Source organism: Lotus japonicus, chromosome 2 (assembly GCF_012489685.1).
Source record: "Lotus japonicus ecotype B-129 chromosome 2, LjGifu_v1.2".
NCBI lineage: Eukaryota > Viridiplantae > Streptophyta > Magnoliopsida > Fabales > Fabaceae > Lotus > Lotus japonicus.
In genome coordinates, this window is record NC_080042.1 from 41,058,001 (window position 1) to 41,130,089 (window position 72,089).

Here is a 72,089-nt window from a genome sequence, read left to right on the forward strand (position 1 = left end):
GAGTTTTGGGATAGCTTCCTAGGGTTGCATGTATCACAATGAATATAAAGAGCCATAAAAACAAGTAACATGCCTCAAAAATAGGATAAACAGTTACCAATCACACTCAGCAACTAAGTCAGCATGTATGTTGCATGAAATGCAATGCTGGGTAACAAAATGCATTCCGGAAGAAGGATGGACATCAACGAGGCGGCCCTAACACCAGCCACGGTGGGTACCTTCCTGCTCGCGTGTCTCTTACACCACACAAAAGTAGTCAGATCAGCAGTGAACCCGTAGGTCTGCCATTCCGTCTGCTACTGAGGACCACCGTAGTGTCCTAAATATGGAAATCCGGGTCTTATGACCATTTTGGAATCCACTGAGGTCCGGTATCACGCCGTGTATTAACCTCAAAATGAGTGCATGAATGCAAGTGATTAGCCAAACAACGTCTCCGACCTCACCCGACACGTCGCCACGTGTTCTAGATAACTTAAAGTCTCTAAAAGAATACCCTAAGGTAAATGTCGATTCTGCGACAAAATACAATTAATCATAAACAAAAGAGTGCAACCACTCACGACAACTCTTCGAGTCATCAATGCTCTCACGAAGTCTCTCGCTTCTGTGGAGTCTCACACATTCACAAAGTCTCACGCTTCAGTGAAGTTTTATGCTTTCACAAGGTCTCACGCCTCAGTGAATTTACACACTTGCACGAAGTCTCACGCTTCAATGAAGTTTCATGCTGTTCACGAGGTCTCACGCCTCAGTGAAGATCCATGCTTTCCACAAGGTCTCACGCCTCAGTGGAGTATCACGCATTCACAAGGTCTCACACCTCCGTGAAGCTTCTCGGCTCATCCCTTGGATGGCTAAACAAACTGCTCCCAGAGCGAATGAGTATCAACATACCCAGAACTCGAAATCTTCTCAACACTTGGATCCGACGACACTTCTCGTTTTCCAAAACTAAACTTCAATCCAAAGCTTGCATCCGAGATTGTTATCTTTATTTAAAGGTTTAGAGGTTGTTTAATATCTTATGAATTTTCTTTATAAAAATAGCTCTTTTTAGTCTTATCGTATTTCCTATGAGTTTCAAAGTTCCCATAAACCCAAGTAATTCCCTGAGAAGGTCTCGATCCATTGGAGCATGACAAGGTCCGAACTCCGTTCGTCCTTTTAAAACTCTCTCAAAATCTCATAAAAATTCGGCATGACCTGCCCGTAAACCTCACTCTTCAGAATCTCAGGTACAAGTGGAATAGCATAAATAAAACAGCTCAGTCAAAAGCATAAACAGCATATTCCAACACATCCTAAGTTAACCATGTAGCACATAGCATGTGAATCATTTAGCACACAATATCATGGCCTCAAATACTCAACAAGGTCGGCCGAAGCCTCAGAGAACAATTCAGACATTTAGCAATTAAGTGCATAACACATAGATCAAGTCGAACTTGTCGACACCTAAAGCATTATCTAGTAATTCAGAGAGTAGCCCTCACCGGTGGGTCTTCCAGCTTCTTCCTCAATATGTTCTCCAAACTCTTCTCCTTGATTTCTTGGAATCTCCTCAAACGAACCTTAAGCAAAAATCACAGAAATCAACACCAAGAGTCAGAAACTCAGCAATCAAAGAGTCCTAGGGTTACACAGTACACTACTACCTCCTTGGTACGACAATCTAACGCGTTAAGACAAGTTTTCGAAAAATCGGATTCTCCTCCCCCCTTGATATAGCTCTCGGCCACTTTCCTTAATTGGGAGGGTCGGTTTTTCTTCGATCAAACTTGGTTCCTAGGTTAACATAAGCCGTAACTAAGACGGTTCTAGGCTCGGAAAAATTTTCGGATCGAAAACTGATATAGGGGCAGTTTGGTCATTATTTTTAGCTCAGAATTTCAAAATTGGATTTTTGAAAAACAAATTGGATGGGGACGTCCACAACGACGTTTATGACGACAAATCCTACTAGCACTAAGCCAAGTCGATAGATTAGAGCGTAAAGGTTGCGACTTTGCCGAAAAATGGGTATTTAGGGTAGAAATTGATCCCGGCGGCATTTCGTCGACATTTGACAAAATCTAATCCGCAGAACACGCTCAGGAGCATGCAGGGAAGAAGTTTAGACGCTGAAATCAGCTGATTTGAACAGTTTTTCAAAAACCTCAAAATTTTGAACTCAGAAAGTCGCAGGAGAAATGGACAGAAACGACGATTCGAAGGAGAGTATAGATTACCTACCTCGAGGTCTTCGATTAGTGACGATCGGTGAAGCAAACGGGCAAGAAACGACGAAGATCCGAATCTCTCTCTCTCTCTAGGAACTCGCGGTTTTGGGGGTGGGGGAAAATGGGTTTTTTCTCAAAAAATCAAATTTTCAAGCTATTTATAGGTTTTGGAAAAAACGGAAAAATGATTTTTTTGCGATTCCGATTTTTCCTGCGCGTTCCTCTGCGCATTCTAAGATAGGTTCTGGCGACAGAATTCCAGAACTCAAAATAGAATTCTTGGAATTAAACCAAAAGATCCGAAATCGGCATAAGTCGGTGTAAGTCGGTTTATCCCGAAAAACTACTTTTTGCAGTGATCGTCGGATGAGAAAACTTCCTTCTGAAGAAAGATTAGGAATGATGAGAGAAGTAGGAGAACGCGGGTGGAATCTTCATTTGAGTTTCCGGATAGAAAAAGTCTTCATCGTCTGTCGATCTTAGGTTTTTCGAACTATCAGGGATTCCGTTTCGGCAAACTTCCGAGAATTGGAATTTGACGTTCGTACTTTCCAGGATTTCCCATCGAAATGGTTGTTTAAGGACGGAAAAGAGAAGTTCTAACATTTCTCTGAGGATTTTTGGAATTAGTTTCCATCGTGTCCTAAAACGTAAATTAACTATTCACTAATACCTTCGACCTAGGATTAAGCGTATGTTAGTCGTGCTATAACTCTTTCGGTTTTTCGATACATTCTTGGACTTTTCCTGAACCTCTTTCCTTCCCAAATTTATCTTAATCAAATAACTCTTTTATTTTATTCACTTATCCAAAGCGTTAAAACTTGGGCCTTACACTTGCGGAGCCCTCAGGTCCAAGGAGCTTTAAGGTAATTTCTTTATATCTACTATCAGTATTTAGGGTTCAGCATAAATAAAAATGAAAATAAGCAAACCAGCAATAATACCTGCACACTTTTTATATTCATAAATTCTTCACAGATGGTAACATTTTGGTCCAGCTATAACTTTCTTTGAATGTTCTGTGATGAGTTCACCTTGGATTCAGTGAAGAGTTTGTGCTATTGTTATCATTATTGATATATTTAACCACTAATATCTATTAAGATTGTGATTTTTCACGCATCGAAAGCTTAATTTATGTTTTGATATTCATGGCTGACATGTTCATTTGATAATTGTGTTGTTTTAGGTATGAATCGCCTTATTGGAGATCCCTTGCCGCAAACCGCATTCAAGTTGCATGGAGATATAGACAGAAACGTCTGAGTCGTGTTAATTCCTCAGTAACAACTAAACATTGAGGTAGTAGTTGTAATGTTACATCTGATTTTTTTTGATAGGATAATGTTACATCTGATATTCTGGTTTGGCAGTTTTTTAATGTCGTTTTTGGGTTTAATATGAGCATATAGTGGCCAAACTTTATATTTGGATTGACTTGTGTGGCAGGTTTGGGCATCTTCTAGGTGTTAGTCTCCAAAGCATGAGTGATCCATCAGGTTCTTTGTAAACCTTTATTATCACTTCATTTATCAATTACTTTCATAATTCTTTGGTTTCATAATTCTGTGGAATTTGGATGTTCTGTTTCCCATATACATAATCCTTGATGCCAAAAGATCATGAAACTTGCTTTTTAAATACAATAGTATTCTTTCATCTTTTCTTTAGATACAAAGACTTGCATTGTTATCTAACTGTTAAAGAGAAATAATTATTTTGAATTGAAATTGTGTGATTTAATTATGTGTGATGACAAAGCTGTTGAAATTGAGCTATTTAAACTGCTTCTAGGGACTGTTATTTGCATTCTGAATTGCAGGTAACTAATATGACAAGGGGACTTATTGTTGATGCAGACTGGACTTTATCTATTATACATACTCATGTGTAGTTTAATATATATCCTCTTTGTCTTTGTGGAGCTTGGACTTTTTATGCATGGACTACATATTCCCACTGTTTTATAACCGTGGCAATAGAGGCCACATATTGCCACACTCTATTGCCACGGTTACGCACATGACCGTAGCAATATTTGGACTCTATTGCCACGGTTACGACGTAACCGTGGCAATTTCTGGCCTCTATTGCCACGGTTACCATTTACGACCTGTGGTAATAGGCTAATCAATTGCCACGGTTCTCCCTTGAACCGTGGCAATTGAGCAATTGCCACGCAAGCTATCGCCACGATTAAACCGTGGCGAAAGGGCGTGCGGAACCGTGGCGAAAAGCCTTTTCTGTAGTAGTGCATTATGCCACCGGAACCACTATTAGATCAAGATTTGGTTTTGTTATACATCTCTAGGTTTTGATGATAACAAGTATATATTTGTGTATGAACAACTTTGGTACTCTAACGTTTGTCTTTTATGTGTTTCACAAACATGATCTGACTCTGATTGAAAGATGAATTCATCAGAAGTCAAAGACCAAAGATTGACCAATTCAGAAGGAGCTGAACAAGCTATCCTTATCAGGATAAGATATTTCTAAACCTTAAACTATGATTTGTTTTAGTTTTTGTTCATCAAAATATATGGTTTTGTCATCATCAAAAAGGGGGAGATTGTTAGACCAAGATTTGGTTCTGTTGTACATCTCTAAGTTTTGATGATAACAAGTATATATTTGTGTATCAACAACTTTGGTACTATAACGTTTGTCTTTTATGTGTTTGACAAACACGATCTGACTCTGATTGAAAGATGGATTCATTAGAAGTCAAAGACCAAAGATTGACCATTAATCCGCTTCTGCACTCACTGCATTCTGATGAACGGTAGATTATTTCTTCAAGTTCTGAAGATGAAGCTTTGATATTGGGTTCTGAAGATCAAGTGCTGAAGACTCGAAGTTCTGAGTGAACGGTCAAAGACTCTGAAGACCCAAAGAAAGCTGGTTCTGAAGACCAAGTGCTTCTACTCTAAAGACCAGAAGTTCTGAAGTGAACGGTCTAGATGTTGAAGACTTGAAGTTCTGAAGATCCAAGCAACCTCGTGACTGTGATTAGAAGCTTCATAAGTTCCAATATAAAGTGCCTCTGAAGATCAGAAGTCAAAAGCAAAAGGATTTGTACAAGTGAACTAGGATAAAATCTTTGTGTCTTTCTTTTTTATCCTTTGCTCCTTCCATCCTTTGAAACCGAGAGATTTGCTTGAAATCTTAAAGGAAACGTTTTATTTGCAAATCCCCTTTTTAGTGTTTTTCATACCTACGACCACTAGCTGAACGGGTGCAAAGATCTGAATGCTAAACGTAGTGGTTCAGGAAAATCAGCTGCATTTAATGAGGCCTATAAATATATGGGAAAGAATATTGCAAAGGATATTTAGATCCCAAAGAAGAAACCCGTATTTAATGTGGGAATAGTCAAGGAGCATCAGATAATCAAAATATTATTGGGTCCGAGAAAACAAGATTTTGTGGGGAAGCATGGGAGAGAAATATGGAAAGTTTGGAAAAAAAAAACAGCTTTTCTTACATGTGGAACAGCACAGACTTGGTACAAATCTTTCGTGTTTGGAAGAAACGACAACAATGAAGACAAAGCCAAGCATTATAACAACAATGATTCAACTCCTAGCGTGCCGTACTCATAATGCGAGTTATATTTTGAAGGCTATCCCCATCTTCCAGTCATGTTTTTAATGATTGGGTTTGAATATTTTAAAATAATTGAGGAGAATGTTAGAGGTGCAATGAATGATGTTGAAAAGATCTTTATCAAGGATTTGATCCATGGAAAAAGCCAGATATTATCATCCTTTTGGAAATCCGTTGTGAGTTTAGCTGTCTTTGTCCTTTTTGGAACTCTCAGAGGTTGACTCCTACTTTTACGGAGGAATTCGTTGGCTTTATTTGCGGAATCTCTATGATAACAACAATTACTCAATTCCTAGCATGACGTAAACCTGATGCGAGTTAGATTTTGAAGGGAGTAATGATATATACACATCTCATTTTTTAAACACTTCATTTCCACCTCTTTTTATATCTATCTCTCATCTTATCATCTATCACATCTCATATTTTCTCTCTCTTACTTTTTCTTTTCTTCCTATCTCTCTCACCATTCCACCTCTCCACCTCAAAAGAGAGGTGTAGATGAAACATTACTCATTTTGGAGGCCATCCCCATTTCCAGTCATGTTTTTAATGATTGGGTTTGAATATTTTAAAATAATTGAGTGGGTTGTCCGAGGTACAATGAATGATGTTGGAAACCTCTTCATTAAAGATTTTATCCGTGTTAAAAAACTAGATATTATCATCCTTTTGGAAATATGTTGTTAGTTCAGTCGTATTCGTCCTTTTTGAAAGTTTCTGGGGTTGACTCCTACTTCTACGTAGAAAGTCGTTGGCTTTATTTGTGGAATCTGGGTGCTCACAAATAACGTATCTAATCTCTCATTTTTGCCCTTAGATATGCATCACGAAGTCATCTCCTTTAAAAATTGTAGGAAGACTTTTTCTTGGATTTGAAGTGAGGTATATGCCCCATAAGCTAGCCGAATGGGAGATGTTGTGGCAGCACTTGATTGTGTTGCATCAGAGCTTTGTGAAAACTGTCTTCTTGTACGGGATTGATGAAATTATTCATCCTTCATAAGTTCGTGGTGGGGTCTTCTTCGGGAATAACACTTTTAGTTTTTCAGCGATCTTGGATGAGTCTAGAATGGTGGATTTGAATGTAGTTGGCGATAAATTTACTTCGAAACATCTTCAAAAACATTGACAGGTATGCAAAGGAAATTGGATACTATAATTACTTTTGATCTGGTTTAGTATAAAGATGAATTGCAAAGAGAATATAGGAGTATTTTGAAGCTCAGATATGGAGCGCAAAGATAGAACCATGGGCAAGGAAGGCATTGGAACCGAAGTCTCCACCCCATGGAAAGTTAAGAAGACCAAAAGAGCACTACAAAAGAATCCCTTAAAGAATATATATAAAAATAAATCCCACCAAAACGTACCTGATTTAAGCCTCCAACACTATGTGAGGAATCAAAACAAAAGAGGAAATTAAATCACCATTTGATTAAGCTTTAAGAGACTTCCCTTCTCCACGTCCAACTGCAAAATGGAAGGAAACAAAACGACACTCTTTAACTCCCAAAAAGATATTTGCATAATTCATATTCCTCTTAAATGCTAGTTTTAACACCTCACACGCACCATCAACATGCATCTCATTAGATATTTGTAAATTCTCACTTTCATCCGACCAAACAAGAAGTGTAATTTTAGGGAGTAAAATCTCGTCAGCCGCCCTAGAGCCCCATGCTCATATATAATAACCATTTATCATAAACCATCTCCTCCTCTTCCGGTGAGAATAGTGCCATGCAAGGACCATTCGCCTTCCCCATCAAAACATCCCGCCATGACTTTGAAGGAAATCCAGGTTCACATCTTTTCACCACCAAAATTGCTACCCTGAATCTTCCACCCTCTTGGACAGAGAGTCTGAATCTACCACTGTCTTTTGATGCAAACAAGATCCACCTTTGATTGTGTTGCATCAGAGCATTGTGAAAATTGGCTTCTTGTAAGGGATTAATGAAATTCATCATCCTTTATAAGTTCGTGTTGCGGTCTTCTTCGGGGATAAATCTTTTAGATTTGCATATCGATCTTGGATGAGTCTAGAATGGTGAATTTGAATGTGGTGTGATCTAGGAGAGACCAAGCTACCCGTTGACAAGGGGTAGGTGAGGAGGGATCTGGACGTGATGAGGGGGCTCCAAGTAGGCAAGGTCCCGGGAGGGGCTCCTGCAAGACACTCCGATGCTAAAGTCAGTGAGGGAAGTTGTAAGAATGGTGAAGTTGGAGAGAATACGTTACCTTTAGATAGAAGGAGTGTTCCCTTTATATAGGAGAGGCAGGATTAGGGTTGGAGCCATGCAACGTCATGCATGGCTCGTACATGAGGGCATGGATCACCGTTGGATCCCCTGCAGAGGAACAGTGATCCAACGGTCTGGGGGGCCCTACGGACCTGCACCAGCCAACCTACCCCTAGGGTAGTTGGCCTAGGTCAACCCCTATGTAGTGGGCCCCGGGTTCCTTGTCTTCACCCTTAGTGGTGGGGCTCGGGAGTAGGGGGCTCTTGGCTTCCCCCAAACGGCCCCCTATCTGGGACTTTTGGTGGGTCCGGCTCTGTCCTAGGTCCCCTGTCCGTCCCCGGTCGGGGTTCCCAGAACAGTAGCCCCCTAGCCCTGGTCGGCTGTTCCAGCGGAGCGTGGGCTAATCGCGTCCTGGGCTGGTGGTGTCATGGAGGTGCTCGGGGTCGTTACGTAGAGGTCAAACATTTAAACTTTTATTCATTAATTTATTCATTAATGGTGGGGCCGTTTGGCCATTACATTTAGTACCCCTAGAAAGGGGGTGTTACTCGCATGGCGTTGTAGCGGAGGCGGACGGCCCTTAGGTCCCTGTCGAGACCCTCTCGTACGGCCAGAAGGGAGGCCAGCTCGGCTTTGATCTCGCCCATCGTTCCCGTCTCTTCGCCCCTGTGTTCTGCGGCAGACACCTCGAGGCCCCAAATTAGCATGTTAACCTCCAGGCGGCGTCGGTGCAATTCCCACATCTCCTCCGTCCGCCCCAAGAAGGTCAGCAAACCCGCCTTCAGTTGGGGGTCCAGATCCTCTGTCAGAAGCCTGCTGACCAGGGATCTGATCCTATCAGGGGTGGTGACCTGCGTTTGGTAGGAGTAGTATAGGTCGCAATCCAGAGCCTCGGCCCTGAGTGCCTTCAGGTAAGTCTCCTTGGAGATCATTTTGTCTTTGGGGTGAGCGTGAAGCCTGCAAGGGGGGTGGTTACTATTTATAAACGAAACGTTCGTGGGAGGTAACGCCCTTTAGCGTTTTCCCATGCGTTTCTCTTGGGAAATGAGAGGGGCATTAAATTCAATTAATCATATTAAAAAAAATAAAAAGCCATCTGGAAAAGCTGAGTGGGATTAAAAGCAAGCCACATTAGACCCAAACTTACTTTGGACCCAATTGGATTAAAAAATATATTTTAGGGATTCAATTTGATGCTAAAATTTTACAAGGATCGGGTTTGATTCCCTTTACAATTTCAGGGACCAAAATAGTATTTAAGCATAAAAAAAAATAACTTCAATTGTGGGGAAAAGAAATTCACATTATACTATTTACTAGTATTGATCCCGCGTCATGCACGAATGGAATAAGAGTACTTTATCGGCATACATCTGACCTTTTCATATTTCCTCTCTCGTTATTATGCTTTGAATACATATATTACCTATTTAAGTTTTTTTTTTTAAACTCTATTTAATTTGTTTTTTCTAATCCAAGCTACATTCTAATTTTTTTTTTCTAGTTTGTTATGCTTTGAGTCAATGTACCAAAACCATTTTAATCTGAGAGATGTATATACGAAAACATAAAATATATATTTTTTTTTAGTTAATTTGTGGACCTGACCCGCCCTAGAAAGAGCATGAAGAAGACGCGCTTTGTCCTTAGTATTAAGGACTCGATGTCTTGCAGGCATGTGGACCAGACCCGGACCCGCCCTATGTGGTCTTGGCGGGACCTCTGATGTATACCTCTGTGTGGGACATGACGGATTGAGATTCTTGTACGTGTGTCAAGACCATAATTGTACGTGTGTCAAGACCATAATTGTACGTGTGTCGAGACTATAACTGTACACATGTTATGAATATGACTACTGGGTTGTTACCGTCAAGGCCTAATAGATTGAGAACAAGACCCAAATGTAATAGGTTTAGGTCAAGAGTCAAGCCCCACTATAAAAGACTAGACTCCTATTGAATAAAGTAGGTTCTCTCTTATACTCAACAATGACTACCATAAATCCTAGATGAAGTTCTTCCATATTCATGTAAGAACAATTTCCAAATCAATCATATTAAACTATTTGATATTAATTATTTTATGGCATATTTGATATCATTATGAACATAAGATATTACATTCAAATTTTTTTATCGTGTAATATAAAAAATAACCATAATCATTAACAAAAAGATTTTATCAGCATATATCTTAATGGTAGAAAAATCACAATTAACTTTTATTTATTATTCTAATGTCATTAAAAAACATTAAATGTCAAATTAATATAATAGTTATTTACGAAAAAGTCACAATCAACTTTTTTTAATTATTATAATGTTATTAATAACTATTAAATGCAATAATAATACATCAATTATGTTTAAAAATATAAAATTATTTAATATTCAAATTACTAAAAATCAGAAAATATAAATATGACATCCTCTCTATCGTCCATATTACACCCTCAATTCCAATGGACTTTAAGTTGAAGGATATCACTTGTTGAATTGTTAGATCCATTGTATGCCAATTCACATTGCCCACAGAACTACACAAACACAGTCTAAATCATATATTACATTACCGTTTGAATCATAAATTCCTCCTTTTGCTTTGCTGATTCGTTTCTATAATTTTATCTCCGTTTTTTTCTAATTAAATTATTGTTGCCTTTTTAGTAAATTATAATTTTTTTAACGTACTGTTGAGCTGGATATCACTTTTTCCCTTACTTTACATGGTTGATACAGCAAGTAACTCCTCGATTGAGATTCTCTGTGCATGATATCCATGCACATCTATCTGGTTTCACCATCCAACACGCCAATACAAGTAGCAAACAAAACCTTCCTATGTTCCACCCAACCATATTTTGTCAAACTTTGATGCATTGTTACTGTTACCGTAAAACTTAACACCCAACCTTGTAATCACACATATTCAGAAATAGTTTCATTCTTTTTATTTTATTTAAATTAAATCTATATTCTGATGTCTTTAGAAACTTTACATTATTTGAGTTATTTTACAGGTTAAATCTTTTGTATCATATACAAACAATCTAACAAACACGCCAACAAGCAGGAATTTTCTCATGCCTGGATACTAATCACGTGCTCTTCACACCTCCCTTCGATACCAACCATAACGTCTTCTTTTCAAACAACAAAAGCCCCACCACATTCACAGAATCAACGTGCATTCCCCCTCACACTAAAAATTCACTTATAAAAGCATAAACACCAGACCCCTTTCTTTCACAATTCCATTTCCACAACATCCAAATTTCCAACATGTCCGAGCAACAAGGCGGCGATGGCACTTCCACAGTCAGGCGTAGAGGCGCCACTTCAAGGCGTGGCATGGCAACACCAGACATAGAGGCAGCAGCACCAACTGGACCATGTGGTGCTTGCAAGTTCTTGAGGAGGAAGTGCAGCAGTGAGTGCATCTTTGCACCCCACTTTGATCCGGACCAGGGTCCAGCAAGGTTTGCTGCTGTGCACAAGGTGTTTGGTGCTAGCAATGTGTCAAAGTTCCTGATGAATATTCCGATGAACCGCCGCGATGAAGCGGTGACAACTATCTGCTACGAGGCTCAAGCTAGGCTATCTGATCCTGTTTATGGTTGTGTCCCTACCATTCTGAACTTACAACAACAGGTTTGATCGGAATATCTAGATACATTTAGTTTTGCAGCTTCTACTACTTTCTATTGATTTCGTGGTAATTAATATATTTTCTATCAGATTAAATGCCTCTATAAAGTTAAAAGTTAAGTTTTTTTATTCTATATGAATGGTCAAGAACTCAAGATCCTGTCATGTATAGATGATTTTAAAATGGACACACCAGCAAAGCCACTGTCCAGTGTGCATAGCACTCGGATATTGGGATTACATATATGAATTTGCGCAGAAACAGTATTTTCTCATAACTTAATATGTTCCTAAAACATATTGAAAGATTAGACAATTATTGAGACACTCCTTTAATTTTTTAATTTGTTTCCAGCAAAAAAAAAAAAACAGAACATAAGGGAAAAAGATAAAGGAAAAAGACAAAGCTACAACAGTTTTATTCATCCATAAAAAACTCACATTTTTTGCCAATTCAGGTTGCATCTTTACAGGAACAGCTCACTATGCTGCAAACTCAGATAATACATGGTAGTTTGGCATATCCAAATGTTCTCCAGAGCACACAAGAGCAGCAACACACCAATATAGGGTTCCAGTCAGCGTACCCAAACTTCAACCCAGGTTTTGACTATGCAATGGAAACAGCACCCTCATCACACAACTTAGAGCCTGTTCAATTCTCTCAGTTGCCCAAATATGAGGAAGAAGATGAAGAAGAATGCAAGATTCCGCCGTTGTTGAACAATGATATAGTATTTCCCCGCCATTGAGTGGCTGTTTTTATTTGTTTTCATTCCATCTCTATCCTATGTTTGCTTTGTATGCATCAACAGAACCATCAAACATTTGAAAAATATTCGTACCTGTTACATAGATATTTGGCAGACTGCGGATGGCCTGCAATGCATGTTATGAACATTATCAGATGTATTAAAACTACCCTTTGTTAAGTCAATCTCAACCCCTAAAATGTGGTTTCCTCTTCATCTAATGAAAACCAAAATGAAAATCCCTCTATCAACTAAAGTAAGCTAATATCCCTAAAAGCAACATGCCTTAAGTATCTTCTGAGGGCAATGTTCCAAAGCAAGAAGGACTATTGCAAAAGCATGGCAATCCATTGGATCTTTTCCTGATTTCTCCATAGCTAAAACTGAATTCTTCATCTTCTGGGATATCTTCCAAAGCAAAAAAGCAAAGGCGGGGGAACAAAGCTCCTGAACTTCTAACTAGCTTTGTGCTTAAATTACCACCATCACATGAATGATTTACAAACCGCGCAACATTTCCAATTCGAGTAGCATCGATGTTCAATCTCAAACATGCGTTTCCAGATGGAAGATGCTCCCTTATAACTAAAAGAGCAGAAGAGAAACGACCATGCAATGCTAGTTCATCATAATATTGTTGTCTCTTCTGTGCTTCCTTGGTTGTCAAGAGTTCACCTTTTTTCACAAAAAACCATGAATTAATTTTGCATGCATGTATAAAAGGGATGATAAAAGGCCGGAGCAAGATTAAATGATTAAGAAACTATCAGTGCCAAGACTAGAAGGTAGTTTCTACCAATCTTCATATAATTCTCTAACCGAGGTACATACATCTCACCTTACTATTGGGTCTGAATCTGGATGCAAGTGTTATTATCTATATACTTTGCGGGAATGGGAGCGGTTTGTGTATTATGGTACCTAACCCCACCAGTCACACAATATACTTACTATATTCTATAATTACACCTTGAAAGGTTTTTTTAATAATCTTCGAATTGAGTGAAATGGTTATATTTATAAAAGTTTATAGTTAGGAATTAGATGGTCTTTGAATAATTTTTTCAAATTTTATGACACTTTTAACCAATACTTTTTTATTTGATTTTTCATTGTAATAATATTCATGTTTTAGTAATTTCCAAAACAAAAATATTACTACAGACCATATTAAGTTCAATTAGATGCAAGTAATGGGTTCAGGTACAGGTATGTAGGTATCAGCAGATAAGGGTGCAAGTATCAAAGTTGCTACCAGCAGAGCGTGTGGGTCAAGGAACAGGTATTTAAAACCTTGCCAATTGTCATCCCTATGAACTTCCTACACATATTTTGATTTTGCCTCCTTAGTGGGTTGCCACAAGCAAAGATCTGTATCATTCCTACTAAAGCAAAACATTATGATAATTTCAAAGCACCTAGTTGATATTATCAATGACAGTCTAAGGCAGAAGCATGTCGGCCATAATAAAAATAATATCATATAGGGATGTATCATATGAGAATGGTGTTCTTACATGAGAACATGAGAATAAGGGAATCTATCATATGAGAAAGATGTTCTTACATAAGAACATGAGAATAAATCGTGACCGTTAGATCTAATCATGGACGCTCAACATTCAATGATGAAGTCATGTGACTTTTTAAAGAAGCTACATGACATTTTTAAGTGGTCATGTGACCATTTAATAGTTTTAATCTTGACCACCCATGATTAGATCTAATATGATACATATATAGTTTGAATCTCATGTTCTCATGTAAGAACATCTTTCTCATATGATACACTGATAGGATTGTTAGTCAAGTTAGGCCTCCTATTAGGAAAGTTTATGAGAGAAGGAACCGAGTTACATAGCTTTTAGCCCTTGTGGTGTTTCTGTTTTGCTGAGCTGTAATGCCAGCTGTAATTCCTAGCAGATTAGTAGGAATGATTAGTATAAATAAGGGAAGCTTAGTCTTCACTAGTTAGGCAGTTATAGAGTTGATTGGTTAGAACTGAATTGCAGGGCAATTCAGTTGGCATCTCTGTAACCGTTTTCTAACTGTTCACTCAGTTTTCAATACACATTCACTGTTCATCTTCTTCCTCAGATTTCTAGGTTTTTCTCTTGGATTTACAGTACCAGATCTAACATACACACACACACACATATATATAGAGGATGTGTCTAGTGAGAGGGAGGTTTTTTTTATGTGAGAGTGAGAAGGACAATATCTAACCATTGGATTAAAATGATTGGTTGAGATTAAACCCTCTTTCTTTTTTGTCCATTTTTTTCTTTTTTGTCTTCGTTCTCGCACAAGGTCAATTTCCTTATCTTCTCTCTTGATTCCCATGTTATGATTGCTTTGCTCACCCTCTCATTACTCTTTGACACATCCCATCACCGAGAACCACTTCTCGTTAGTTTGATTTGTGCATAACCATTAAGAGGCACGAAATACTGTTGTTTGGTGGCTTTTAAGACCTTGACCATGAGAGCATGCCACATTACAGAAAGCCTAATTTTCCTTTCAAGTTAGACAGAATGACAAGGGGGACAAAAGATAATCCCACTCCTGAAGAAATTTGAATGTCGTAGAACAGGGGACGGTTCTGTGTGAGAGACGATGGTTAGAAAATTGGGGTTTATGAAAGAAGAAGGGAAGGCGATGAAGACGATTCTGTGCGAGAGATGATGACGGCATGTTGAGATCGATTATGGAAGAAGAGAAAATTGAGGTTTATGAATATGGAGGCAATTTCACAACTGGGATGGAGTGAAGGATTGGTGCGAAAGATGCACGTGAGGTTTTTAAACAGAGTTTTAATCTCAGCTAGTCATTTTAATCCAATGGTTAGATATTGTTCCGCTCACTCTCACATAAAAAACCTCCCTCTCACAAGATACATCCTATATATATATATATATATATAGACAAAATGCTATAAAACAAGCATAATTAATAAAAATAATAAAAATAACAATAACAATAATCCCTCCCTTCAGAACTTCTGTACAATAATTGCATACAACATTAATACTATCTTCTTTCAAAGAACTTCCACCCTGGATCAGTTATGTTATTCCTTGAAGAAGCTTTTGATGAAGCTCCATCACTTGCCATGTTAAGGAGGAGATGAGGGAAGAGCTGGAAAGTGAATGCAGAAGAGAAAAATAAAAACAGGGTCTAAACTCATGTCTCATGAAGAATAAAGGGAAAGAGTCAACAGAGAAAAACAAAAGAAAAAGCAGAGGCTCGCCGGAGAGAGAGGGAGCTTAATGGGGAGGGATGGGATGCTGGAGAGGTTTTGAAGTTTGAATTAGAATGAAGAAGAATAGAGGCTGGGCTGCTTCTAAAAATTAGGGTTTTTGAATGGTTTAGTCAGATTCTAAACAGGTTTGGGCTGGGTTTCTTTGCTCGAAGGCCCAACAAATCCGCCATGCATATCGCGGCTGACATAGTCCCCCTAGCGAAACACGCCAGGCATGCACTTCTCATGGCGGTCCAACGTTAAACTGCCACGCCATACCGCCATGGTCGCCATTTGACAACACTCATTCTTTACCAGAAAAAATCAGATTAAGACACATTTCACCCTTGACCCCTTAACCATGATCTTAACAAGATACAACTAATACAGATCATAGATCAGTAAGCAGTGTAAACTCTAACTTATCTCTAAATTAGAGGATGCCAATTTCAATTCAACAAGCAAAATCATTCAATTCTGCTGGCAGATATAGATAAAAGTACAACAATCTCAATTCAAACACATATAAGAGGGAGAGAATTGACTAGTCTTTCATTCGTAGCCAAGATACAAAAAGTTTGAATCCAGGTTCTAACCCATGCGAAAAAAACAGAACAAACTCAGCCCAAACCTAGAAACAACTCATCTGAACCAAAGTTGGTACCAGAACTACTGAGCTACCAGCTCACTCAAATGGAAGCTTTGCAGAAGAAATGTAAAGGCAGAATCAGTAGGAGGCTGGAAGCACCCAGTCCCAAAGAAGAGCAATCATATGTCAAACTTTAGATCCTACCTAGAACCTCAAGGGAAGCATGAAGGGAAGATGTTACCTAAACTACAAAATTCAACACGCATTCATAGGATTCGGATTCTCTCCTCAAACATGATGTGGTCATCTTAGAGTGTGTTTGTGAGTTGTCTTTTGGAGGGAAGGGAATGGAATGGATGAAATAGAAGGAGGAGGCATATGAGAAGCCTTCCCCTTGTTTGGGAGATTTTAACAAGGGGAAAGGGTTTGGGGTATTTCTAAAAACCCTCCAAGACCACTCAAAAACCCTCTTTCAGTTGTTATATTTGTTAGTTCCGCAAATTGGGGATTTTGGGGAATTGGAACTCTCAAACAAGGAAAGTATTTACGCTCCTTCCCCCTCCCCTACCCTCCTCTTCCCTTCACCTCGCCCTCAATGCCTTTCCCTCACCTCACTTGAAAACTCACATAGAGTTTTTTTGGATGTAATCAGGGGACCGTACAACCTAGACCACATCATCTGATCCCCTTCATAAAAAAATAAAATAATCTTACAAACTAAAACCTCAAATTGAAAAAGGGGAAGGACAAAGGAGGCAAGCAACAAACAAAACTTTGTCCAACAGTGCATCACTCTTCAGCAATTACATATTAGAAGCAAGTCCCATTCAAATTAAGACCACAAAGAGGCAAATGCCGGTTTGGATTGGATCACAATCCTCTCATGTAAAAACTTGCTCATATACTACTGTGAATATCTCTTTCTTCATAAGTATTAAATAACTTTAATAAGCCACATAAATATCATGTTTCACGTGACATAATACAAGTATTAAGCCATGGAGCACCCCTTGTGCTTCCTTTTAATGCAATTCTTTGGCTTATAAAAAAAAAGACATAATACAATACTAATCAGTTATTAGCTTAAACAAATCATATATATTTTCAGCTTCACTTGCCATCTTTTGAAAAACAATTATCTGCATAAATGATTTCTCCAAAATACGATTTTTCAAGTTACCTGCATACTCAAACACGAACTGCCCTTTCCGAATGAATTGGTCAGCACACAAAGCCCATCCTTTCCTCCCATCCCTCACGATCTTCACCCGAACCGCAACCCCCTTCTGGCTCGACCGGCTCCCACACTCTGGTCCGCACCGGCAACCCGGTCCGCACTCGCGGCCTACATCAAGCCCGTCCAAGCAAGAACACGGACAATCCGAACAGGCATCGCGGCAGTCACACCCCGACACTACCCGGCCCGACTCGTCCACCAAACTCACCGATTCCGCACTCAGCGCGGGAGCAGGTGAAATTACGGACCTGCCCCCCCACGGTTGGCGAGGGAGGTGTTGAGAGGAGAGAAGGAGGGAAGGAGTGTAGATGAAGTGGGCGTAAGGAGGGTAGGTGGTGTTGAGAAAGGGGACTGGAAAGTTCTCGAAGCTTCTAGAAGCGTCGGAGGAACGGCGGAGAGTGATGGAGTGGGAGACTTGGCGGAGGGATTTGCAGGTCATAGAGACGTTGGCGAGCTCTGGTGGTGTGAGCCATGGTAGGACAAGCTCTGCGCATTCTATGGGAAAACAATCGTTGGGGTTGTGTGCCTTTCTCAGAACTTGTTGCGCCATTGGCGTTTGTCTAGAAAGGTTTTTGCTTAAAAATGTTATTTACTCCATGGAAATTGTGAGAAAATCGGTTTTGGTTCTGCAATATTTTGCACTAGGAGATAGATGTTTGCTCGTGCGATGCCCGTGAGATGCATATGGAATAATAAATTGTTAATTGTTAATTATAATCACGGGATATATATGGAATAATCAATCAATCAATATCAATCAATATCTATATCTATATATATTAGAAAAGAACAACTTCTAGCATGACGTGTCGCTCTCACAGGCCAAGTTAGTGACGTGTCGCTCCGAGATTAATTCTCACTTAATTATTTACAAGTCAGCTTTTCCACCTATTAATTCTCATTTAATAATTTATACATCAGCTTTTCCACCCGGCCTATTTGCCACATGTGCCATGATTTGGTTAGGGTTTCCATGGAGTGAGAGCGTGCGGCAAGATCTACAACCAAGAGCCACTCCAAATTCCTCATCAATGGCCTCCACCGATAAGGAGCTGGAAATAGGGACGGAAAACGGAACAAATTGAAGATTCAAGAGAGGGGGAGAACTTACCGTACCGCCGCGGCCGCCGAGGGTGATGTTGTTGAAGAGATGACCACCGTCCGTCATGGTTGCGAGTGAGAGGAAGCAGATTGAGGTGTGTGAAGGTACACAGAGAAAAGCGAAGTTACCGCCAGAGACCACAGTCTCTGTATATCATCAATATCGATGTAAGCACTCTCCTCCCTCAATTTCGCGTTTTCTCTGCGGTTTTTTTGTGGGCCTCATCGACTCAGACTCTTTCTCTGTCAAGTAGAGTGAGGAGTGATGGGAAATCAGAAACAGAAGTGGACGGCTGAGGAAGAAGACGCCCTCCACCGCGGCGTCCAGAAGTACGGCGCCGGCAAGTGGAAGAACATCCTCAGAGATCCCGAATTCGCTCCTTCCCTCACGAGCCGTTCCAACATCGATCTCAAGGTCAGAACTTGCCATTTATTTTCCTTTTGATTTTTTCCAATTTCTCATAATCTTCTTCTAGGGTTCGGGTTTGGATTATGGTTCCTTCAATCAATTTTTGATTTTTCAGGATAAATGGAGGAATTTAAATGTTGTCACTGGACAGGGCTCCAATATAAAGTCTAGAACTCTCAAGCACAAACTACCAGCACCTACTGCAGTTACAACTCCCGATCCTACTCTGCAATTCCTCCTCAGTATGTAGCCTTTTAACATGAATACATGTTATACCTTACTCTATCCTAACCTGTGTTCGCAAATTACCAAGACAGATGATGTTAGTTCATGTCCATTCAAAGACAAGTGTCGCTTCAGCCATGATTTGTTTGGAAATTATTGTAGAATTGATTTTTAAGTGAAAACCACTTATAGGGAGAAGCTTATGTTACTGTCATTGTTGATTGTGAAAAAAATAAGTCCATACAATCATGTAATTAGAATGCTGGTTATTAGACATCTGCTCTTAATTGATGGCTTTGAACATTTGCATGATTTTTTTTCCATGTTCTTGGGATTTTTCCTGTGCAGTGAGCAGAAAGGTGTTGACTTCAAAAAAGTTGATGCTCACGTTCACCAGTTAAAGGGTAGCAGCTCAAGGTATACAATTTTATTAAAGGAAGCAAAGAATGTAAACACCTACAGAATCTGAATGAATAGGACTTTTTGTGCCATACCAGCTATGCATGTGTAGCTGTAGATTCTTAAACGAGTAGAGTTTTATTCTCTGAAAATCACAGTAAACTAATCAAGCTTTACAGCTGAACCTTAATTAAGAAAAATTAAAAAGGTAATCCTCCTAGAACATGATGCTACTTACATCATGATGAACAAATATTTGGTTGGGAAACATGGTAGATGTACAAATTGTAATAGCATAGCTATTTTATTTATGTAGATGAAAGCCATCATCTTTTAGTTGGAGCTAATATGTAGCTGCTTCTAATGCTGGAGCTGCAACTAGCATGTTTACAAATCCACTTTGGGTTGTCACTACCAGGCCTCAGGTTTTATTCTCAATTTTACACTTACCTATTTGGTTGTCTTTGCACCTTATCTCATTGATTGGCATGATGCAAGATTGGTTGATTTCTCGGTGATTTTCTACTTTAATGCCCTTTGGTTTGTCTAATTTAACATTCGTGTCTTGAATTCAATACTTCAAATTTTTCTTTTCTTTCTAGCATACAATTTTACCAACTGTGTGGAATATTCATGTCAGCACCTGTCTTCGCCATTGTGAGTTTCTTGCTATTGAGTTTGGATGCTTTTCTTGCACGCACTAGCTTAGCTAACTCAGTAAAACATATACATCTTATTTTAGGCATGAATCTTAATATAGGGTCTGTGCTGCGTGATTTTCAAGTTCAGGACACAATTTGGCTATAATATTTTTCAGGTAATTACCAGTATGTAGTTTGTATCATAGTATTTGTCAAATCATACTAAAACGACCTCTCTTCTTTAGTTATAACTTATAATGTATGTTTTGTTTACAGTAAATTATAGAGATCAAGCCATCAAATTCCTTTTGTTCTTACCCGGGAAAACTAGGCAACTTACTGAATTAAAAATTGATGTAGATTACCTTTTCACCTTTCATTCATAAGAGTTTACGATGAACTATGAAGTAATAAACCAATAATGATGCTACTTTTTTTTGTTTTGGCAGATGTATGTATACAAGAGGATTATGAATAAACCAATAATGATGCTACTTTTTTTTTTTTGGATGTTTGTTTCCAAACATGCTTAAGTTGACTCAGTTTACAGATTCTATTTAATTATGCACATTCTTCCTAGAACATGAAGAAGCAAATGTTCTTCACTGCCTTTTTTTTCTTCTTTTTCTCTTTTGTTCCTCCGCCTCCTCCCGGAAACTTCATCACGCTCACAGTGGTTTCCACCGGTGACAGTTACTGAATGCTCTATGCATCTCAATTAATTTTCATGTTCTTGATGCTAATGTCAATGACCATATGTAGTCTTATTCATTTTATTCCTGCACACTTGAATTAGGTGTTCCACATGGATCGAAATGACTACTATATAGCTATGGAAGCGATTCAGGGGAGACGACAAGTAACCAGATTTGAAAAGTTTAGAAAACGATTATAATTTCAATAATCTAGGTAAATTTTCCTTCTTTTTAAGTTACCTTTTCTATTCTTGATTGTTGTTTGAACATCTATTCGTAGAACTTGCTTTGTTCCCTTTTCCTAGACAATATTTTGTACTATAACTGCTCTTTATGCTACCTTTAATCCATGGAGACTGCCTTCTTGATGGAATAATTGACTTTTACTTAACTTTGTGGTAATTATGGCTTCATATATTCAGATTTAGAAGTTTCAATTGCTACTGTAGCTGCTGTTATTCAATCACGTCATTAAAATTATAGCTGTTTAGAATATTAAATCTATTCTAATATCTAAAATCTTTAGCAAATCTAATCTGAAAGCTATACTTTTTATGTAGTTTCCAACAAATCTATAGTAATCTATTTGCTTTAGATTTTTATGTAGTTTAGAATATTAAATCTATTCTAATATCTAAAATCTTTAGCAAATCTAATCTAAAATCTATACTTTTTATGTAGTTTCCAGCAAATCTATAGTAATCTATTTGCTTTAGATTTTAGATTAGATACAAAAAGCAATATAAAATCTATAAATTCGTTTTCCAGCATATTAGATTTAAAAAGTTTAGAAACATATAAGATTTGTTTCCAGAATATCAACAAAATCTATAGATTTTAAATTTTAAAATTAGGCAAAATAGATTTGTTTTGGCTAATTTATAAGATTTATATATATAGTTAAATCTATAAGATTTTGTTTCAACATAAAAAGTATCATTATGAAATTTATAAGATTATGTTTCTAAAAGCTGCTGCACCATTCTATGAGACTTAGAGGTGCTACTGAGCGCGGCATGCATGGCTTAAAAGGGCTGTTATCAGAAGAGCATTTGAATTCAACATGGCTCATTTTTTTAGATATGACCAAGCTATTAAGATTCAGTAAGCATTTATAAATCTTATAATTAGTGTGCAAGGAAGTTAATATGTTGGAACCAGTGGTAAGCATTCGCACTCTTCCTCTTCTAATTTTTCTTACATCAATTGCCATTCTCATATGCTCCATTAGTAGCTCCACTCTCCAATATTTTTTTCATTGTTCTTCCTTATACTAGAAGCTGTAGCAGAAAACATTTGGCTAACTTTGTAGTAAATGTTAATTCCAGCAAGTATTTGCAAATTGTGAATTGTTGTCAGTATTTGCAATTCATTTCAGTAAATAATCTGTATGCACCAGAATCTCCCATGTAAATAATGATTTACTTTTCATACTTTAAATAAAGTGTACAATTTAAAGATTAATGCAGCAATTTCTGTTTCCATGTTAGGAGTAGAAGACTTTCAATGTAGTCCATTTAGAATTTACAGATACACATTTAGACTTATAATGTTAGTAGTAGAAGCCTTATGAACAGTCTCACGACAATGCATCAACCACTCCAAGTATTGTAACCTCTGCCTCTACCAAGCAAATTTCCTTCACTAAATACCCCAAATTCTGACTGGTGAAATTACTGAGCGAAATAAAACTGGATGCACCATTTTCGTGGCTTGAGGCACTAAAGCTGCAAGTGGTTAACATAAAAGGAACTGTTAGTTATTGAATTTATTTTGTGCTTTTGTTTGCTTAGACATGTGATTTTTTTGCCTATAATGTTTATTCATTCAATAATCATTCTGTGTCACTGACATTTTTCATGAGGAATTGCACCTCATAAAAGTCTATCAAGCTGTACCTTTTCCTACATACCTATCTTACTTTAACTTGAAACTTTAATATATCTCACCACTTAACTCAAGTCTAAGATGTTATATGGTAGAATTGTTAAACCTTGCAAAAGATATGGCCTAGCCGCTCTCTTTTTATAGGGATGAGTTATTGAGTTAAGTAGTTGCCAAGAGGGTGCAATCCTGTAGGACAAGAAAAAAGATTATTGTCATTTAGGTCCAAATCAATGTCTCCTGCTCTGTCCACCCTGAAAATGACAGCACTTTGCTTCAACTTCAGAATCCAATTAAGTTAAGAGCTAGCAGAAACGGTTCTATTCCCTCGATTTTACTTAGATAGCAATTGGCACTTTGTGTGTCAACCATGAACACTTTGTTTGCACTGTGCATTAATTAACCAAAGGATATGCTACAACCAAAGATAACTCACTCCTGGAAAAAAGACCAAAATACAAGAAAGAAGACAAAGAAACACGTTTTGGAAAGGGGTGAGGGGCCTCCTTTGAGGGGAGGCCAACGTATAGTAGTGGACTTTTGAGGGTGATGTATGACTATGACAAGAGGATTTCAGCAAGCACCTGACCCTTCTATAAAGATGAGGTGAATTTCAATATTTTCACTGCATATAAACTGCCACATAGTTTGTTTTTAGACAATACATAAGGTTGTAGGTATATGTTGTTTTCTTTTACTCAGTTGAGAGAGTTATATTCTCAAGTAAATTTGGAACCTTTCAATAAAGCAAAAAGATGGTGTTTTCTGCATTTGCTTCCTTCAGCCACCATCTGCAATTCAAAACAATGTATTGCTGAATGGAAATTTCAATATTCTATCACCTTTCTCAATGGATTGCACACTTGAATGTGGCAGCAGTCATGCCATGAACCATGGTGTTTTCTGCATTTGCTTCCTTCAGCCACCATCTGCAATTCAAAGCAATGTATTGCTGAATGGGAATTTCAATATTTGGAGCATATTATGTAATAACTAAAACACTGATATTTCCAATATCTGTGAGAAGACTTATAGAGTTTATATGATTCAAAGGATATGTTGGTGGCTTTCAATTTATTGTATAATCACCAGGTGGAGAAAGATGGATTGTATTGATTGATGATGAAAAGAGATAATTCCAAAAGAGAGCAATGTCATGTCCAAAGCAGTATCATAATGTAAGTTCAGTCCTATCCTGTCCTGTTTGTTTTAGTGCTTTCTATTACATATGTTCATATTTCATTCATGGTTGAGTCTATGATGCAATTGCATTTTGATTCTAAGATATTGTTAGTTCCATTTAGATTATTTGAATTTTGAAATTAGTTGTTGAAAACTGCTACTTCATGCCAGACGCTATGGCAGAGTCGCAGAACGAAATCTGTGATTGCAACAGCCCATGTAACACATTTCCCTTTATCAGCTTCCTCCTTTGTGAATGGATTTTACTTGGGACATGACAAAGAGGAAGTGCTACTGAAAATTTTGTAGAATATATATTAGATATGCGCTGTATGTTCAGTCTCACATTTTTATTTCCATTCATGTCAGGCTTATACCATGGAATTGGAACAAGAAGTTATTTTGATTCTAAGATATTGTTAGTTCCATTTAGATTATTTGAATTTTGAAATTAGTTGTTGAAAACTGCTACTTCATGCCAGACGCTATGGCCAGAGTCGCAGAACGAAATCTGTGATTGCAACAGCCCATGTAACACCTTTCCCTTTATCAGCTTCCTCCTTTGTGAATGGATTTTACTTGGGACATGACGGAGAGGAAGTGCTACTGAAAATTTTGTAGAATATATTTAGATATGCGCTGTATGTTCAGTCTCACATTTTTATTTCCACTCATTTCAGGCTTATACCATGGAATTGGAACAAGAAGTTACAAAGTTAAAAGAGGAGAATGAAGAACTTCAGAAAAAGCAGGTACTTTGACTCTGCTGCATGTTACATACATTAGCAGGAAGAGATATGCGCTTTAATTCATTGGCTTAAGTTCACTTCATTAAATTTTTCCCTAATCGATAGTTATTTGGATACTGCAGGAAGAAATCATGGAAATGCAGAAAAATCAAGTATGGCTCTGGGTTTAGATTCTTTCTTATACTGGGCTGTTTCCTTTCTTCTTTGTTTTCAGACATTGCATGTACTTCAATTGACCTTAACTATGGAAGTCAGGTTTCCCTAGGATTAAGGACCATATTCTTATGCCCCATTTCTTTACCAATTGGTTAAAGATATCATGATTCGTCTTTTAAACTTTCTAAATGTAGTAACATGCTACTTTTTCTTATCCTCACCCGAGAGCAATTTTTGCTGTATAAAATATACTCCAATCCATTGAGGGTTTGACTAATAACTACCCTCTTTCTTTAATATCACATGAAAGGCTTCAAATGTGAAAGAGAAAGCAGCAACCTAATAGTTAATGCAGCTCATTGATTTTTAATAATAGAATTAGTTCATAGTCCATTTTAAATGCATTAGTAGTAAAAAAAAGGAAGGATTTACAGGAAGTTTTGAGCTAAAAGATGGATATTTTTCTGAAATTGCTTCTTCTGTTGTGCTAGAATATCACATTTCTGCTGCACTTTTATATTGTCAGCGGTTGTTATTCATAGTATTAAATTATAGTCATGTACGTTAAGTGACTGGTTAGAGCACTTGGGAATGAGAAAGGTGTCAGTCTTTGAAGGGTCAACTTGGAGTGGATTCTATTCCATGAACACATTATATTAGTTTTGAATTAGGATTTTATAGTAACTCTTTAGGATTTGTTTGTTTGGACTCTATTACTCTTATCTTACATCTAAAGATTGCTCCTAATCCACTAACTCTTACACATTTTGTTATTTTTAGATTTTGTAATCCTTTTGTTCATCTCACTTAATTTCAACATTGGTTTTTCTTCATATTATTCCTTCTCTGTGTTTTAGTAATACTTCTTTCAGTAGCCTATTTGACGAAGTGAAAATTTTCATGAGATTGATTTTTGAGTGCTGATCATTTTGAAATAGTTGTCATGTCTATGAATTATTATGTGTAAATTTTGTTCTTATACTCATTTATCAAGAGATCTTGAAAATGCCCCTCAAACTTGTGGCTTTTGGGGATCTAGCTAAGAAGAGGAAAGGTCTATCACTCTATAATGCACTCTTATTTTCCCTTTCCTCAATCTTCAATTTTAAAATGTTTCATTTATGCTTTCTCTACATCAAATGTCTCAGAAATATTTGAAGGAGATCACAACAAAAATGCAGTTTAACAACACATATATCAAATAATACTTTTTAACTAAGCACCAGTTTCTACGTTGTATGTGTACAAGTTCATTTAGGCTTGAGTCATCTTTGGCTATTTGATCTAGGTAAGTTCTTCCATTCTATGTGAAATGCAAAGATGGTAATAGAATGGAAGACATAGCCCAAGATAAGTAGATGTGATGTATACTCCAAAAGTGAATTTACTGCACTCTATTAATTTCAATTTTGTAACGAAGTTATTTGCATTCTGCACTGTGTAAATGAGATTATATTCAGATTGAAGAGCCACCATACAACCTCAGCCCAATTTTAAAGAGCATGAACTTGAAAAAAAATGCAGTTAAAAGTTTAAGAGATGAAGTTAATGCTATAAAAAATTTGTGGGAACACTGACTCTTTGCTATAAAGAAGTTATTTTTTCTCATTGAAATCTACATTCACAGTAGTTAGTTGACATCAAGTGATCTTTATTAAGAAGCTTTGTGGAGAAAGCTTTGTAAATATATGGAAATCCTTAATTTCAATGGCCTAAGTTAACAACCTGATAAGCTAATTGAGTCTGACAGCTAAGAGTAACAAACCACAATGCCTCTTTAAGTTATCCCTTGCTACTTTTAGCTCCTTTCAAAGAATTAATTTGTACTTTGAAATGATGATAAGTTTGCTCATTTGACTACAAGGCCTTCCTTATTTGTTTTGCTCCGTGGCTGTGTTGATTTTTATGATTTCTTTACCAAGGATTTAATATCTCAACTTTTTCATAATGTCTAAATTATAATAGCAAATTTCGCCGTGCGTTCACGGACAAACAACTATAGCACGAATTATTTTGGGCAATCTTTGCTTACAATGCAGAAATGATCTTCTCCGGGAGGCCATAAAAAACCAACACGCGTAATTGCTTTTACTACAGATTAACTCAGTTATTGTTTATTACCCACCATTAAACCGTCCTCTTATATGTTTTGCAGAATTTGAGATTTCGTTAACAAAACTTTTTATTAGTTAATCAATTTTTTACTTCGCATTTCAGACTCTTATATTTCATCTGTTATTTAATATATTTAGAAAAACAACGTATTGATTGACGTTTCAAATAAACAAATCGTCCCCTTATATGTTTTGTAGAATTTGAGATTTCGTTAACCAATCTTTTTATTAGCTAATCAATCGTTTGTTTCGCATTTCAGACTCTTATATTCCATCTTTGTTTATTATAAGTTTAATAATCAACTTATTCATTTACATATAAAATACGACAGACATACTACCCGTGCATCGCACGGGTAAAAAAACACTAGTATATTAGAAAAGAAGAACTTCCATAGTGACGTGTCAGCACCAGATTAATTCTTAGTGACGTGTCAGCACCAGATTAATTCTCATAAAAATTATTTCACGTGTCAATTTGTTAGAGGATATAATTTTCAATTGATATATGTTTTAATTTTATATATTCTAAAATAATTGATTGATATTATTTTAAAAGATAAGATTTGGTCTTTTAATTTATTTTTAGAATATATTGATTAATTTTTATTGAATTTTCGAATTTTTTATTAATTCGGGATTTTATGAGTTTTTATTGTGATTTGCTAGATTTTATTAGTTTTTATCTATCTTTAATTAATACTTTTTTTAATATTAGATTTGATTGAGATTTAGGTTGTTTATTTCTTAATTTTATTTTAATTTATCTTATTATTTATTTTATTTTAAATCCAGGAAATACTTTATTTTATTTTAGATTTACTTTTAGAGTATATTAATTAATTTTTCTTAAATTTTCAGATTTTTAATTAATTCAGGATTTTATGAGTTTTTATTGTGATTTGCTAGACTTAGTAGTTTTTATCTATCTTTATTTAGTACCTTTTTTAAATTTTAGATTTGATTAGGATTTAGGTTGTTTATTTCTTAATTTTATCTTATTATTTATTTAATTTTACTTCCAGGAAATATTTTATTTTATTTTACATTTATTTATAGAGTATAAGAATTAATTTTTATTGAATTTTCGGATTTTTAATTAATGCAGGATTTTATGAGTTTTTATTGTGATTTGCTAGATTTTGATAGTTTTTATTTATCCTTATTTATTGTTTATTTTTAATTTTAATTTCATGAAATATTTTATTTTATTTTTTAGTTACTTTTAGAGTATAAATGAATTTTTATGGTATTTTTATTTAATTCAGGATTTTATGAGTTTTTTATTGTGATTTGCTCGATTTTGGTAGTTTTTTTATCTATCTTTATTTAGTACCTTTTTAAAGTTTAGATTTGATTAGGATTTAGGTTATTTATTTCTTGATTTTATCTTAATTTATCTTATTATTTATTTAATGCTAATTCTAAGAAAAGGGAGTTGATTTGGTGCTGAGGGTCCATAAAGCTACCATGGACACGCAGAGATTTGATAGCTGCTATTTCTACCTCTGCCACATGTCGCGATCAGGACAGAGGTATGCCGTAAGATGATGTTACGTGAAAAAGAGTTTATCATGTTGTGATTGATGGTTTGTGCCATTTCAGTTTATCCTTTGTTCGTAATTCAATCCTGGATTCTTAAATTTCACATATTTTGTGTGTTTTGATCCAAAAGTTTACAAATTTTTGCATAGACCTTTTGACGAATCATTGTTGAAGACGTAATGTTTTGATTCTGATGTAATGTTTTTTTCTATTGTTCTTCTTCCGCTTTTGTATTTTTTTAAACTAGATTTTAGTATAGTTTGTAGAAATCCATGCGTGTGAAACCATTCTAAACCAGATCTTGGTATAATTTATAGAAATTTATGAAACTTAGGATAGCCTGAATTTATATTCATTTCTCAAATTTTGCCAGTTTTTATTCTTCATGTTTGAGCTGTGTGTATAAGCATACTATTTGCACTGTATGTGAATGATGCACAACTTACTATTTATTTATTTTTTAATGATGCACATGTCATTCAAATTGATGAAAGCATATGAAGAGCTCACATTTAATCTTCATGAGTATGTTTAGCCCAATCTTAAGGTTGGTTCATGTTTTCCTCAAACTCATTAGTTTTGCATATACTCATGTTTTAGTATGTCAATTGGGTGACTTATCTTACTTTGCTCTATATATTTCCTTAAGTTCAATTTAAATTGATTGTTAGTATAAGTTTATTGGTGAAGTAACCACAATTATTTTGGGTGGGAGAATTATTTTGTTTTTTTCTCACATATATAGATAATTTGTTGGGGTGCGCACATATGGGGCAATACACCGTTTTTTGTTTCTCTTGGCTGAAATGTGCCTTTGATTTTTTGTTTCACAAGGGTTCCACCCCAAGATTCATAAATACACTAAATACAATTCTTTCACCACAGTCCTTTCAAATTGGAGAAGGAGGGTATTTTATTCTTCAAGACTTCATTTTGGGTTTCTGTTTCAATCTTCTTCATGAATTGATTTTGTTCTTCAACTAATTGTAAGATATCATATGCTCCAAGGATTCCTGCTTTTCTCTTCTTAATCAAAAGCAAAAGGATTGAGGAAAAGAAAATCTTCTAGGGTGCAGAATATTCACTAATTGGAAAAAACAAATAACACGTGTCATTCTCAGATTAATTATCATAAAAAAAATACATTTTAAAATTTTAGATTTGATTAGGATTTATATTGTATATTTCTTGATTTTATCTTAATTTATTTTTGATTTATTTTCAGAGGAAAAAAAATACATTTTTAAATTTTAGATTGGATTAGTATTTAGGTGGTTTATTTCTTGATTTTATCTTAATTTATTTATTATTTATTTTTAGAGTATTAATTAATATATCCCAAACTTTTTTTAAAAAGAGTGAGTTTGAAAGCTATAGCTTAAGTTAATTTTTTAATATATTCCCAAATAATAATAATAATAATAATAATAATAATAATAATAATAATAATAATAATAATAATTATTATAACATATGTGTGCGAATATGGGCCGGTTGGGTACTATAGTGCCCATACCCGCACCCATACCCACTATTTTTTGCGGGTAATTATCTATACTCAACCTCATACCCATTTAGCGGTTTTTTACCATACCCATAGTGAGTATTTTTTGCGGGTACCCTATGATTTTGAGACCCATTGTCATCCATAGATTTAGATTTTGGCAAAGATGAATAGCTTCCTGTAATGACATTGAATTGTCTAAAGGTAGGGAGCTTCGAGTTGCTACCCACGTGAGTATGGAGACGAGTACATGTAATTTTATAAAAACGCGGATATGAAAATGGTACTATAGTACCTATCCATTGTCATCCTTACTTAGTTGGAATAAACACAATAATGTTATACTTTATGATATATCTTACACAATCCTGATTTGTGCTACTATCACATTAATTTTTTTTAAGATTAATATGTTGATAATTCCTTATATCTATGATTTGTGTTATCGTCTTCATATTTACGAAGAATGTGAAACGAGTTCCTCTTGGTCTCAATCGGGCTTAGAAGAGAAGTCTTTATCTCCACTTTACTCATCAATTCTCACTTTTCTATTTCATTCGTTGTTTAATATATTTTTAATAATCAAAGTATTAATTAATGTATCAAATACAATAGACATATTTCCCGTGCAACGCGCGGGTAAAAAGCACTAGTACAATGATATTAGAGGTACGCGCAAAAAATACTCACAATGAGTAGGGTAAAAACCCGCTATATGGGTATGAGGTTGGGTATGGGTAAATACCCACAAAAACTAATGGGTACGGGTGCGGGTATAGGTACTACAGTACCCAACCCGCCCCATACCCGCACACATATGCATACACATAATTGGTAATATATGTTAATAAACTTAAAGTATAACTTCCTAACTTCTTTTAAAAAATACGTTAGTGAAGTCTTAATATTATATATACGAATCATAATTATTCTCACTTATTTTTAAAATAAATTATTAACCGATAACTTTAGAAGTTTATCAATAATCTAAATTTATAAATTTAAAGCTTCAATTCTCGCTTATTCTTTTTATAAAATTTATACCTATTCCAATGATTTTACTTCTTAAATATTCGGATAATCGTTTGTATTTTTAATTTATGCTTTTTATTTTAATAACAGTTATATTTTGATTTTCTATTAAAGAAAGTTAAATTTTCGCTAGCGAAATTGCGGGTAACGGGTACGGGTATGGGCATATAGGTACCCACAGGGTACGGGGACGGGCATTTAGGCTGCTACCCACACGGGTATGAGAACGGGTACGGGTACTTTTTGAAAACTCAGGTATGGGGATGAGTACTATAGTATCCTACCCAAACCCTACCCATTGTCATCCCTATATATTTACTAAAACATACAATTTGTTTTTGAATGTTAGCTTAAGTTGTAAAAGTTAGGAACACATGAGTTGGGTGAAAGCGTTCATGGATCAATATCTGGAAGGTGCAATTTATCTTTCCGATATAAAAAAAAAAAACTAAAACATACAATTTTAATTTATTGAACACTTGTACAAAATGACATATTTATCTATCTATATATATCTATACTATATACTATACTATACTATACTATAATAATATATATAAAGGGAGAGTTGTGCAGTCTTCAGGCCAAACCAGTCATTCAACACCTTAATGCATAACAATCTAATTTTTAGCATGGATATTTTAGTAAAAAATCACATTTTTTTGCAAGGATTCAATCATGACCGTTCATATCGCAATGCTTGACATTTTATGCTCTTCTTTGATCCAACGTTTCAGTTTTTTTGGCTTCTCATTTGCTCAGTACTTTCAACCGCATTCCAAGCGATGAAACGCCTCTCAGAAGGTGAGTCAGTGAATGCAAAAGTGGAACAGTCTCTCTGAAGCAATCGTTTCGAAAGCGTTACAAGAAATCAGTGTTCCTTCTCCAATCTTCTTAATTTATGCATACCCTTTTCTCTCTCTCCATACCCTTTCTTTCCCTCTCTTTGCAATCAGTGTCTGCGAAATCAGTGCTTGGGAATTCCTTAAATCAGTATTTGCGAAATTGAAACGCTACGCTCATGGATTTTCCTGTGTTCAGAGAGGAAGTTCTTAAAGGTAACCTTCAACCTCTCTATTTCTTTCGTTGGGTTTGATTGATAGTATACCTTTTAAAGCTGAATGATGAAAGTGAGAAAAGTGACACCAGATGGCTCGGTGCTCGCTGCTGGTGCTTACGGCGGTGTTGGGTATAACTCTACAGCTGCACTGTCGTCATCGAGCTTCCAGAAAGAAGCAGGTTTGTCAAATGCACTTTAACTTTCCTTGCTCTGCCTTTTCGCCAGCTTATTTCATCTCAAAGTTACCATCTTTGCCATCAACTGCATTTTTTTTGTTATGGGTTTATGTATTTCCTTTTTTTTAACTTTCTCACTTGCTGAATTACTCTTTTATTTTTCATTTGCATTTAATCATGCTTTGCAGACTCTACTCTCACTGAAGGAAGCTTTGGTTTACTTAATTTGGCTTTTATTTTCATATTTTAGATTAGGTATCACCTCAATGAACTTTAATAATTATCTTTGTTCATTTTCAGCATCTGCCATGTACTTTTCTTGAATGTTGATACATAAACTACATTCCTTGGCATGCAGCGATGAATTGCAAGGAATGCGTCATGTCTGAAAGGAAAGGTGAAAAGATTCAGATAGAAAGTTTTTGGATTTTGCTAAATGTCATAGACATGTGGCAAAGAAGTAGTGGATATGAACACATGGCTTTCAGGTTGTGACCTTATCTCAATTATCCTTAATCATTTTGTATAAATTTAATCTTTCAATCTATGCATTTCATTAGTATGTGGTAATAATTAATGAAAATATGAGTGGTTTTTCTTGCTTCCTCCATTTTCTCTTTACATGTTGGATACAACTTCTTCTGCTACAGCTGTGGGAAGGATTCCGTGCATGGACATATATGTGACAAACCTTAGTCCACTTTAGACTTCATAGGTATCATTGGAAGTCCTGTCATTCAGAATTAGATTTTATTTTGAATGAAAGATTTTGCATTTTGCAATTAATTTTGAATTACTCAATTGCATTAGGGTGATGAGATTTCAAGTTTTTTTTCGGTATGAGTTTCCAATGAATCTACACATCTTATCTCTCATGTAAATGAAAAGAAAGAAAGTGTTGTGTGTAAGGATAAATTGTATGCTTTATAATAGGGATTTCAAAATAATTACTTGTAGTAGTTTATTTCAGCTTACTTTCATGTACTAATACTAAATATTTAAGCACAAACACTTGAGAATAGGCCGGAAATAACTTTTGGGATAAAAACTACTTTTAATATATTCTCTTTGTTAAGTTCAAATTGATTGCATTTGCAGATCAGGTTCCAAGTTGTTTTCCCAAAAACTCCTTCCCCATAGGCATGCTAACCATTTGCGTGTGTGTGCTTTGGTTTTGTTGTTTGGATTTTAATGGAGTCTACCATCTATTTTCTATTCATTGTATACTTCTTCCCTGTGCCCCTTTCTTTTCATGTGTTCCTTTACATTCCAGGTTTGTGTTTGTAATTTGGTTCTCAAGTCAAGAAGGAGGAGCTTAAGCAAACATTTTTGCAGTTTGGAACTGAGTCAGTTCCAGAAGACCTCAGGTTATGCACAGCTAATATGTTTTTTTAATATCTCATACAATAGTAAATACAATCAGATATAGCACAAAAAGGGAGAGAAAACTTGCAAGTTTCAATGTTTCCTCTTGGATTGCATATTCTAAAGAGGTGGTTTGTTAGTTTTCTTAAGATGTCATTTTAGTCCTTTTATAATAAAGGTGCTGCCAATATCTTATAAAGGTGGTTTGAGTTATTATCTTTTAAGGTACTGTCTTTAAACACTTTTAGAATGGAAAACCTTTTTGCTGGCAGAGTGAATAGAACCCCAGGGTCACAAATTTTTATTCTACTTTTATATTCTACTTTTAAAATAGTGATTCACTCCTCCACCCAAAGCTGTACTCTGCTAGCAACTTATCATTCCCACAATTTCATCTTAATTTCTAACAAAATATGTACATGCTTGAATTTCCATTATCCCCTCCTGGATCTTTTTTTAACAGACTCTACAGGTGAATATTTAACATTGAGAGGAACGCTCTATTGAGAACCTTCAGGGGAAGTACATGGGGAAAATCAGGGAGCCATTGATGCTTATTCATGTAGCATGAAGACGATATCTATTAGGTAATATATATTAGGTGACTTCGACACATATATCAATCTGTTTTGAAATTTCTGGAAATTGTCAATGCCACAATTAACGGGCAAAGTTAGCCTCTTATAGTTTCTTTGGCTTTTCAAATGTCTTCCTTTTAAGCGACTCATAAAATCTGTCTTTTGTTATTAGGTTCTCCCTTGTAATGATGTTGCAGCTTCTGAATTCTACACACAATATCATTTTCAATTACAGTGGAGGCTGGGGACATGGATGAGCATGTTAATAATTCACAGGATGCTAGGGAGGATGTTGATCTAGACGAACTTTCATATGAGCAGCTACTAGCATTGGGGGAAGTTGTAGGAATTGAAAGCATTGGACTTCCAACTGATACAATAGCATATTTTCCTTCAGTCAAGTACAAGACCGGGAGTGATCAACATGGAAGCAATGATTCGTGTGTTATTTGTCGGGTGGGGTGGACTATGAGGACGGGGAGTCCTTGACAGTTCTTTCCTGCAAACATCTATAACATCTGAGTGCATTAACAATTAGTTGAAAATAAACAAGGTTTGCCCTGTTTGCAGTAAAGACTTCACTTCAAATTGAAGATAATATGTGCAAGTTGGGAGCTATTACCCCTCATTTTAGTAAGCATTGCTTTGCCGGGGGAATAGTCATTATGCTTCACTGTATCAAACTTCTGTGTTTTTATAATGCAAACTTTTGGATTCAGCTCTCTAGATTGTGTTTTTTATTTTTTTTAATGGAATATGACTGGCATTATAGTGGTCAGTTTTTAACAGTTATTGTGGCTGTTCTACTTTCTTTCCTCAGCTTAGTTTAGCAAGTCTTGCTTCCTTAATACATAAAAATATTTAAAACACAATTTTTTTTATAAAAATACATACAATAAACAAAAATGAGTATTTCTTTTTTTCTTAGATTTTTTTATCACTCCCCTTTGCAAAGATTGGCCAGGTGGGGAATTCTGATGTTGAATCGCTGCTTCTCCTTCAAGTTTTCTAGAGCAAGAGTCATCCGTGTTGATACTGTGCAATTGTTGATGGTGGATGCTGAGAATCAGCAGCTATGCTATTGATTTTAGCCTACTTCTTTGAGGTGTTATGTATTTATTATGAATTACTCTTCAATAAATGGAGTACCATTAGCATCTCATATAGTATGTGTCAGATAGAATAATAGAATTCTCCAATTTCTATCACAGGATAGACGGTTAAGCTAACCTTTATTACTTGTGAAGTGGCAAGGTTTGCAGGATCTTCCTCTTGATGATAGTTGTGGACCTGATTGAAGATGGTTTTGAAAGCTCTAATGCTAAACTTATCAAACTTATCCAGAGTGATGAGGATTAATCCTTTACTTGATTATGTTTTTGTTTCTTATTTTTGTTCCATTTAATATACTATATGCAAGTTGATGTACGAGTTTACTTTGAAATTATTTAAGTTAGTTTTTCAAAGTCTTGACACCCAAACACCATTCAGTTTCGTATAGGCTAGAGTGAGTCAACAACTCATGGAACCCGGTGGTGAAGTTCTGAGAAGCAATTTGGACCCTAAAAGAAAAGAAAAAAAATTAAAAAGAAAAACTTGAAAAACTTGAGTAGTTATTATGAACTCTGTAAAGTTACTATTATACTTCTCCTCATATTACCTATTAAAAAAGTGAGTGGTTGATTACATCTCTTTCCATTCCTCTCATATTTCGCTTTGACTTTGTTTTGACTTTTATTCGCAATGTAATTATTCCACTTGAAAAAAATATATATGATGATTTATTTAGTGCCTTTTACTAGTTCATAAACACAAATAGATCTAATTATTGTGCTTCAACAAAACAACACATACACTTTCATCACAAAAAACTAGTGTTTTTTTACCCGTGCGATGCACGGGGAATACGTATGTGGTATTTTATACGTAAATCAATACGTTGATTTTTTAAAATATAATAAATAAAGATGAAATATAAGAGTCTGAAATGCGAAGTAAACGATTGGTAAACTAATAAAAAGATTGGTTAAAGAAATCTCAAATTCTACAAAACATATAAGGGGACGGATCTATCGTGTTTGATACATCAATCAATACGTTTTTTTTATACGTCAGTCAATACGTTGATTATTTAAAATATATTAAACAACGGATAAAATTGCAGAGTCTGATACGCTGAGCATAGTGGCGGAAAAGTCTTAAATTGAATCACTTGTTTGAAATTCATGCGGTTAAATAACTAATAAACAAAGATGAAATAGAAGTGTCTGAAATGCGAAGCAAACGACTGATTAACTAATAAGAAGATTGGTTAACGAAACCTCAAATTCTCCAAAACATATAAGGGGATGGTTTTACGGTGTCTAATAAACAGTAGCTGAGTTACTCTGTAGTGAGCGCGATTATGCGCGTCATTTTCCGCTCACACGTTCTCAAAAACTTCTTTGTAGACAACATTGCGTGTGGAGCTCGAAACTACCCTTGCTCATCCACAATGAGTACCTTCAGGCATTTTCTAGACTTCACCCTTGAGAGAGCTACATACAGTTGTCCATGAGTAAACACAGGCCTCGGAAGGTAGAAACCGACATGAGAAAGGGACTGGCCCTGGCTCTGGTTTATAGTCATCGCAAAGCATAAAGTTACCGGGAACTGCTTTCGAGAGAACTTGAAGGGAAGACCAGAGTCAGAAGGCGTTAAGGTTATCCTCGGAATGTACTCATTTTTACCCAGCCTGATTCCTGATAAAACAGTCGCAACAATTATATACTGAGTAAGATGAGTGACTCTAAACAGGGTCCCATTACACAGACCGGCTGCTTGGTCTATGTTTCGTAGAAGCATGATCAGAACTCCAACTTTTAATATCAGTCTGTGGTTTGGAATTCCCTAGCACTGAACGTCGTTTAAAAACTCAGAGGTGAACCACTCCGCGTGAACCTCAGAATCCTCATCCGATCTACACGGGGTATCGTAGCTCAAGTACTCTCTCTCGACACCAGGAAGCTTTGACAGCATGTAGTTGTTGACGTGCTTGACGCTCTCGAGTGTAGGAGCGAGAATCACTCTTTCCTGAAAGTACGAATCATTTTCCAAGTTCGCCACTAAGTCCGGATAAGAAAAATTGACCAACTCAAGAAGAGGATCAGAACCCTGTCCAATCAACAAATCCGACAGAATTTCAATTGTTGTTTGAGTCTCGTCGATGGTTTCAACCGTTCCGTCGCCCACCTTAAGAATCCACTCAGCGAACTCTCTTACACTATTTTAAAAGTACTTCACGTACGTACCTCTCGGTTGGAGTTGAGCTTAAAACCCAGTAATTAATACATAAATAGATATACTATTTTTTAACATCAAATTATCATAAAACTATTGTAAAAAATAAAGAAAAAGACTAAAATTATTTTAAATTAGGTTTAAAATGTTTTTTTTTTATAAAAATGAAATTATTTATATGTGAAACATTCCTCCTCATGCAATTAAAATAAATAAATGTAACGATATATATATTAATCTTTTCTTTTTTAGTCCCAGTACGACATATATTTACTACCAAATTTTCATTATTGTATGTATATTTACTCATAATTATTAAAAACTATGAAAAATGTACTTAAAGAATATATAAATGTATTTTTTTATTAATTTATACATGAATTATTTTCATGTAAAATGCTTCTCCCATGAGAGCTTCTAATTCTTTAGTTTGTAAAAAACTACTTGAATATGACTACCTTCAGTAACAAAGCAAGTCCCCTGTTACAAAAGAAAGACCAACTCTTAAAGTCAGTCACATTTTCATCTACTGAACTCTGATAGACTATGGAAGGTGCATTAGCCACTTTGAAATGGCTAGTGGATTAAGGGGAAAATAGCTGAAAAATTAAAACCAAATCTATGAATACGAAACATTTAGAATGTATAAATTATAAATCAAAATCAAAGCTCTAAAGCTATATAAAGCACAATATGTCCCATTTAAGATCAACTTGTTGGAGAGCATTAAATCAGATACAGAGTGAGAATCTTTGCTACCATGTTCACATACAGAAGAGTTGACACATTCCATGTCTGAACTTAAACCAAATGTCTTCATGAATCTTGGGGTGGAAGCCTTGAGAATGCTTCTTGTGGAAGGATTGATTGTGGTGGATGAATTTCCTGAAACAGTTAAAGAAACTTAAATGTAGCATATCAAGAGAGAAGCATAAGGAGAAGGAAAGAGGCAAATTGAGGCTTTACTTTCACAGTATATATTGGAACATCTTGCCAACTTCTGCTTGTTAAGAGCCAAACTCTATGGCATGAATCATGGAACTTCATTTCAGCATCATAGAAGACCATCAGTCCAAAAAGTAGGTGACTAATAACTAACATAACAATAAAGCAGACGCACCAGAACTGCTGACTTTCTCTATCTATATATAGATATCTATTTTTTTTATTCCCACTAAAAAAGTGCAGACGTGAATTTGAGGAACAACTATTTTCAGGTATCAAAATAATGTCGCAATTCAACATATTGGACAAAATCTGTAATCAGAATTCCTTCTCTGCTTATTTCAGTTACTAATTACATATAGCCCATGCTTAAGTAAATATTTGGATGAAGAAAATCAACAGATCAAGGTGCAAGTGCAAGAACTTTACTTCAGGAATAAACTTAGCTATGAAATTCTTAGAAAGAAAAATGAAGCGGTTTAAGTATATAAAAAGGAACACGATAATATTAAAACACCATAAGACACCTATAACTGCTAAATTGCAAGCTTACATTTAGAAATGAAGCACAAATTTAGTTGTTTGTACATATTGGATTCATTTATCAATGACAAAATCTACTTAAGCCTTGCCAATATTGAAAAATGAACTCATGCATTGAGTCAATGAAGTTTCCCGTCTTCCCTATTGGACTATAGCTTCTCTCTCAAATAATTCTTTCAGCAACCAAATAATTACATACATGGTCCAAAAAAAAAGCAACAGCAGCAGCAAAACATTTCAGTGTGAATGACTCTTTATCCTACTCAGTATCAACACTCATCTCCAATGTTTCAAATTTGAATATGAATAGGAGGAAGATAAATCAGATATCAGATGATATATAGACACCTAAACAGTAACGACACCCCGCATATTAATACCACAAAATAAACAGATACCCTAATTCCCCCTTTTTCTATTCAACAAACACAATCACATACAAAGATATAATAGCAGCAAAATTCCTCAGCACATCCAGTTTACTCCTTCAATGAATGAAATATCTCTATGCACTTTCACTTTTTGAGGATTTTTCAGAAAAGTAGTACCCTTCCCATATAAGTTATTAATTCCCAGATAAATTATCAAGAAATACAGTTTGAGATGATGGAAACCGAAAGTCATAAAATTGGATATTTGGATAATAGAAATTCAATACTAAAAGGAGTAACATGCTAAACCTTTTTTTCTCAACTTTGTGTCTTGCTTTACCCTCATGTAAATCAAAGAAAAATTCAGTCAGATTGATAAAGAAAATTCCTATCAATGGAAAATTGAGTTAGAGAAAAAGTGAATAAAAGATGTATGAATAAAAAACAAATCACATATACATTAAGGGAACAACGTTGTATTGGAACCAGTTGTGCAACTTATGGGAAATGAGTATCATTAAGGCCTAAGAGGAACAATATTCTAATTCTAAATTTCCTACAAATACCAGTTCACAAAATGCATCAATGTGCACACAAAAGCAAATCTATTAAAGCAAAGAAAAACTGGATGCACCTGTTTCTCTCCATATTTCTCTCTGTACTGTTTCTGAATATCAGAGCTGAAGTACAAAGATGCATTGTATATGAGATTAGGTTGTGTGCTTGGTCAGATTCAGACTATGAAATCGAAGTTCAGTCCCACCACACTATAACCACAAAAGAAAAAGCAAGATCATTTAGAAAATTAATTAATTTGTAAAGAGAATGAAACCAAGCTGAAACCAAAGAATTATCTTACATCTCAAGTGGCATAGTTGATGAAAACTGGTCTAACTGATTAAAGGAAGCAGCGCATACCGAAGAGCGGGACGATGGTACTCTTTGTCACACTTGAAGGTGCTTCTTCATGTGTTTTGACCTTTCCTTTGCGGTGCTTGTAGTTTCCTCGACCTTTGAAGACATCATTTGATACTTTGACTTGAACACATTAAACCAGCCACTACCCATTTTATAAAGCTTTTGAGACTTCTGTACAGATGCTCTATTTCACCAACCACTACCAGCAACGAAAATCACATAGCCTTCTTTACCATAAGATTCCAAGGAATTATCTTACATATCAAGTGGCATAGTTGATGAAAACTGGTCTAACTGATTAAAAGAAGCAGCGCATATAGAAGAGCGCGACGATGGTACTCTTTGTCATATAGAAACATGTAACACCCCGATTTCGGTGATGTCACTTTAGTAACCAAAATAAACTTAATGCGGAAAAACGTGAATATATTTTTTTTTTGATAATAACTAAGACGAGACTGAAATAAATAAACCCAACAATAACAATAATCAGAACTAATGTACGATATATATAACAGCCCCAGCTGTAGTAGCAACCTCGTCACGAGTAAACCTCCAGTGACGGAAAGAGAAAGATGTAACGCCCGTAGGCAATATATACAAACCAAATGAAAAGGGTGAAGTGTCCGCAACACCATCCCTCAAAACTGAGAATAAGCTGGCCCATCGGCCTGAAACAAGACCTCCTAAGTCCAACCAACTCTCTGTGATTCCTGTAAAGAAACCACACAAAAAGCTATAGGTGGGAAACTACCCTGTCCCCAAAGAAAACAAATGATGTTCAGAGCTAAGACTCTACTCCTACACTAATCCCATCTCGAGGAGCTCACACCAGCACTAAAACCTACATGCTAGCATGATCGTCGTCCGAATTCGAAATCCAGAACGACCTAGTCTATGTACACCATCCGTCCTCCTCTCGCTACCGCGATGCACTCCTGTTCCAGCATCCCAACCCTAGTTCCCCCCGAAGGGTGAACCATCATGAGCTAGCCCACCAAAGACATCTGACAAAGGGCGTTTGTCCGCCAAAGCACACACAGAAGACGCGAGGGTCAACTCCAAAGAATTATATAAATAATACCACCAATAGATACCGATAAAAGATTAGCCACTTAGGCTTATAACTAGGGATTACATCCTAGGGTTGTATATTTCACAATGAATGTAAACAGCAATAAATCACAGTTAACATGCCTCAAGTAGAATTAACAAGTATCAAACACACTCAACAACTAAGTCAGTATCCATGTTGCATGAAATGATATGCAGGTTAACCCAGTCAACCAATATGCAATCCGGAACGGATGGACATCAAACGGATCAATCCTAGCACCAGCAACGGTGGGACCATTCTGCCCGCGTGCCTCTTACACCAAACATAGGTATGGACATCAAACGAGTCAATCCTAGCACCAGCAACGGTGGGACCATTCTGCTCGCGTGCCTCTGGGATGGACATCAACCGGATCAATCCTAGCACCAGCAACGATGGGACCATTCTGCCCGCGTGCCTCTTACACCAAACCAAGGTAGCCAGATCAGCCATAACCCGTAGGTCTGCCATTTCGGTCTGCTACTAAGAGTCACCTAGTAGCGCTCTTACGCGGAAATCCTGGTCTTATAACCAATTTTGGAATCCGCCGTGGTCCGGTATCTCGCCGTGTTTAAACCACTTAATGAGTGCATGCAATGCAGTGATTAGCCAAACAACGTCTCCGACCTCACTCGACACGTCGCCACGTGTTCTAGCTAAATTAATGTCTCTAAAAGCTTACCCTAAGGTAAAGTCGATTCTGCGACAAAAGACACTTTAGAGGTTGTTTAATGTCTTATGAGTTTTCTTTTCAAAATAATATCCTTTTTAGTCTTATCGCAAATCCTATAAGTTCTCGGGATCTCCCAATCCCCAAATGACACCAGAGAATGTCTCGATCCATGAAACACCATAACAAGGTCCGAATCTCATTCGTCCTATCAAACTTTCTCAAAAATCTCAAAATAAAATCGGCATGACCTGCCCGCTATTCTCACTTTTCAGAAACTCAGATTTCATTGCATAACCATAAATAACTCAGCACAATCAATCAACATGCCATATATCAACATATTAAGCAATAACCACATAGCACTTAACATATAAGGCATGCACCACACATCCTAGATTACCCACATAGCACGTAGCATGTAGGTCAATCATCAAAAACATTCAGTAGATGCATCATCTACATTGTCAGCCGAAGCCTCAGAAAACGTTTTTCCAATCAAACACAAACAATTGCATAAACAGTAAAACATGTCGAAAGTATCGACCCTAAGCATTAACTAGAGATTCAGTGAGAAGCCCTCACCTGTAGGTTCTCCAGAGTTATCTCCTAAAGCTCCTTCACAATCAAAGCCTTGCTCCGCTGGAAATTCCTCAAAATCACCTTTAGAGCAAAACCACAGAAATACTAGCAGAATCTATCGGAAACTAAGCTATCAATACATCACTAAGGTTACACGAAGTAGTACATACTCCGAGGTATGATAATCTAGCGCGAAAGGACAAGTTTTCGGAAAAGGAAATTTTCCTCCTCCCCCCCTTAATAGGTTCGGCCACTTTTCACAATTGTGGGACTCGACTTTTCTTCGATCAAACTTGGTTCCTATGCTATCATTAGCCGTAACTAAGGGTATTCTGAACTCGGAAAAATTATCGGATCAAAAACTGTCGCAGGGGTATTTTGGTCATGATTTTTAACTTAGAAATTTCAAAACTGAAATCCCAAAAACCAAATTTGACAGGGACGTCACTAACGACGTTTATGACAACTAATCCTACTAGCACTAAGCTAAGGCGATAGTTTTCAGCCTAAAGGTTGAAGCTTTACTTCAAAAACTCCAAAAATGGGTATTTAAGGCTAAAATTGATTCCGGCGGAAATCCGGCGACATTACGGAAAATCTAATCCGGCAGAAGTGATCTTGGGCATGTAAGGAAGAGGTTTAGAATCAGAAATGAAATATTCAGGATAGTTTTGCAAAAACCTCAAAACTATCAGCTCAGAAAAGTCTACAGAAAAGCTATGGAAAAAGCGATCAGAGGTAAGGATTAGCGACTATACCTCGAAACCTTGAAGCAGCAACTGATTGATCGACGATCAAGCAAGTAATGAAGAAAAGCTCTTCTTCCTCTTCCTTCTATGGAGCTCGCGGCCTTGGAGAGAAAATGGAGGAGTTTTTGTAATTTTTCTCACCTTTCTTGCTATATATAGAGGTTGGCAAAACGCGGTAAAATGAAAGTTTCGCGAATCTGATTTTTCTGGCTTCATTCTCCATGAATTCTAAGATATGTTTTGGCAAAAGAATTCCAAAACTATAAAGAGGTCTCCTTGTATTTTTGGCGACTAATGCATAATCGGTATAAAACTATTTTACCCGATAAGTTGCTTTTTGCATCGGATGTCGGAATAGAAAACTTCCTTCTGAAGAAAGATTGAAATCATCAAGAGAAATGGGTGTACGCGTGTAGAATCTTCATTTGAAGCTCTGAATAGAAAAAGTCTTCATAGTCGGGTGATTCTAGGGTTTTGAAATACCAGGGATTCGGTTTCGGCAAACTTCCGATGATTGGAATCGGACGTTCGTAGATCCTAGAGTTTCGCCTCCAAACGATTTTGATATATGGAAAAAGATAAGTTCTAACATTTCTCTGAAGATTTTTGGACTAAAATCCTACAGTGTTCCAAGGGTGGAACATAGTGTTATTTCCTAAGATTCTTGTCCTAGGTTTTTAAAGCGAATATTAGTCGTGCTATAACTTAAATCGACTTCGATACAATCCTCAGACTTTTCCTGAACTTTCTCCTTCACATATTTATTTCATTTGGTAAACTCTAGTTCAGGTTTCCCTTCACGATACATCAACCCTAATCGTGAATAGGATTCTATTTACTTGACACAAGCTTAAAAACTTGGGCCTTACATTACTACCCTCCAAAAAGAAAGTTTCGACCTCGAAACTTAAGGGTCAGTAAAAAAAAATTCCGGATATTATTCCTTGATCTTTTCCTCTAAATCCCATATAGTACCGTCCATGTCTTTGTTCCAAATAACTTTCACCGAAGCACTCTGCTTTCTCCTCGATCGTTTCACTATTCCAGTCCCAATGCTGACCGACGGCGTCTCAAAAGACATATCGTCTTCTAACTCTCTGTTGTCCGGTTTGACCTCTTGCGTCGGGTCTCCGTTGGAAATAATATTTGTTGGCATTCGTGCAATCGCACAACCTTAACCACTTGCTCCTTTGCTTTTGTTCGTCCAAAATACTGTTTAGAAGCTCGGTACTTCTCTATGTTCCGGAATGAATGCTCAACTTGTCCTCGTGATGTTCACTCATGATCCAAACTCAACTCGGTCGCTTGATAACTCCTAGTCAAACTATTGCCTTGGAATCTACTAGTCCATTAACGTCACTTCCAACTTCGCAACCATCCTCATTCGCACCATGAAATCAATCTTCTACTTAATCACCATTCAAATTAAGACTCGACTTGAGTCTTAATACCTTGTGCATGACAAGACTCATTCCCCTTAATCATAAATTCATCAACCACTCATAAGCTAATCATCCTCTTAATATCCAACCATCCATTATTGTCGTCTTCGTCCTCAAAACCTTCCTCACTCAAACCAGTTTACACTTACTGAAATCCCTAACGCTTCGCATAAATCGAGACTTATCCTCTAGAAGATCAATTCATAACTGTACCTCAAAGGTCTTAACTAGTCGTTTTATCATCCGATCCTCCAACCTTCTGAGGTTTAACTACTATCGTAATTGCTATCACCACTACATCCCTTATTCGTACATGATTTTCAACTCCCTAAGTCAGTCTTAATCATAGGATTCTCATTCAACTGAGCAAAATTCACTTGCTAACTCTAGCATCCATCTCCGAAATCCATGACAAAGTTCCATTCACTATTAGACTCTGAGTAGCTTGTCCAAATATGATAACTTCAAGTATTCATCTTAATACTAACACTTTCCTCCTTGTATCTCATTCACCATCTCGTCAATCAACTTCTTAATCCCTCAATCAAGTTCTGACAAACTTCGAGTCCTACACCCCTTAGACAGAAATCCATAGATTTAAAACCTAAACCTTCACCAAGTTTGGTCCTCTAATGGCCCTTAATCCTTCAATACTTCTTAAGTGAATATCCATTTCTTAAAACTATAACTCCTTCGCTTACACAAACGACCTGATAAGTGTCGTCATGCTCTCACACTCATAACTTGATCTTGATATCCATAGTCATAACTTGTTATGCTAACATCATTCAAATCTTATCACATGGTTCATTATGTCCGCAATCTCATAATCAACATCAATCTATTACCAACTTATAACCAACCTTAACACTCTACACAACTCAGAATTTCTTTACTTCAAGATCTCTCTTATACTATACCTCAATGGTCTTAATCCGCAACTCATCTTCAGATCTCCAATCTCCTACTCGTACGTGATTCTCAACTCTCAAGGTCAATCTTAACCCTAAGATTCCAATCCAACTTAGTAAATCTCACTTAGTAATCTGAGCATATTTTCTTTGAAATCCATATCAACAACCTCAAGGATTCAACTTATGCTAAAACCTTCTTTTTCTAACTTAATCATTGATTCAACACTTAGTCACTCCAGCAAACTCCTGGCAATTCTCTAAGTCTTACACATCCAAGTTAAACTTCCTGGGCTTAAAATCTAAACTTTTATCTAGTTTGCATCGGTAATGTCCTTTGACCCTTTAACACTTTTCAAGTGAAAATTCATCTCTTAAGACTATAATGTCTCCACAAATTAATCATGCACTTAGCAAAACTTATTCCTCGAACTCGACTACAACAATCTAGTTCAAAGTTAATTCTTCTCAATCTTGCTACTATCAAGCTATCATCTATAACCTGATTAAATCCAACCTATTTGGTCTCTAACAATTCCACTCTGTAATCACATAACCTATGACTTCATAACTCCCGAGAAAATACCTAATATTTTTCCAACATTAAATCTCTTGACTTTGTCTACCTCTACTTGGAGTAATCACACGAACCAACCAATTAATGTCTATACGACAATCATCAACTTCCAAAGGTTCAAATCTTAATCTTGTACAATCAAGTGCTTAATACAAACTTTCCTCCCAAATTCAACTAATCTTCGATCAAATCAAGTTAATCTTACCAATCCTTCTATCAAAGTCCATAGCCAGCTGTGATTCCGAATATCACCCCCTCAATATTAAGTTGATCAGGCCTAATACATCGAAGGTGGAAATCTAGAAAAACCTACTGGAACAGCCAATGAGTTCCTATCATCCAATAGTCACAAATATCTTGATATTAAATCCTCAATGATGCCGCTACGGAACTACACACTCTCGACATCATACGTATACTATCCATACAGAATCTCTCTAAGATTCATTCTTTAGCTTCTCGCTTCTTGTTAAACGCATCGCTGCAAGACTACTTTCTAGGCTTAACGTGTTATTCTAAACCTCGTGTAACTTCTATAGTTTAAACACGAGCGCAGTCAAATAAAGTATTTATGGGCGTAATAACTATAAGGTCAAAGCTTAAACCACATAAGTAAGATAGGGGTGTTGCACATGCTACGCGAGTAATGGAACATATTATACTAGAATGAGAAAGAATGGTTAGAAGGTTACCATCGTTCTTGCGCTCTCCTCTGACAAACCCCTCAGCTCTCTCACCGTCCATGGTGTAAACTCTTGCTTTAGCAGCAGAACGCTTACCACGAGCAGTGTTGACAGTTGGTTCAGCCTTGGGTGCTCTGCACCGACCGGCAGTATGCCCCATTTTGTTACAATTATAGCATTTGGGCCTCGCGTCGGGACAAGCATTAGCATAGTGCCCCGGCTCCCCACATCTGAAACATGTCACTTGTTTCCTTGGCCCTCTAGCTATGGCGGGAAACTTGCCCTTCATCTTGTTATCAGACGGTCCCGCCTGGAACGTCCTACAGTTCACGGCTAAATGTCCACGTTGTTTGCACCTGCAACATTTTGGTCCAGTCATCGAGCACTGAAAGGTGTAGTGTCCCAGCTTTCCACAACGGAAACATGACACAACCTCCTGGCCAATAGTCGCGGTTGTCGACCTGCATGGTTCTGGAATAGGGTCTCTTCCCTCAGGATGCTGGTATGGCTTCCACGGTCGGTACTCCTGAGAACCTAATCTCACTGGTCCCCCAGTTCCAACTCGGTCCAACCCATTATGATGGTACTTGGACACCTCGTTTAGCAGTTGAGGTTGCCTACGTGCAGCCTCCTCCGCGTGTCTGTAAGCGTCCTCAGTAGCCTGGTTCATCATTGCTTCAATCATTGTAGCTATCGCCTTTGCCATTCCATCAGGGCTTACCATCCTATACTTAGTCAAACAAACAGTTAGTACTCATCACAAGATAGTCTCTGACATAACTATACAATATGAGTAAGCAATAACTTCAATCAATTTCAAGCGAAAAAAAACGCTTGCAGACAATCAATTTTCACTCTTTGCAGAGTCACACAACCTAGCACAGAAGACCTATTCCCCAACAACTCCCGAAAGACTCGACCGTGCTCTGATACCACAAAGTAACACCCCGATTTCGGTGGCGTCACTTTAGTAACCAAAATAAACTTAATGCGGAAAAACGTGAATATATTTTTTTTTTGATAATAACTAAGACGAGACTGAAATAAATAAACCCAACAATAACAATAATCAGAACTAATGTACGATATATATAACAGCCCCCGCTGTAGTAGCAACCTCGTCACGAGTAAACCTCCAGTGACGGAAAGAGAAAGATGTAACGCCCGTAGGCAATATATACAAACCAAATGAAAAGGGTGAAGTGTCCGCAACACCATCCCTCAAAACTGAGAATAAGCTGGCCCATCGGCCTGAAACAAGACCTCCTAAGTCCAACCAACTCTCTGTGATTCCTGTAAAGAAACCACACAAAAAGCTATAGGTGGGAAACTACCCTGTCCCCAAAGAAAACAAATGATGTTCAGAGCTAAGACTCTACTCCTACACTAATCCCATCTCGAGGAGCTCACACCAGCACTAAAACCTACATGCTAGCATGATCATCGTCCGAATTCAAAATCCAGAACGACCTAGTCTATGTACACCATCCGTCCTCCTCTCGCTACCGCGATGCACTCCTGTTCCAGCATCCCAACCCTAGTTCCCCCCGAAGGGTGAACCATCATGAGCTAGCCCACCAAAGACATCTGACAAAGGACGTTTGTCCGCCAAAGCACACACAGAAGACGCGAGGGTCAACTCCAAAGAATTATATAAATAATACCACCAATAGATACCGATAAAAGATTAGCCACTTAGGCTTATAACTAGGGATTACATCCTAGGGTTGTATATTTCACAATGAATGTAAACAGCAATAAATCACAGTTAACATGCCTCAAGTAGAATTAACAAGTATCAAACACACTCAACAACTAAGTCAGTATGCATGTTGCATGAAATGATATGCAGGTTAACCCAGTCAACCAATATGCAATCCGGAACGGATGGACATCAAACGGATCAATCCTAGCACCAGCAACGGTGGGACCATTCTGCCCGCGTGCCTCTTACACCAAACATAGGTATGGACATCAAACGAGTCAATCCTAGCACCAGCAACGGTGGGACCATTCTGCTCGCGTGCCTCTGGGATGGACATCAACCGGATCAATCCTAGCACCAGCAACGGTGGGACCATTCTGCCCGCGTGTCTCTTACACCAAACCAAGGTAGCCAGATCAGCCATAACCCGTAGGTCTGCCATTTCGGTCTGCTACTAAGAGTCACCTAGTAGCGCTCTTACGCGGAAATCCTGGTCTTATAACCAATTTTGGAATCCTCCGTGGTCCGGTATCTCGCCGTGTTTAAACCACTTAATGAGTGCATGCAATGCAGTGATTAGCCAAACAACGTCTCTGACCTCACTCGACACGTCGCCACGTGTTCTAGCTAAATTAATGTCTCTAAAAGCTTACCCTAAGGTTGTAAGATCAAGTTTTGATCTAGTAGTACAACTCTATGTTTTGATGATTACAAGTTAACCTTTTGATATGAACAATTGTGGTACTCTAACGTGTTTTTCTGAGTGTGCTATTTACAGGCTCTGACCTCAACTCAATCTCACACAAATCAGAAGCACTGTGTATAAAGAGCGACCCAAGCAACGCTTTCGCATTCACCATGTTCAGTATGAACAGTGGAAAAGCTTCAGAAGTTCTGAAGTTATACAAACTCTGATGTGGACTCAGTCACTAGAAGTTCTGAAGATCCAGAAGGTCTGATAACCAAGAAACACTGAAGGCTCAGATATTCTGATGGTGTAGAAGACTCTGAAGATCCAGAAGCTGATTAGTGAAATTCTGATGTCCAGAATCAAGATACTCTGAAGACCATGTACTTCCTTGAGTTCAGAATCAGAAGAAACAATGGTCAGAGGATCTGGGCTTTCCCTCTGACTCTGATCAACCGGCTTCACAAGTTCCAACATGAAGCTTTCTCCTGATCAGAAGTCTCCTAGGTTTAAAGGTCAAGTCGCTATCCAAGTACAAAAGCAACTGTACCTTCCTGACGACCTACCTAACAGTCTCAGACACAGCAGAAGCTGGATTTTCCAGAACTGCCCTCCAACGGTAGCATTTCCCATGCAACGCTCAACCCTAATCCTTGGAGTATATAAAGAGGCTGAAGACTGAAAGAAGCGGCTAGAAGCATTCACATACGCGCAAGACAAATTCAAATTCTTCTAAGCTTTCTTTCATCTGAAATTCATTGAGTTTACTATTAGCTTTTTAGAAGCAAATCTCTTGTAAACAATTCTCTGATAAACAGTTTTTTTAGTTCCTTTAGGAGATCAAGGTTGATCGGATCCTAGAGAAGACTAAGAGAGTGAATCTTAGTGTGAGCTAAGTCAGTGTAATTGTTAGTCACTTGTAGGTTTCAAGTGCAGTTGTAACTCTTACCTGATTAGTGGATTGCCTTCATTCTAAGAAGGAAGAAATCACCTTAACGGGTGGACTGGAGTAGCTTGAGTGATTTATCAAGTGAACCAGGATAAAATCCTTGTGTGCTTTTCTATCTCTTATCTTTAGCACTTAAGTTCTCGAAAGATTTGTCAAAATCTTTAAGGTGGAAGCTTTATCTTGAAAACGTTATTCAACCCCCCCCCCTTCTACCGTTTTTCATACCTTCAAAGGTAAAGTCGATTCTGCGACAAAAGACACTTCTTCACATCGACATAGTAACTCATGATGATCTCCAAATCATCTGACTCATCTCAATCCGATGGTCACAACTGCTCAACGAGCACAGAGTATTACACTCTCGGAAACTAACGGTTTCCCGGACTTATCACCAGGATAGCCCAACAACGCATAGCTACTCCAACAGCACAAGAGCATCAACATACTCAACACTTCTCAGCTTCCTCAACGATTGGATCCGACGACACTTCTCGTTTTCCAAAGACTAAGATTTGCATCCGAAGCTTCCTTTCGAGTTTATTATCATTAATTGAAGATTTAGAGGTTGTTTAATGTCTTATGAGTTTTCTTTTCAAAATAATATCCTTTTTAGTCTTATCGCAAATCCTATAAGTTCTCGGGATCTCCCAATCCCCAAATGACACCAGAGAATGTCTCGATCCATGAAACACCATAACAAGGTCCGAATCTCATTCGTCCTATCAAACTTTCTCAAAACTCTCAAAATAAAATCGGCATGACCTGCCCGCTATTCTCACTTTTCAGAAACTCAGATTTCATTGCATAACCATAAATAACTCAGCACAATCAATCAACATGCCATATATCAACATATTAAGCAATAACCACATAGCACTTAGCATATAAGGCATGCACCACACATCCTAGATTACCCACATAGCACGTAGCATGTAGGTCAATCATCAAAAACATTCAGTAGATGCATCATCTACATTGTCAGCCGAAGCCTCAGAAAACGTTTTTCCAATCAAACACAAACAATTGCATAAACAGTAAAACATGTCGAAAGTATCGACCCTAAGCATTAACTAGAGATTCAGTGAGAATCCCTCACCTGTAGGTTCTCCAGAGTTATCTCCTAAAGCTCCTTCACAATCAAAGCCTTGCTCCGCTGGAAATTCCTCAAAATCACCTTTAGAGCAAAACCACACAAATACTATCAGAATCTATCGGAAACTAAGCTATCAATACATCACTAAGGTTACACGAAGTAGTACATACTCCGAGGTATGATAATCTAGCGCGAAAGGACAAGTTTTCGGAAAAAGGAAATTTTCCTCCTCCCCCCCTTAATAGGTTCGGCCACTTTTCACAATTGTGGGACTCGACTTTTCTTCGATCAAACTTGGTTCCTATGCTATCATTAGCCGTAACTAAGGGTATTCTGAACTCGGAAAAATTATCGGATCAAAAACTGTCGCAGGGGTATTTTGGTCATGATTTTTAACTTAGAAATTTCAAAACTGAAATCCCAAAAACCAAATTTGACAGGGACGTCACTAACGACGTTTATGACAACTAATCCTACTAGCACTAAGCTAAGGCGATAGTTTTCAGCCTAAAGGTTGAAGCTTTACTTCAAAAACTCCAAAAATGGGTATTTAAGGCTAAAATTGATTCCGGCGGAAATCCGGCGACATTACGGAAAATCTAATCCGGCAGAAGTGATCTTGGGCATGTAAGGAAGAGGTTTAGAATCAGAAATGAAATATTCAGGATAGTTTTGCAAAAACCTCAAAACTATCAGCTCAGAAAAGTCTACAGAAAAGCTATGGAAAAAGCGATCAGAGGTAAGGATTAGCGACTATACCTCGAAACCTTGAAGCAGCAACTGATTGATCGACGATCAAGCAAGTAATGAAGAAAAGCTCTTCTTCCTCTTCCTTCTATGGAGCTCGCGGCCTTGGAGAGAAAATGGAGGAGTTTTTGTAATTTTTCTCACCTTTCTTGCTATATATAGAGGTTGGCAAAATGCGGTAAAATGAAAGTTTCGCGAATCTGATTTTTCTGGCTTCATTCTCCATGAATTCTAAGATATGTTTTGGCAAAATAATTCCAAAACTATAAAGAGGTCTCCTTGTATTTTTGGCGACTAATGCATAATCGGTATAAAACTAGTTTACCCGATAAGTTGCTTTTTGCATCGGATGTCGGAATAGAAAACTTCCTTCTGAAGAAAGATTGAAATCATCAAGAGAAATGGGTGTACGCGTGTAGAATCTTCATTTGAAGCTCTGAATAGAAAAAGTCTTCATAGTCGGGTGATTCTAGGGTTTTGAAATACCAGGTATTCGGTTTCGGCAAACTTCCGATGATTGGAATCGGACGTTCGTAGATCCTAGAGTTTCGCCTCGAAACGATTTTGATATATGGAAAAAGAGAAGTTCTAACATTTCTCTGAAGATTTTTGGACTAAAATCCTACAGTGTTCCAAGGGTGGAACATAGTGTTATTTCCTAAGATTCTTGTCCTAGGTTTTTAAAGCGAATATTAGTCGTGCTATAACTTAAATCGACTTCGATACAATCCTCAGACTTTTCCTGAACTTTCTCCTTCACATATTTATTTCATTTGGTAAACTCTAGTTCAGGTTTCCCTTCACGATACATCAACCCTAATCGTGAATAGGATTCTATTTACTTGACACAAGCTTAAAAACTTGGGCCTTACAAAACACAGAAGTAAATGGCTTAGAAAGCTGCCCAATCGCCACAAAATACCAGCTGCAATCAGACCCATAGGAGTAGAAGAATATCACAGGAGAGAACATAAATAATGGACTAAATAATGCAGGAATAGAAACCAAAGCATGAAAGCACATGCTACAGGAAGCATAGGCAATAGATTTATTTCCAGTTCTGATATAATGTAGTAGATATTCATGAAGATAGCAATGTAATTCTCAAGAGATAAATGTACCCTGCCTATTGCTAAAAACTAAAAGGGTTATCTTCCTGTGGTCGATTATATGCTGTCCATACAGGCTCGCCGATAAACAACCTCATCAACTGCACACAGATATGCACAGAAACAGAACAACTAATGATTAATCAACCCATAAAAGCTTTGAATCTTTATCTATTGAAACATACTTATTCTCTAGAGTCTTAATGGTTGTGGTTAGAATAAGATAGTTCCAAACCTTCACATAGTTACTTGTGTCAAGAGTTAACCGATGGTAGATTCCAGCAGGTAAAATGATGAGATCACCGGCCTTGATCCAAATGCGAATCCATCGATCACCTTTGTCCTGCACATCTAAGTAGCCACTTCCTTCCAAATGAATATTGATTTAAATGTTGTAATCCAACTAAGGAATACAAATAATGCGTATGAAAATTTCACAGAATGTCATATTTTCTCATATTCTTTTGATAATACTACAAAAGATTATGGTATACGTTTCTTGGCTGGTAATTCAATATTTGCTGCAACCTATAGCTACATTAATCATATTCATCATAATAATACTAAATAACAACATTAAAAACAGATTTAAAATGTTACAATGAAGATGTTCTTTACTAATGCATACAGGGATGATATGAAGTACGATTTACATCAATCAATCAATTAAACAGATTGTATTTGCATCTCATGACAATGTAAAAATGTGTCGGAAAACTCATAGAATCAAACAGATGTGCCTGAAGTTTATGTGTATGCAGAACAGAAAATGCACTCAGTTAAGCAAATTCGTTCAGGAATTTCATGGAACATGTAGTATACACCAAAGATATGATAGAAGTGTGGAGAAAATTCATCCGCTTATGTCATCGATCATGTTATATGCTTGGAAACAACAATGAAAATGTGCAAATCAAAGCCAAACAGGGAAGGAATTGCAATGAAGCAGCATGAAGTAAAAAGGAGAAAGGGATAGAGTGACTCAGAGAAAGAGAGAACGTGAGTGGTCTGATGCGCTTCTCGGAATCAGTTCTGGTTCTCTCCTTGATGTTGAGCTTCCCGACGCCAAAACACACAGCCACTCCCGCTCCTTTCCTGTCTTCATCTCCTCTTCCCTTGTATTTTCAAGGAGGTTCCCATTCTTGTAAAGAATATTTATGTCACCAATGAAAATTTGATCGTTCTTCACCCCTATAGCTATAAGGCCCTGCCAAATGGAGGGGCTCGCACCAGAAAGGATGAGAGGCGAGGGTTGAGATGGCCGTGAGCAGGAGAAATAAAGAGGAGGAGGAAGAGTATTAGGTTTAGCTGTTAAGGAGAAATCAGGGCACATGTGGCAAGTAGGGCCAATGAGGAAAAGCCACGTGTTAAAAATTAAGTGAGAATTAATCTTAGAGCGACACGTCACTAAGTTGGCCTGTGAGAGCGACACGTCATGCTAGAAGTTGTTCTTTTCTAATATATATAGATGACAAAATCTTTCAAATTTATATTTTCTTATCTCTAAAGCTACTATATTCCAATTAAATAAAAGAAAATTATATTCTTTTATTAATTCATAAACATTTTTTTAATAAATGGAGCAAAAAATACAATTTTTTTGAAAAAGATCATTTGATAAACAGAATATAATGCTTCCGTGCAACACATGATTATAATGATTATTATTACACCTATTAATATGGGACGATTATCACTACAACTTAACAATTTAATTAAAAAACTATTTCCACAAAAACTATTTCATTTACACATAAAATTAATCAATTTTTTTAAACTATAAAAATATTTTGATTAAAATTTTATTAAAGTAAGTCTTAAAGTCTTATATTAGTTATATATATATATCTATTAATTAACATATTTAAAATTAAAAGTATCATTATGAAAATAATGGGTAGATATTATGAATTAATATCATTTAGGAATTATATTAGTAGCTGTTGAATGCAAAAAATATTGCGATCTAAGGTAATAGTATATCCAAAATTAATTTTATTCTTTAATTTATAAATTATATTTTAAAAAACATAACAACAATAACACATGTTTTTAAAAAATTCAAGTGACTAAACTATGTAATGCATATGTTTATCTTTAAATATCGGTTCAAATATTTATGATTAAAGTGCTGCAAAAGTGAGTAATGACACAAAATTGTGTGTGAGTATCAATTGATTAAAGACCATTTTAATTACTAATTTAAAAAAAAATTAAAAAAACGTGTGGGTGATTTAAAAAAAAAACAAAAAGGTAAAAAAGCCAACATAGTTAGCGATTGTCAGAAAAAACAAAAATAAAAAATAAGAAAACGCCAACATGGTTGGCGATTTATATAAAAAACGAAAAAAAAAAAATGAAAACGCCAATGCTATTGGCGATTCTTTAAAAAAATAAAAAAAAAATAGAATCGCCACTGTCAGTGGCGATTTATACTAGATTGGTAAATAAAAGAAAAAGTACCCCAAAGCTGTAATTTCCAAAAAAAACTATACTACTAGGGTATAAAAGCCTGACAAAGGTACATTGATAACAATGAATAACTGAGATGCTAAATCACTGGAAAAAAAATTCAGCAGCAGTGACTAACTAACTGCAAGAAAAATAAATAGTAGTGACTAACTTTCTGCGAGTATTTTCAGCAAAGCCAAGTAAAGTGAAAAGAAAAACAAATGGAAAGAAAGAAATGATATGATACCTACAACATCAGAAAAAAGCTGCTCACAAGATTGTCAAAACATTTTTTATAATGAACACCTCCACCAGTTCCTTTTTCCCCCCTCAACTGATTTCTAGTTTAGTCACAAGCCTCATAGTATCTATCTATAATATGCACATTACATCACATAATTATATCTTTGAAAAACATTTGGAAAAGGAAAAGAAGAAGCCATCTTTTCAACTGAACAAACTTTTATCTCTGATCTAGGAAACCAAACCTCTGCCTTCCTTCAATATTCCTTGAAAGACCTGCACGCCACATTCAACTTTTATATCAAAATTCTACATACAGAACAAAATGTCTGAAGCTAAAAATAGATGAGAATTGAAATACATTCTGTCTAAGGATATGTTTCAAAATTCTTCAATACTTAATTCTAAAGACAAAATCAATTATGAGGAAAAATTGACTTGAGTAGCTTCAATTGTCAGAACTGATCCCCTAAGTAAAAGAAACTGATCCAAATTACTATGCTATAAATAATCATGGATGATATGAAAAAAGAATGCATAATTACATATGCTCTTACAATGATTTCTAATCAAAATTGAAGTCAGCATCAATAAATAACAGCTATAAATACACAAACACAAAAGAGACAGTTACCTTAGGATCTGCAAATTGGGGGAACTTCAAAGAGAGACAGAGAGAGCTGTTTATAGGCAAGACCAATATCAATGAGCCATTTTAAATTACTATATACACAAGCAAACAAATGTTATGATAGGTGAACTTGTACTATTAATGATAAAGGAAAATTTTATAGCATGGTCACGAAAATCTTTGTAACCTTTGTATCTCATTGTCATCACTTCAACACCAACAAACCAATGACAGAAACCGCACAAAATTTGAAGCACACAAAACCAATGAAATAGAAGCAATATCTTCTAGTATGTATTGTTAACTATGAACATAAAACCAGGACCTGATATCAACTTAATGAATACAAAAAAAAGTGAAAACAATAAGTGAGACCTTATCGAAGTTTATGAAAATCAATCAGGAGAGAAACAGTTTCACCAAGAAAACATTAAACACAGATGAAGAAATAAAACACAAAATTACATCAAAGGTGAGAGACAGTTTCAAGCTTCTAGCAGTTATGTTAATGACTACTTAGAAACAGACATGTATTAAAAAATAATTTCCGTTGTTCGATAATATAAACTAGTGTAAGCATACAAACAATGCATATTTCTAGCTAAAGTCTACAAACAAAATGAAATCCAAAATTTTAATAGTGAATGAATAATAGAATGGTAGAGGATTCAATGATGTCTTTCTCCTACCCCAAGAGCCAGATACAAAATGATGAACACAAATTGGACAAAACAACCCTTCAAGTTAATTTACATATGATTATTTAATTTCTTATAGTGCAAGAGTATGCTAATGAGTCTTGTGAAAAAAGGTGCAAAGAGAATCAAAATAGCGGAAGAAAGATTTTCAATTATATAGAAATTCTATATTCTTGAGGGAAGTACCTATTTGCATTTATAAGGAACCAGGCTTTGACAGCATACCATAGATAAAGTAGAGATATTTGAATCAACTCTCTAATTCAACTCCTCACTTATCAGTTGGAAAAGAACATAAAAAGTTATGTTACTATTTATCGGATCAGCTATAGTTTACACCTTAATATAATTACATTGCAAAATGGGAAAAAATGAATAGGAAACAACCATCCATGCTAATGAAATTAATTTTGGATCTTTATTTCTTGCCTTCAATATCTTTTCTTCTATAAATCGTTAATTGATCTTATAATTTCATTTTATTTTCCAATATATATTTATTTTTCATGTATAGAAGCCAATTCTGGATACAATCTGTCACTTGATCTAAGTTCATGCATAACATTGCTTATTTCAATCCAACTATACCAGGGTGCCTTCACAACTTTATTTTCTTTCATGGATTTACAGATCCTAGCAAAATGGTCTCATCTGTTTTGTGCTACCTTTTAGAACTAACAAAAGACACTGAAGTATAGAAGAACAAAGTACAATTTCTTTGGTTACCTAAAATCATTTATAATGTAATTATTCAGATCTTAATGTCATAATTCTAAGGGGGAGTTAAATAATGATCAAGCCAATTCAAGGAATATAATCAAAATATAATCATAAAAGTTACCAACGTTAAGGAGTAGTATATGTATAATGTCATTATTCAAAGTCCCATTGCGGTGTGAGATTATCACCCTGCACTTGGTCACACAAAACTTAATAAACAATTTACCTACAATTAAAACTATTATGATAACTCGATCCCATGATACACTAATCATATTTTAGTTCCATCAAATAGGGAAATAGAAATTATCAAAGCTCACGAGGAATCTGCTTGGTAACAGCTTCAAAAACTAAAAAGGCATAGTACTTTTTCGCTAGTTTCTATACCAATTTCTTCTTTTTGTTTAGGGTTATTTATGCTCGTGGTCCCTAAACTATAGTCAGGAATTGGGATACGTCCCTAAACAAATTTTTTGTTGGTTTCCATCCTTTAACTTAATTAACCGGTTGGATTCCATCCCTTTACCGGTTGAGGTGCTTACATGGCATACCAACTAGGAAGTAAGTGCTGACATGTCAGTTTTTTTTTTAATTTTTTCCACGTAACATTAGTTTTTTTTTTCTTCATCTCATCTTGATTTTCATCATCAAATGTGTCCATCTTCTTCACCTTTTTCAGGCTTCGTCTTCATCATCTTTTTTTTCTTCTTCTTCTTTTCAATCTCACACCTTCCCTCCCACTTCCTGCAACTCTTCATGTCGTACTCAATCACAATTTCCTTTATTCGACTCATAAGCGACCGTACGCGCTCTAGATACTTTATCAAAGCCGGTTCTTTGACCTGGAACTCCCCATTGACCTGATTTGCCACTAATAACGAGTGCGTTCTTACCAACAAACTGTCAATTTGCACCTCGATCGCCTGGTTTAGTCCTGCGATTAGAGCCTCATACTCCGCCTGGTTGTTACTAGCCTTGAACTAGAACTTGAGAGATTGTTCCAACACCAGTTCTCCTGGCCCCTGCAATGTGACTCCGACTCTACTTTCGTTGTCATTCGACGAACCATCGACGAACAACGTCCATTGTGTGTTTACTCTTTCTCCTTCCTCGGGTGTCAACTCTACCACAAAATCTGCCAAGGTCTGCGCCCCAACTCTCCCCCTTTTATCATATTGCAATCCATACTCTGACAGCTCCACTGACCATGCGACGAGCCTTCTTGACAAATCTGGTTTCTGCAACACCTGCCTCAAAGGAAGATCAGTTCTCACCTTTACCTGAAAACTTTGAAACTAGGGTCGCAAGCGTCTGGCGGTGACGAGGACGGCGAGCGCCGCCTTTTCTATCTTCTGATACCTTATTTCGGCCCCTTGAAACGTGTGGCTCACAAGGTAAACTATTTTCTGTTCCCCGTCTACCTCCTGAAGGATTACCGAGCTGAACGCGTGGTCTCCCACAGAGAAGTACAAGTGTAGGGGAAGACCCTGGACGGGCTTCGAGAGAACAGGTGGTGCTGACAACATTTCCTTGAGGCGAGTAAAAGCTTCTTCACATTCTGAACTCCACTCGAACGCTGCGTTATTCTTAAGGCATCTAAAGAACGGAGCTGACTTATTACCCGAATGAGGAAGAAATCGAGGCAAAGCTGCGATTCGCCTCGGTTAGCCGCTGCACCTCTTTCACATTGCTTAGGCTCTTCATCTCCCGTATCGCCTTGCACTTCTCCTGGTTAATCTCAATCCCCCTTGACGTGATCATGAAACCTAAGAATTTACCCCCTTGTATTCCGAAAGAACATTTCTCAGGATTGAGCCTCATGCCGTGTTTCCGGATTTTGCCAAAGGCTTCCGATAGGTCCTCGTGGTGAGTCGACCCCATAACTGACTTAACGATCATGTCGTCGACGTATACTTCCATATTCCTTCCTACTTGCCCCTCAAACACCCTATCCATCAGTCGCTGATACGTCGCCCCCGCGTTTTTCAATCCGAAAGTCATGGTCTGATAACAGTAATTTACCCTTGCAATCATGAAAGAAGTTTTATCTTCGTCCGATGGATGCATTTTGATTTGATGGTACCCTGAGTAGGCATCCATTAAACTCGGAAGTTCGTTCCCCGAGGCTTCATCCACCAGTTTATCTATGCTAGGTAAAGGGTAGGAATCTTTCGGACATGCCTTATTTAGGTCTGTGTAATCCACACACATTCGCCATTTTCCGTTTGCTTTCTTGACCATTACCACGTTTGCCAACCAGGTAGGGTACTTGATTTCGCGAATAAAATCCGCTGCAAGTAGCTTGTTCACCTCTTGCTGGGTCTTCTTCTCCTTCTCATCGCCCATTCGTCGCCGAGTCTGGGTCACTTGCTTCGCCCCTAGATTTAGTGCTAATTTATGACAAATGAAATTTGGGTCTATGCCAGACATATCCCTGTGACTCCAAGCGAAAAGGTCTAGGTTCTCTCCCAAAAACTTTGACAACCTCTGCTCTTGGCTTTCACTTAACCTGGTCCCTATTTTGAGTATCTTCTCGCCGAACCTCAACTCTTTGGTTTCCTCTTTCGGGGTAGGTCTATTGACTCGCCCCTCACCCCTTGGATCCAAGCTTTTGTCCGGAGCCTCTACTTCATTACAACGATGTCCTGTTGAGGCGTTCTTCTTACCATACCGATCCATAGCGTTACAGTAACACTCTCTTGTAACCCTTTGTTCCACCACAATCCCTCCTATTCGCCCGCTCGCCAACGGGTACTTTATTGCTAGACGAGCTGTTGATATCACTGCGCACAGACGGTTTAAAGTGTTCCTTCCAATGATCGCGTTGTATGACCCTTCCGCCTCTAAAACCAAGTATTTTACTGTTAGTTTTTTGGTGATAAGCCTCCGACGATTGTGCCTATTTCTCCGATCGTAGGAGGTTTATTACGCTGCGCCTTAACAGTCTTTCCTGTTGTGATCAATTTCTCAACCACATGTTGTAAAGCTCTGCACTTCCCGGTATCATGACCAGAAACTTGGTGATAAGCACACCACTCTCCCGTCATCCTACTCTTCGCCGAAGAAGACTCTAACTTCCTCCTTGAACCTCGGTAGCTTTCCCTGTATAATCCGCTAGGTCCTAACGCCGCGTCCATTACAGTAACTGCCTCATCCTGTTGTTCCAAACAACCAACGACTTCACAGATCAACTTTTGCCAACTTTCGCTAGCCTCCAACTCCGGAAATTGCGTGCTTACGCCTGCTGGCACTTGCTCGTCTTGCTCGTCTTGTTCCTGCGTACTTACGCCTTGCGTTGGCTGATTGTGCACACGCCTTAATTTTCCTCCTCGTAATCGATGATATCCTTCCATCGTACCGATTCCAATAACGGTTCCTATCAACTCAAGAAAATTCTACAAGAGATTTTACACCTTCCTTCAAATTATGATCCACGTTGTCCGGGAATTGAAATCTACCGTTCCCCATAGACGGCGCCAATGTTCTCGCCAAGAACATAGAATCAAGGCATAGTGCCAAGAGTGTGTGGAATGTGATCAGAGATTTTAGAGAGATGAGCTCTTAACTGCTTAGAGAGAGAAAATATAACTGAATTTCAATATTGTTATTGCCAAATGAGCTAAGAGTCCCTTACAATTGGTGACCGTCCCCTCTTTATAGATTTGGGGTTTGCCCTTCGTGCCTTTAATCTGTCTAAATGGGCCGGTTGGGCCTTGGGGAGAGCGGCCCAAGGTCCAGGCATGTTCCGCGCCTAAGGCTGAGTCCCCTGGGCGAGGGACCCTGGGGTCTCGCCCAGTCCAGGGAGGACAAGAAGCGTGGAGTCTCCTTCGGTGGTGATGAGGAGGTGTTGGAATTGGGGTTCTTCTTCTTCATCTTCGGTTGACAAGGAAGAAGAAGAAGAAGAAGGGAGCTCGGGGTTAAATATTCATTTTCTGGGTTTCATTTTTGTTTTTTTCTTTCTTCTAAATCAGTTGTTTTGATTGTTTTTGGTACTGGGTTTGGTAAATTTCATAAGGTTGTTGAAGGTATGAAAAACACTAGAAAGGGTGGGTTTGAATAGGGTTTTGAAGTTTTAAGACTTTCCCTCTAAGATTTTGGTAAATCTTCTCGGTGTAAAGAACACAAGGTGTAAGAGAAAAGCAATAGAGTAAAGCACACAAGGGTTTTATCTTAATGATGAGGATCCTTCCGAGATCGAGGCTGTTGCTGAGACACCGTCTGGACTGACACCTCCTGCTGTTGTGGACCCTACGGACGTTGCGTTTTCTTCGAGGCTCGTTGAGCTATAGGAGGAGCATGTCGCCATGACTTCGACTCGTTTTGGAGCGCCTACTTCCTCTCGGGGATACCACGTGCACCCGTTGGTTCGCGTGGTTGAGGAGGAGATTTCTACCGACGTAGTCGACCTGGAGACCGGTTTGACTAGGGTGGCACGTAAGACTGTGAGGAGGGAGGTTCTTGACTTGGATGTCGATGTGCTTACTGTGGACTCTGACACAGAGGACGACTACACGAGTTAGGAGGAGGAAGAGGGTTGGGAGACCCGCTTCTTTGCATGACTTTAGTTTAGGGTGTATATACAGTCGTAGTTAGTCAGTTGTACATTGTGGGACAGGGTAGGTTCCCGACCTTTTAATTTTTGTGTGGTTCTCTGTATGGGAATCACATAGAGTAGTCGGACGATAGGAGGTCTGAGGAGGATGTTTTGGGCTGACTCTCTCACATTTGGAGGATTGTAATTATGACACTTACTATGATCACTGTTGCGTACACTTGCCTTCTAGCATACTTTCTGTCACCTTCAGGTTCTGGTGACGTTTAGGGCACAACATGAGTTGTATCTGATTTATATATATATAGTTTATCGGGGTATATCTGGAGTTTTTATTTTAAGTCCTCGTTAGACAAGTCTTGTCTTATATTTAAAAAAAATACCTGCATTTTCCGCTGTTAGTTTTTAATTGGTTACTAAAGTGACGTTCCGAAAGTCGGCGTGTTACATTGTTTTGAGTAAACCCTTGAATCCCACTCCTATGCTTTATCTTTTAAGCTTGAATGTGTAACACCCTCTAATCCCCTTGTTTATTTTAAACATACATCAGAGTGATTATACGCATATTCAAAGAGAGCATTACGAAAACATTCCAAGACCACATATTTCCTCAATAACATATGTCACATTCTCAAACTTTAGATCAAAACATTTCATAAAATAATCATACTTCATCTTTTATGCATTGCACAGTGGAATAAATAGAATCATCAAAATTCATCTTCCAGACATACTTCAATAAAAATTCAGTAAAAGAAGTATAGGCACTATGGCCATCCAAAAACATGAACTCCATGTAACTCTAGTTTACAAAAGAAAGAACCAAAAAGTGTTGTCAACTACTCTCATCAAAATAATTTATTTAACCACGTCCCCCAATGTTACATACAGAGCAATTGACCCTCATACTACTAAATAACTGTCTAATTAACATTATATAGCTCTCTGTCTACTTCTCATGAGATGCTCCACTAGCACCTGTACCTGTACGATGTCGCATAGAACATTATCATATAATTAAGCATAATAACAGGTAATGGAAGAACAATATAGATGTTTACATTATAAAACATTTCTCTTCACAATTATACTTTCCAAACTCATTATTTCCAAAGACAGTTCTACGTAGCAACTTTGTTCCACAATATAATATCTTTAACAAAGTAAATGTTATCCAAACTTTTACTAATAATATCATTCACAGATATTCACAAACAACAACTATCACAGTTCTTATAACTCTTCCATCACATAGGACCACTCAAAAACGTGAGACTCAATGTGTGACTCTAATGCACATGCATGTGGTACCATTTGTTAACCTTAGCGGTATCACCGCGTCCACACAGAACAATTAACCACCAATTAAAGTCTATCAGACTTCCCGAACTACCCCAGTTTAGGGACATTTCCTAGCCCTGCAGTCACTAGCAGACTTACCTCTATCACCGGGTTCTGGGACACTCTCTAGCACCGCAGTAACTAGCAGATATGTCTATTGACTGGATGAAGTGTATTTGTGCAAACATCTCAACTCTATACTTGCATTATATAGCATATTTCTTCATCACTTTCCATAATGAAAATCTCATCATATTTGCTCAAACAACACTTCAACCTGTTATCAAATAATCACATTTGCAAAACAACAATACGACAATTCTCACTTCATCAACAACCAATTCCAATAATTCACCTTTTTGAATTGAAAATATTCATCTTCACCAATTCAAATAAATTACCAAAATCCATATATCTAAAATCCAAAAGAGTACCCAAATTAAATAACAAATACAGTAATAGTTTTCTGAAACAAGTAAAGTAATCCGTTTTCTGAAACATAGCAGGTACATCGGTCACTAAAAACAATCTCCAGGACTCATTACTAAACCAAAAATTACGTTCGTTACACGCCTAGAAAGCTGATTAAAAACCCTACAATTTCTTAGTTTACCAAAGTTTCATTTGAATGATAGAACTGGGTGATATTGGGCCACGAAGTTCGCTGTCAAGCACAGAAACTGATAGAAACACTTCTACCTCAAATCAAATTTCGAAAATTCCGAGTTCAGGGTTCCTAGGCATGGCTCTACATCAACCTATCATCATTCTACAATTATAGGATAAAGCTCACACCCTTACTGATGACCCTAGTTTAGTAGTGTTTTTAGGGTCATTTATTTGTTAGTTTTGAGTCTTTTTGTTTAGTCTCATGTAACATCCTGATCTGACGACTGGCCTCACGGTAACAACACGAGTCTTTTCAGCGCGCTTTGTCCTCACTCGCACGCTTCCCGGGAAAACTTCCCAGGAGGTCACCCATCATAATATTGCTCCAAGGCTAGCACACTTAACCATGGAGTTCTTATGAGTTGGGCTCCCGAAAAGAAGTTGCAACTTGTTGTCATGAGTAGTACCAATCAAATCTTTTATGCCCTCCTCAACTGTATAGTCCATCCCTATATAGTTTCGGAATACCTCTTGTTCGGGTGTGAGATCGGTTCATTCATGTGTCCCTCCGCCTAGAAGCCTGCCAGGAGTCGCTACTTGTCCGTGCCTCACTGCACCGGCGATCACTCCCCGCCCTCCTCGGTCCCGGGCGTCACAGGACCACCAACTTCCGCTTGGTTCGTCCCCGAACCACACCGTACTGAGAGAGGTCGGCTCTGATACCATTTGAAAATGAAAGTAAAGAGAGTGGTGAGGGAAAGAAGACGTGAATGAGAGAAACAGAGGGACTACGTTGTGCGTATCCTGCTAGGGGAAAGAAATTTGGAATGAATAAAGTAGAAAACATGTGGTGAAATGAATGGATTGGCCATCATGAAAGACGTGGAGCAAGGAAGGCCAAGTAAAAAGTATGAGATATTTATTAATCGGCTCATATTGATTTAGACGCTGAATGATTTAGCTCATAGAGTTAAAAGAAAAATATAGAGGTGATATATTGTTATCTCAAAAATTATGAGGAACTTAGTGAAATGATAAAATATAAATTAGGATCACTTTGAGCAAATTAAAATGATCCATAGACCAAGAAATGAGTAAGAATTAAACTAAAGAATAATTGTTAGACAATTAGAACAAATATGACGTTGTCATATTATGCAATTAAGCTAAGTAGCATTCCATAAAAAGTCGATACTTGCTCTCGGTTCATTTTAAATGAGAAAGTGGCTTGAACGCAGTCTGCTTCAAAATGCCGCAGAACTACCTTTTGCAATTGATGTCAGATGAGAAAACTTCCTTCTGAAGAAAGATTAGAAACATCGAAAGAAATCGGTATACACGTGTGAAATCTTCATTTGAGGCTCCGAATAGAAGAGTCTTCATCTACAGTTTATTTTAAGGTTCTTGAGCTATCAAGGATTCAGTTTTGGCAAACTTCTGAAAATTGGAATCAGTTGTTCGTACATTCTGAGGTTTCGTGTTGGAACACTTGTCATGGAAAGGAATAAGAGAAATTCTTATATTCCTCTAAAGATCTTTGAATTTCGTTTCTACAGTGCTTTAAGAGCGGATTAGCCCTTTACTAACGCTTTCGCCCTAAGTCGGAAGTGAATATGGCTCGTGCTATAACCTATCGCGACTATAGTACTACCCTCAAGCAATTTCCTGAACGTTATTCTTCATCAAGTCGTCCAAAACAGCATTCTCCTTTACAAGGCCCTTTTGCGGTTAAACCGGTTTTACTCTTGGGTTGGAAAAATAAGTAAAACTAATTATTTAAATCCAAGTCTGAAATTTGGGTCTTACAATACTACCCTCCAAAAAGAAAGTTTCGTCCTCGAAACTTAGGGTTCCGCGAAGAGTCCTGAATACTGTTCCTTGATCTTCTCTTTTAACCCGTGCCTTTGTTCCAAATAACCTTCACTAAAGCAATATGCTTTCCGTTTGATTGTTTCAGTCTTCTATCCCGAATGCTGACCGGCGGCGTCTCAAAAGACATATCATCCTTCAGCTCTATGTTGTCCGGGTCGACCACTTGTGTCGGGTCTCCATTTGAAATAATACTAGTTGGCACTTCGTGCAGTCGCACAATCTTAACCACTTGCTTCTTTACCTTCGGTCGTCCGAAATTCTTCTTAAACTCGATACATCTCTGCCATTTCAAAGTGAAAGTTCAACCTATCCTCCTGATCTTCACTCATGATCCAAAACTCAACTTGATCGCTTGATAACTCCTAGACGAAATATTGCGTTGGAATCTAATAGTCCATTAACGTCACATCCAACTTCGTAACTATCATCACTCGCACCATAAAATCAATCTTCTACTTAGTCACCATTCAAATTAAAACTCGACTTGAATCTTAATACCTTGTGCATCACAAGACTCATTCCCTTTAACATTAACTTATCAACAACTTATAAGCTAATCTTTATCTTAATATCTAACAATCCATTATTATCGTCTTCGTCCTCAAAACTTTCCTCACTCAAACCAATTTACACTTACTGAAATCCCTAACACTTCGCATAAATCGAGACTTATCCTCTAGAAGATCAAATCATAACTATACCTCAAGGGTCTTAACTAGTCATTTTATCATCCGATCCTTCAACCTTCTGAGATTTAACTACTATCGTAACCGCTAACACCACTAAATCTCTTATTCGTACATGATTTTCAACTCCCAAAGTCAATCTTAACCCTAGGATTCTCATTCAACTTAGCAAAATTCACTTGTTAACCGTAATATGCATCATCAAAATCCATAACAAAGTTCCATTGACCCTTAAACTCTACGAAACTTGTTCAAATATAACAACCTCAGGTATTCATCTTAATACTAACATTTCCTTTCTGTAACTTAATCATCCTCCAATCAATCCAACACTTAGCCTCTCGATCAGAACCTGACAAGACTTCATGTCTCACGCGTTTGGAATAAAATCAATTGGCTTAAAATCTAAACCTTCACTAAGTTTGGAACACCAATATCCTTTAACTCTCCAACACTTCGTAAATGAATATCCATTTCTTAAGCTACAACTCCTTCCCAAGGAAAATCGATTACTTAACACGAACTTCCCTCTCAAATCCGACTAATCTTCGATCAATTCAAATTCATCTTACGCATCCGTCTATCAAAGTCCATAACTAGCTGTGATTCCGAATATCACCCCCTCAATATTAGGTTGATCAGGCCTAATACGTCGAAGGTGGAAATTTAGAAAAACCCACTGGAACAGACAATGAGTTCCTACCCTCCAGTAGTCACAAATATCCTAATATTACATCCCAAGCCTTGATACGAAGCATCACAATAAACTTCATAAGGTTCCTCCGGTTGTGACAAAATAAGCACAGGTGACGTCGTCAACCGTTCCTTCAGTGTCTGAAAACATGATTCACACTCCTCAGTCCATGCAAAAGGTTGATCCTTCCTCGTCAGTTGAGTCAAAGGTCCAACAATCTTGGCAAATCCCTCAATGAAGCGTCTATAATATCCAGCTAAACCCACAAAACTTATGATTTCTGTCACTGTCTTTGGTTGCTCCCAAGCCAAAACAGTCTCCACTTTCGCCGGATCCACAGCTATGCCTTCCATGGAGATTACATGGCCTAAGAAATTAACTTCCTCCAGCCAGAATTCACACTTGGAAGGTTGCGCATACAGCTTTTTCTCTCTCAACACTTGTAAAACTTGGCGCAAATGTCCTTCGTGTTCCGTCGCGTCCTTCGAGTAGATCAATATGTCATCAATAAACACCACCACAAACCGTTCTAAGAACTCATGAAAGATGCGGTTCATATAATCCATGAAAACAGCAGGTACATTCATCACTCCAAACAGCATCACTAGGTACTCGTAGTGTCCGTAGCGTGTTCTGAAAGCAGTCTTCGGTATATCCTCAGTCTTCACCCTGATCTGATGATAGCCTGACTTCAAGTCTATCTTGGAAAATACGGCAGCTCCTCGTAATTGATCCATCAAATCCTCTATCCTTGGCAACGGGTATCCGTTCTTGATCGTCTCCTTGTTCAGTTGTCAATAATCCACACACAATCCCGACCTTCCGTCTTTCTTCTTGACTAAAAGCACTGGCGCTCCCCACGGTAAAACACTTTGTCGAATGAATCCCTTTGCCGAAAGATCCTCCAACTGAGATTTCAACTTTACTAACTCTGCAGGTGCCATACGGTACGGTGCAATCGAAATCGGTCCGGTTCCGGGTACAATGTCTATCACAAACTCTACATCGCGCACTGGCGGTAGTCCAGGTACGTCTTCAGAACAACATCAGCAAAAATCTCGAATCGTTGGAATACCATGCACATTTGAGTCTCTCCTACCCTCTAGATCCTTGACGACTCCGCTTCAGAACTAAACGCCCTAAAATCCTACATATCGTACCCATAAGGAATTTCCCTGAGATCCTAGCTTCCTTATCGACGCATCGGTAAAACAACTCTCTATCTCAGCGTGCTATTCTAGACCTCGTGTAACCTCTAAAGTTAAATCACGAGCAACTTCGAATAAGGTCATACTAGGGATAATAATCATAAGATCATAGTCTAAGTAGTAAATACAAGTTAGGCGCGTCGCACTCGTTTCGAAGATAAAGGAGTAAGTTATTCTAGAATAAGAGAACAGTTAAAATATTACCATCGCTCCCACGTTCTTCCTCGTTCAACTCCTCAGCTCTTGCCCCCTCCTTGGTATGATTCACCCTTGTTTTCCTTGTTATATATTATATTCCGTGAGTTGACCCTAGCACCTTGGCTTTGTTTGTATGTTTGTGTTTGGGCGGTCGGCCTGCTGCCAGGCGTCCGTCAGTCGATTCGTGATGACTCGTCACTCGAGGAGGACCAGGAGCGTAATGACTATTACTGAAGCTTTCGACGAGGACCCGGACTGAATGCATGACCAGATGAGGGTCGATGATGGAAGTATAGGGTATGGGTGTTTAGAGCCTACTAAGGTTGGGTGTTAGTGTCATAGCTCTGATTCATCATTTGTACTTTTGGGACAGGGTAGTTTCCGACAGATTGCTTTTCGGTGTGGTTCTCCGTTGATGGGAATCGCATGGAGTAGTCGGACGTAGAAAGTCTTTTTGGAAGCCATTATGGGCTAACTTACTTTTCGGAGGACTGTATTTATGAAACTTATGGCTCTATTTATGGGTCGCACTTGTTTGCCGTTGGGCAATACTTTTAGTTACTTGATGTTACTTCTCGTCACTTGAGGGCACTCGTGATGATGTTTTTAGTTGCTGCGAGGGCTGTGCTTGTATTGTATAATAATCGCCGTTAATCGCGATTGGATTGAGTCTTTATTCCGACAAGTCTTTTTATTTAAACAAAACGAAAAAAAAATATATACTTTTCCGCTTTATTTTATTTTCGAGTTACTAAAGTGACGCCACCGAAATCGGGGTATTACAGGTACTTTTTTTCGTTTGATTCCTTTTAAATCAAGCAATAGAAAATAAAGACATAGCCCAACCACTAAACTAACCAATATACATCAAATATAAACATGCACAGCCTCAGCTGCACTTCCACGTCACGCGCACTCGCAGTGACTCCAAAGTAGTGTGCCCGTAGGCAAATATTTACAGATCCAGAAGTGTGAGTAAGAAAGTTGTAATTACAAACCACTAGTAGAAAGTCGGCCTCAAAATGCCCTAAGCAAAACCCCTACAGTCCGACTAACTCACTGTGATCCCTCAATAAGAGAACCACACGAAAAGCCATGCGTCGGTGTAAGACCTGGATTTTCAGAACTAGTTAACTTCCGACTCACGCGTAGAATCAGTGTAAGCGTGACAGGAGTTTGATATTTGAGAAAGATTAATGAAGAAGAAAGTTCAGGAATTGCTTGAGGAATGTTGCGTAGTTGCTTTCGGAGTTAGTGCGAGTCATCTGCACACCTGCCTTATGGCGAGCGTGTCCAGAATAGGCTAATTTCGCTTTAGAGCAACGTTTTGAGTGAGATTTCGAATTCTCGGAAAATTTAAAGATTCCCTTTATTTTTCCATCGACCAGCGTTTCATTTCGGAACTCTGGACTATACGCACGATAGTATTCACTTTTCGGATGTCTGCCGACGCTAATTTCTTTGCTTCGAAACCCTAGTTTCGAGCGATGGGTGAAGACTTTTTCTATCCAGGACTTCTAACGAAGTTTCCGTCCGCGATGCCAGATTTGTTTCGACATTTCTAATCTTTCTTCAGTAGGAAGTTTTGTCGTTTGAGCATCACAGCAAAAAGTAGTTTTTCGGGTCAGATTAACTTACACCGCTTTTGGGATTTTAGATATCGTTTTTCCCAAATGTCTGAGATTTGTTTTGAGTTCTGGAATTCTGACGCCAGAATCTCTCTTAGAATTCGTCGGTGAATGTACTGCAAAAATCGGAATCGCGAAATTTTCATTTTCCCGCGATTTCACCCGCCTATAAATAGGCGAAAAAGCAAAATATCTCTCCATTCCATCCATCTAAGGCCGCGAGTTGAGGAGAGCTTGGGAGAGAAGATTTTTCGCGAAAACTTGACCAATCTTCGTGCAGTTCGTCCCTACTTCTAGGTATTGAGGTAACTAGCATGATTCCTACCTCTGATTACTGTTTCTATTGCGTTTCTGAAGTCGTTTCTGTGCTCACAGTTTTGAGCTTTTTGTAAAATTGTCCGATTTCTCTGATTTCTTGGTTGGGGTTTGTTCCCTAGGTTCCCAAGAGCCTAAAACCTCTGTCAGTAATCGCTGATTGTGATCCAGTTGTCAAGGATCTGAAAAACTGATTCAAAACCCTTTTTGTCTCACATTTCGAAACTTTATTGTTGAAAAGTTGTAATTTGACTTCGTGCGTTTAGGATTTGTTGTCACGGATGTCGTGAGGATCATTGCTGTCAAATTTGTTTTCTGAACTGGTAACTTTGAGGTTTTGAGCTATTATTTTGGACCAAAATGTCCCTGAACGGCCGTATTTCGACCCGATTGTCCGAAAATTATTCTGACAGTTTCTTTGCCTTAGTTTTACCCTAAAACTACCTTGTAAATAGATTTGATCGAAGAAAAAGAGCCGAGGGCCGTGGGCTATTCCTTTAGGGGGGGAGTTTTTCGTTTTTGAAAACTTGTCTTTTCGTACCCGATGGTCGTATTCTGAAGCTTTAATGCTTTGTCTATCGTTTATGTGTTGTATTGCGATCGAACTAATCGATTTTGTGTGGATTCTGCTTTGTTTTCTCCGAGGTTCAGTTGAAGGAATTTTGGAAGGTTCAGAGCACTTGAGTGAAGGAGCTTGTGATTTCGAAGCTGGATCAGCTCGAGGTTAGGGCAGCTTACTATATTAGCTATGATGGCATGATAGGCGTCGATAAATTCGACTTATGCTTTATCTGATGTTTATTATGATGATGAGTTGGT

The 72,089-nt window shown here is 37.4% G+C and overlaps 3 protein-coding genes and 1 long non-coding RNA gene across 12 annotated transcripts; 3 read left to right on the forward strand and 1 right to left on the reverse strand.

Annotated features, from left to right (window-relative positions):
- The first annotated feature begins 3,061 nt into the window (after nucleotides 1-3,061).
- On the forward strand, nucleotides 3,062-4,439 carry LOC130738004 (uncharacterized). The gene is made up of 3 exons (XR_009019089.1): nucleotides 3,062-3,094; nucleotides 3,418-3,530; nucleotides 3,678-4,439. It is a non-coding gene; the product is annotated as an uncharacterized LOC130738004 (long non-coding RNA).
- A 6,839-nt stretch (nucleotides 4,440-11,278) lies between these two features.
- On the forward strand, nucleotides 11,279-12,485 carry LOC130736431 (LOB domain-containing protein 20-like). The gene is made up of 2 exons (XM_057588267.1): nucleotides 11,279-11,736; nucleotides 12,192-12,485. The coding sequence occupies exons 1-2, from the start codon at nucleotides 11,368-11,370 to the stop codon at nucleotides 12,483-12,485; spliced, it is 663 nt and encodes a 220-aa protein (XP_057444250.1). The 5' UTR covers nucleotides 11,279-11,367.
- Nucleotides 12,123-18,225, reverse strand: LOC130738002 (histone-lysine N-methyltransferase SUVR3). Of its 2 annotated transcripts, XM_057589881.1 has the most exons (3): nucleotides 17,496-18,225; nucleotides 12,771-13,160; nucleotides 12,123-12,612 (listed from the first exon to the last, which is right to left on the reverse strand). In XM_057589881.1, the coding sequence occupies exons 1-2, from the start codon at nucleotides 18,100-18,102 to the stop codon at nucleotides 12,772-12,774; spliced, it is 996 nt and encodes a 331-aa protein (XP_057445864.1). In that variant the 5' UTR covers nucleotides 18,103-18,225; the 3' UTR covers nucleotides 12,123-12,612; nucleotide 12,771. The 2 variants fall into 2 exon arrangements, with proteins under 2 accessions (XP_057445864.1, XP_057445863.1); XM_057589880.1 differs by having other exon boundaries at nucleotides 12,123-13,160.
- Nucleotides 18,226-31,929: 13,704 nt separating this feature from the next.
- LOC130738003 (uncharacterized) lies at nucleotides 31,930-35,155 on the forward strand. 8 transcript variants are annotated; one of them, XR_009019087.1, is made up of 7 exons: nucleotides 31,930-32,246; nucleotides 32,338-32,427; nucleotides 32,613-32,679; nucleotides 32,783-32,912; nucleotides 33,075-33,139; nucleotides 33,698-34,376; nucleotides 34,540-35,089. XR_009019087.1 is itself a non-coding variant. In XM_057589882.1 (5 exons), the coding sequence occupies exons 1-4, from the start codon at nucleotides 32,210-32,212 to the stop codon at nucleotides 33,118-33,120; spliced, it is 312 nt and encodes a 103-aa protein (XP_057445865.1). In that variant the 5' UTR covers nucleotides 31,930-32,209; the 3' UTR covers nucleotides 33,121-34,376; nucleotides 34,540-35,155. The 8 variants fall into 8 exon arrangements, 2 of the variants coding, with proteins under 2 accessions (XP_057445865.1, XP_057445866.1); XR_009019084.1 differs by having other exon boundaries at nucleotides 32,783-33,139; XR_009019086.1 differs by lacking the exon at nucleotides 33,075-33,139.
- The last annotated feature ends 36,934 nt before the right edge of the window (nucleotides 35,156-72,089 follow it).

Coding starts and splice junctions, on each gene's coding strand:
- LOC130738003 (XM_057589882.1), top strand. CDS start 32,210: ATGGATTTTCCTGTGTTCAGAGAGGAAGTTCTTAAAG. Junction 32,247..32,328: donor CAGAGAGGAAGTTCTTAAAG/GTAACCTTCAAC, acceptor AAGTGAGAAAAG/TGACACCAGATGGCTCGGTG. Junction 32,428..32,782: donor GAGCTTCCAGAAAGAAGCAG/GTTTGTCAAATG, acceptor CTTGGCATGCAG/CGATGAATTGCAAGGAATGC.
- LOC130736431 (XM_057588267.1), top strand. CDS start 11,368: ATGTCCGAGCAACAAGGCGGCGATGGCACTTCCACAGTCAGGCGTAGA. Junction 11,737..12,191: donor TTCTGAACTTACAACAACAG/GTTTGATCGGAA, acceptor TTGCCAATTCAG/GTTGCATCTTTACAGGAACA.
- LOC130738002 (XM_057589881.1), bottom strand. CDS start 18,102: ATGGCGCAACAAGTTCTGAGAAAGGCACACAACCCCAACGATTGTTTT. Junction 13,161..17,495: donor GTTCGTGTTTGAGTATGCAG/GTAACTTGAAAA, acceptor TTGTGAAAAAAG/GTGAACTCTTGACAACCAAG.